At 39.0% G+C, this 72,089-nt stretch overlaps 3 protein-coding genes across 3 annotated transcripts; 2 read left to right on the forward strand and 1 right to left on the reverse strand.

Moving 5' to 3' along the window:
- Positions 1 to 810: 810 nt before the first annotated feature.
- LOC306871720 (ribosome-releasing factor 2, mitochondrial) lies at positions 811 to 12,612 on the forward strand. The gene is made up of 20 exons (XM_079419837.1): positions 811 to 1,164; positions 1,368 to 1,449; positions 1,545 to 1,590; positions 1,674 to 1,771; positions 2,043 to 2,168; positions 2,265 to 2,353; positions 2,549 to 2,637; positions 2,776 to 2,836; positions 2,914 to 3,099; positions 3,282 to 3,362; positions 3,466 to 3,614; positions 3,716 to 3,856; positions 7,377 to 7,476; positions 7,864 to 8,053; positions 8,148 to 8,224; positions 10,617 to 10,755; positions 11,184 to 11,366; positions 11,482 to 11,597; positions 11,679 to 11,861; positions 12,034 to 12,612. Exons 1-20 carry the CDS (start codon positions 1,129 to 1,131, stop codon positions 12,160 to 12,162), a joined length of 2,301 nt encoding a protein of 766 aa, XP_079275963.1. The 5' UTR covers positions 811 to 1,128; the 3' UTR covers positions 12,163 to 12,612.
- LOC306871721 (beta-hexosaminidase subunit beta-like) lies at positions 12,495 to 23,554 on the reverse strand. The gene is made up of 14 exons (XM_079419838.1): positions 23,201 to 23,554; positions 22,884 to 23,032; positions 22,512 to 22,577; positions 20,668 to 20,714; positions 20,456 to 20,566; positions 19,956 to 20,057; positions 17,887 to 18,019; positions 17,396 to 17,576; positions 17,068 to 17,154; positions 16,880 to 16,952; positions 16,244 to 16,418; positions 13,425 to 13,515; positions 13,187 to 13,291; positions 12,495 to 12,813 (listed from the first exon to the last, which is right to left on the reverse strand). The coding sequence occupies exons 1-14, from the start codon at positions 23,440 to 23,442 to the stop codon at positions 12,750 to 12,752; spliced, it is 1,626 nt and encodes a 541-aa protein (XP_079275964.1). The 5' UTR covers positions 23,443 to 23,554; the 3' UTR covers positions 12,495 to 12,749.
- Positions 23,555 to 25,567: 2,013 nt separating this feature from the next.
- Positions 25,568 to 40,075, forward strand: LOC306871590 (ectoderm-neural cortex protein 1). Its single transcript, XM_079419650.1, has 4 exons — positions 25,568 to 25,909; positions 27,516 to 27,815; positions 28,265 to 29,789; positions 35,822 to 40,075. The coding sequence occupies exons 2-3, from the start codon at positions 27,522 to 27,524 to the stop codon at positions 29,744 to 29,746; spliced, it is 1,776 nt and encodes a 591-aa protein (XP_079275776.1). The 5' UTR covers positions 25,568 to 25,909; positions 27,516 to 27,521; the 3' UTR covers positions 29,747 to 29,789; positions 35,822 to 40,075.
- The last annotated feature ends 32,014 nt before the right edge of the window (positions 40,076 to 72,089 follow it).

The raw sequence follows: 72,089 nt of genomic DNA on the forward strand, positions 1-72,089 counted from the left end.
TGTGTGAAACAATGTTTTAGAAGGTAATTCTTACCAGGTCCTCCACATTGTTAAACAGCAGGTCTACGTGTCACTCGGTCTCTGTCAATAATCTGCTGTTCTTTATTTCTCTTCCCCATTCTGCCTGAGGGACAGCACGTACTGACACAAAACAAGAAATTTACCAAACAGTGTAACACTGACCTTTGCAACAAGTCAAACAGAGTTAGGACAAACCGATTAAAAAGTTCCGCATTACCAGCAATTTGATATGAAATGATTAGTACTGTACTCGCGCTGTTTACACTATAGTCAGTTGCAAAGGTTTGTGCGAGAGTCGTCGTGATGGACTGTGTTTCCCTCTACTGGAGCCAGACGGCAAAACAGCATCGTTCACAAACAATGGCATGTGACAAATGAACCCTAACCAAATAAATGAAAAAATTTTCACAATACACACATATAATATATATATATATATATATATATATATATATATAAAACATTTTCCAGATCACGGTAGCATTGTAAATACACATAAACGATATTGGCGTACTTAAACTTTTATAGAATTACAATATAACAGTAATAATACACAAAGAGAGAGAGAGAGTATATACAGAAACATATACGAACGGTAATATTCCGGGGCTAACCCGCCGAATAAACGTTAATTGACTAGTTTTAAGTTACTCGTTTTTAAATGTATCTAAAATATGAAGTTACTTTAATTATGGAGTTACTGGTATTTACATGTATATACATTTAACTGGTAACTTCATAATTAATGTTTATCCGGCGGATTAGCCCCGGAATACCTTACCGTTCATTCATGTTTCTGACGGACTTATTTAGAGATGCGCCAAAACGTGTGCGTGCACAAACTGTCGCCGACTGTAGTGATTATAAAAAGCTTTTGGCAACTGCCAGTTTACCGTGTTTAACATATTGCCGGTGGCAAATGGAAACGATACGAGTTTGTTTTAGATGTCTTTTGCTTTGTCGTGTCGTCTCTGAGATTCGACCCATCCGTGCAAGCGATACGATTAATTAAATGTCCAGTCTGATCACAACGTGACTTAGAGCAAGCACAACAGTCATGTGTCAATACTGTACAACTTAACCTTTAATCAAACATTCCGTCTCAAAATGCATTTAAATGTACCGTTCCCCATCCTCCGAGGGGTACGTTTGTGCTGTTGATTGTCTCGGATCTGTAGGCATTTGTCATTGACTGTAATTTAACAATACTTTCCGCCAAAATACCATGGCTACTACAGTAAATCCTTGTTTAAAGCAAACACTGTTGGTTGAATCCATTTAAATAACATCTCATACACTTACATTGGAGTTTTACAGCATTAACTGCATCATTCTTTCCCTTTCAGAGCGTCAGACACCTGATGACCAGATCCTCAAAGACGTACAGATGCATAGTGACCTGGAAGAGAAACTACAGTTTTTATCGAGGTAAAGGACAGTAGTGGATAGATACAGAGTTCTGCATATTTAGTCATTTTAGACTAGTGTCTTACTGTTCACAACTTTTTTTTTTTCCCCTTTAGATGAGGTGAAATCACTTCGAGCAGTGGCCAACCCTGACATCTCAAAGTAAGATATGACAGTCCATGTGAGCATATTTTTACAATTTTTGGTCTATTAACACCAAATGTTTCTATTATGTTCTTGGTCAGAATTCGTAACATAGGTATCATGGCGCATATAGATGCAGGGAAGACCACCACGACAGAGAGAATGCTGTATTATTCTGGCTACACACGGGCTCTCGGAGGTGAGGTGACATTTAGAAAGAAAGTATGCGAAGAATATCTTGACTATCATTATTTGAAATAAAGAAAATTATGTAATATTATGAAATAAATTAATCTAATATTTAATAAATATTAAATGAACTCATTTTAAATTGAAGTACTAAATTAAAAAGGAATAATTAATAAATACTATCATAGTATATAAATAATATAGTTGTTTAATACACTTCCTTTAATAAATGTGCATTTGTTTTATATGATATAAATGTTTTTGTGATTGGTCTTGTTTAGATGTGGATGACGGTGACACTGTAACTGATTACATGGCTCAGGAGAGGGAGAGAGGGATCACCATCCAGTCTGCTGCTGTTACCTTTGACTGGATGGATCACAGGATTAACCTCATAGACACACCAGGTACACATGTGTCCACACAGTGTTGTATTCAATGCAGGGCAAGTTTGTGGTTGGTACAATAAATACAGTCAATATGAATTATCTTTCTTTTCTCAGGTCATGTTGATTTTACTCTGGAGGTTGAGAGAGCTTTACGAGTGTTGGATGGAGCGGTTGCTGTGTTTGATGCTTCTGCTGGAGTAGAGGTTTGGCCGAAATTATTTGTAGTAAAAATAATTAATCATAATATAAATAAACTATTAATTGAATGTATATATTAATTATTAAGGTAATTGAATTAATAATGCAATTGTAATGGCAAAATATTTTCTTTATTTCTATATTTATTTATTTAATTGTTCATAAGGTGTTTTATTAATTTTTTTATACATGAATTTCAGGCTCAGACCATGACTGTGTGGCGGCAGGCAGAAAAACATCAAATCCCATGTGTGTGTTTCCTAAACAAGATGGACAAGCCTGCAGCTAGGTTTTACATTTAAACATTTTTTGCCCATTTCTCAGAAACTCGCACTTAAATTTAGAGAATCCATTAACGCATTGTCTGAAAAGTTGCATGTTTTATTGATCTAAATGAATGACTGCAGTTCGCTCTCATTTCTTCTAGCCTGAGGTACTCTTTAGACAGCATAAAGACTAAACTAAAGGCCAACCCTATTCTCCTTCAGGTAACCTTTTTAAACATAGTACCCAACTACTGTTACCAATGAAAAGATTTGTTCTGGATATTTGGTGTTATTTCCAGATCCCTATTGGCTCAGGGAAGAGCTTTACCGGATTGGTGGATTTGATCACTAGGCAGAAAATGACATGGCAGGAGAGCTCACTGACATATGATGGCCGTGCTTTTGAGACCAGCGCCCTTCAGCCCTCAGATGACCCAGATGTGCTCCAGGCTGTCAGTGAGGCCAGGGCCGCTTTGATAGAACAGGTGAAGCAAACAAAAAAAAAAAAGTAAACAATAGAAAAAATACTGATTCTATTGTTATTTGCCACATCTTGAGTACAGTAGGTTCTTAAAGGCACAGTTCACCAAAATGAGGTTTAGAATGATGTAGCTCATGATGACATAATTAAAATTTTTGGCTGATCTATTTTGGGTGAACTGGACAGGTAGCAGATCTAGATGATGATTTTGCGGAGCTGCTGCTTGGACAGTACAGTGAAAACTTTGATGCAGTGCCTGCTGGGAAGGTAAGAATATACAGTTTCTCTATACATGCGCTCCATGTTTCTTTCTCCGTTGGTTCAGATACATTTGGCTGTTAAATAAACATAATTTAAATTGAATTTCCAGTTGCAGGAGGCACTAAGAAAAGTGACATTAGCTCGTAAGGGGGTGCCTGTGTTGTGTGGAAGCTCTCTGAAAAATAAAGGTGTTCAACCTCTGCTGGATGCCATTATTGCTTACCTTCCTGCCCCCAATGAGAGGAACCATGCCCTGGTGTGAGTGCACCATCCCTAAGCCCCACCCCCCATCAACTCATTTTGCAAAAGGAGAAATAATCATGTTATGATTAAATGTTTATGTGTTCCTGTCTGTCCAGGCGCTGGTATAAGGATGATCTGTGTGCGTTGGCATTCAAAGTGGTCCATGACAAACAGAGGGGTCCACTCGTGTTTGTTAGGATCTATTCAGGAAGCATGAAGGCTCAGTCGGCAGTGTACAACATCAACAGAAACGGAACGTAGGTTTATTCTTTTTGATTTCAGACTGGTATGCAGTTATAATGAGACCCAGTGAGTGCAATGGCAAATTTTCATAGTTCTCTTAAAAAAAAACATAAAGAATGATGAATTTTTGTTACTTCTGCTTTCATTTGTTGTGGAAAAATCACACAACACATACTCAAAAAGAAAGACTATTTCTATGGTGTTACCTAGGGGTAGGGATGGCTGACGTGAAACTGACGTTTCGACACGGTGTTGAGATCCCGAAGCGCAGATGTTTCGAAACACTGCTCCGAAGCGTGATTCGAAACACCCATGTCACGTGACTATGGTGATTCGAAGCTCCGGCGCGTGTCACAAGTGTTTCGAGACGTGTCATACCTGCCAATTTGGCGTTTGATTGACAGGGTCGGCAACAAATCACACAAGTGCACATGTCTCAACCTAACTCCCACAAAGTATAAAAGTAGAGTTAACGCATCTTCACTTCGTGGGTTTTTGTGAGAGGAGAGAGATTTTGCGATATAGTGATATTTATAGTGTAATTTGGTTAATTATATTTAGGCTACATTAAAAGTTATTAAAGTATTGATAGATAGGCTATAGACATTGACAGATAATTAGGATAGATATACTGATACATTCATATAGGCATACATATACATTCATATAAGTTAGATAGTGACAAACACATCAAGTTACAGATAGGATATCATAGGCTTGTTGATAGATAGATTATTTCATATTGAAATTACATAATAATGGAAGCTCCACACAAGAGATGCTGGCCCTCTGTGGTGTGGGAGCATTTCCATTTGGAAACACAAAATAAAGTGAGATGTATGTATTGTGATAGGCAGCTAGCCTACTGTAATAATACGTCATCCATGATGCGCCATTTGAGGAGCACTCATCCTGCCCTTTTGGGGGGTGCAGAGTGTCCCTTGTGAGAGGATTTTTTCAAAGGCTGGAGAAATTCTATGTAAAAAAATAAGTAGGCTAAGTTCATCAACAGCAGAACAATTCATATTTTTAAATAATGTCTATATTTAAAAAAAGGAAGACATTGTGGCTTGATGTATTTTATTGTCTATTTGTCATTACTTATTCACAAAGTGTTCATTCAGATGTCAGACCGATGTTTCAAAACTTTACAAGAGGAGAACAATAAAAACACGCATTTTAATTGTTTACTATAATTTTGTAAAAGTGACTGCTTCACCCAGGATTCGAACCCACGGAGATATCACTGCAATCGAGCACACTAACCACTCCCCCACATCACCTGGTGACTTCTCGTACACACAACATGCATTACAATTCGTCAATTCGCTAATTCGCTCAATTGTTTCTGTTGATGCTGTTTCAGCGCAATACTTGAAAATGCCCACTAGGTGTCACTGTAGAGACAGGTTTCGAAGCCTCGACACATTTGCTTCAACTGCTTCAGTGTTTCACGAAGCCTCGCTCTGCCCACCACTAACGTTACCTAGGGGTATCACAGTATACCGGTATTGACTATAATCGTGATATTTAAATAATGAAATGTCATTATAGTGTTAACCCTCTAAGCGCCAAAGTCGCAAAATTGCGACAAGACGTCATACTTCATGAAATGGGCTGTAGTTCCTAATCTGGTGTAATGGCTCATTTGTGTTCCCTTCCACTAGATGGCAGACATGTAGTACTTCGATTCTAGACCAAAATTGTTCGAGGAAATAGCAGCGTAAGTGAGCTATCGTGTCACTCATGCGGAAGCAATTCAGTTCATAGCACCTGAGTAAATTGTGAGATTTGTGAGAGAAAATCGCCAAACGGCTAATAAAAAGTTGTACTGTGAGGATGTGTTGCAAATGTTATTGGCCGATTCTGACTCTGAAGGGGAATATTTGCCTTTTGGAAATGACGATCGGCCGTCTAATGATCGCGCTTCTCCCGGTACACCTTTTCTGCGTAATGGTGCCGCGCGCAAAGCGCGATTGTTCACAAAGCACAAACAAGTGATCATTTCAACACTTTGCCCAACGGGGATGGGGGTGGCAGGGGTGGACGTGGTCTTAGTGTCCATAGGAGAGCTGTTTCTCTCTTATAATCGGCCAGATTGCATTGTTTGTTCTGATCGCGTGCGCTCAAAGTGCCGCCGGCAGACAGTACAGGTGCGGTGTGTGGGGTCGGTCTGTGCGCTGTGCCATACAATGAGAGGTACCATACTCTCAAGAACTATAAACTGTCACATAGATACCTGATTGGACAGATAGCTGGTCAACTGATCAAAAAATAGGCACATGTATTTTACTATGGCACAGTAATATAGTAATAATTTACTACTTTCTCCTGTTTTACTGTTGATTTCCTCTTTTCCTGATCATTTGGAATGAGGATAAAAAGACAAAAAACAACAACAACATGCAAATAAGTTCAAACATCCATTCAATATCTATTATTTCCTGAATATTACTGATGAACTGATCAAAAAGTAGGCTACTGTTCACATGCGTTTTACTACTATATAGTATAGTAATATAGTAATAATTTAGTACTTTCTCCTGTTTTATTGTTGGTTTCCTCTTTTCTGATCATTTGGAATGAGGAGAAAAAGACAAAAAAACAAACAAAAAAATCAAACATCAATTCAATATCTACTATTTCCTAAATATTATGAAATTCAAGAGGGCCGCCCCTGATGACGTCATAATATGCAAATTAGATGAGTATATTTACACCCCACATAAACTTTCGGTCATGCCCAACATTTTTTTAATTTACAGTAGATCTCTATCTTTAAGCCCTTTCAAGCCACAAGCTTTTGAAATCTTGATGTCAAAATCCAGCATTTTTTCCAAAAAACCCTGGCGCCTAAAGGGTTAATTAGGAGTATTGCCAAATACCAGTATTGGCGATATTTAAAAATGAATAGGACACATAGTAATCCAGTGCCATTATGGAGCGCTAAACTCTCTCATGTAACTTGTTTCATTCATACTCAATGACGGAGGGTGACCTCGCTCAATCCATCTCAGGTATTTTAAAGGATATGTGTTTGTAAGGTAATGCTAATCGACCTGGCCTTTATCACTGTGTAGAATACGATAAAATAATATAATTTATGCATCATTCTGTGATAAGAATAAGTTATTTAAAACACTCGTTTAGAGTAAAAATGTTGTTATTCTCATAAATTGTACTTAGACACGATACTAAACTAAACGGTTGGCATTTTGGTCTGTTTAGTGTAGTTCTTTTTGTATGTAATGATGTAATTTATTGCTCAAAAATGAAAAAAAAATTTTTTTAATTTGATTGATAGTATGGTTTATTTATTTTTCGAGATTTCTTTATGATATATTGTTATCAGGAAATTGTGACCACAATAATCGTAAAGTGAAAAATCTTATGTATCAAGACAGCCCTAGTGTTATATTAAGGAACTATGGTGTTAACGAAAATAACTTTTTTTATTTTTCTATTATGACCCAAGATTTATTTTATTGTAAGCTCTATCATGAAGAACAATGTTTTGTGTTTTTGTTGCTCCAGGGAAAGAATGAGTCGACTTCTCTTGCCTTTTGCTGATCAGCAAATAGAAATCCCTTCTTTATCTGCAGGAAACATTGCGCTCACAGTTGGACTCAAACAGGTAAACTCAACTTTCACGGGGCAAAAAAAAACTATGTGTTGTTTACATGATCGTTTGAACTGCTTTGAGAGGAAAATACTCATGTAACATCCTTGAAAGTGTCTTATAGTACTCGAGTGGTCTTGTGATTTAAAACAGAAATAGCAGCTACAATTAGTAGTACCACTCTTATGTAGAATGAAGATGTTTTTTTTTTAGATATATTTTTGGCATTTTTTGCCTGTATTACTATAGGACACTTTAGATATAACTCGGGATGCCCACGAGGCTATTGGCGCCGTCTTAAAGATGCTTTTTCTTGCCAGTTTATAGATCTGGAGTCTTCATCTGATGCATTACGCATCTTTAGAAAATATTTTCTAAATATTTTTATTTGTTCCAAATCAGACTGTGACAGGCGACACAATCGTCTCCTCCAAAGCCTCTGCTGCAGCTGCGACGCGGCGGGCTCAGAAGGAAGCAGAGAGCAAGAGTAGCTTGCAAAGGGAGAGCAGCAGTCTGGCTCTTGCAGGAGTGGAGGTCCCTGAGCCTGTGTTCTTCTGCTCCATTGAACCTCCTACTCTGGCCAAACAAGCAGGTAAGAACATTGTGCACAGATCTTCAGCAGATCACTTTCCAAATAGGCTGCAGCAGGTGAAAGGATTGAAATCTCAGTGGGATTTGTCAAACAGATCTGGAGCACGCACTCAACTGCCTGCAAAGAGAAGACCCCAGTCTGAAAGTCAGAACAGACCCTCATTCTGGACAGGTAAATGTTATTTACCAAGGGTTTCGTCTATTAATTTGTCTATTAGATGGTGCATTCTGTTTATTAGAGCTTCCATAGGCATGTACATACACTCCCCTCCAAAAGTATTGGGACAGTGAGGCCAATTCCAAAACATTTGGGTTTGACATCAAAAGATGAATCTCAGACAAGAGATTTACATGTCGGCTTTTATTTCCAGGTATTTACATCTGGATCTGACACACAAATTAGAAGATATCACCTTTTGCTTGAACCCACCCCTTTTTCATGTGAGCAAAAGTATTGGAACATGTGACTGACAGGTGTATTTTGTTGCCCAGGTGTGTCCTATCACAATGATTATTCAAACAATAATTAGCACTGAATGTCTACGCTTAGTTGCAGATTTGGGTTTTGCCTGTTCAAACTGCATTTATAGTTAAGAGGTGTAACCAACATGAAAACCAGAGTGCTGTCTATGGGTGAAAAACAAGCAAATGTGAAGCTGAGAGGAGGAGGAAAATCAATCAGAGCCATTGCACACACATTGGCCATAGCCATTTCAACCGTTTGGAAGAAGAAAGAAGCCACTGGTGTACTAAGTAACAGACATCGAACAGATAGACCAAGGAAAACAACTGCAATTGATGACAGAAACATTGTGAGAGCTGTCAGGAAAGACCCTAAAACAACTGTAAGTGTGATCAGCAACAACCTCCAGAGGGCAGGAGTGAAGATAGCACAATCTACTGTTCGCAGAAGACTTCATGATCACAAGTACAGAGGCTACACCAGAAGATGCAAACCACTCATTAGCAAGAAGAATAGGAAGGCCAGGCTGGAATTTGCCAAAAAGTACAGAGATGAGCCTCAAAAATTCTGGGACAACGTTTTATGGACTGATGAGACAAAGATTAACCTTTACCAAAGTGACGGAAAGGCTAAAGTTTGTAGAAAGAAAGGATTTGCTCATGATCCCAAACATACAAGCTCATCTGTGAAACACAGTGGAGGTAATGTCATGGCAAATTAACCTTGCCATGACACAGCTTTAACCTTGACCTGGGGACAACCAAGATCATCTGATTAGATGACCTTAGATTCCTTTGAGGTTTATGAACAAGTATGAGATCTGTTAAATAAGAGGGGACCAGATTGTGTAGGACTTTGTATGCTAAAACAATTCATTTAAAATTGACCCTGTGGTGGACCGGAAGCCAATGTAAAGTGGCTAAAATAGGTGTTATATGCTGATGTTTACGGACACCCATCATTAATCTAGCAGCAGCATTCTTCACTAGCTATAAGCGAGATGTCAATTATTTGCTCACACCTCCATATAAAGAGTACACTGAATACAATAATCCAGTCTAACAAAAATAAAAGCATGAATAAGCTTTTCAAAATTGCTGGGTGACAGAAACTGTTTTACCTTGGCTAGTAATCTTAAGTGAAAAAAGCAGGACTTGATCTGTTTATCAAATTTCAGAGAGACATCAAACTGAACCCCCAGATTCTTAACCACTGATTTCTGGAAAGGAGCCAAGTTTCCCAAATCAGAAAAGACTTGGGACTCTGAGTTTCCGAACCAGATTACCTCAGTCTTAGTTTCATTTAAACTTAAAAAGTGCTGCAGGGTTTAGCTCCAACCCTGATCAAACTCACCTACCTGTGATTTTCTAATGATCTTGAAGACTCTGATTAGTATGCTCAGGTGTGTTTGATTAGGGTTGGAGCTAAACTCTGCAGGAATGGTCCAGATTTAAGGATCCCTGCTATAGAGCATGTCTTTTACCTGTTAAAGAGGAGACTGAAGGGGGTAACCCCCCAAAACAAACAAGAACTGAAAGAGGCTGTGCTGAAAGCCTGGAAAAGCATCACAAAAGAAGAATGCAAAAGTTTGATGATGTCAATGGGTCACAGGCTTGATGCAGTTATTGAAAGCAAAGGATTTGCAACTAAATATTAAGTCTTTTTCACTTTAATCTGTTAATTCTATCTGTTCCAATACTTTTGCTCACATGAAAAATGGGTGGGTTCAAACAAAAGGTGATAGCTTTGTGTGTCAGATCCAGATCTAAATACCTGTAAATAAAAGCCGGCATGTAAATCTCTTGCCTGATATTCATCTTTTGATGTCAAACCCAAATGTTTTCAGTCTACAGCAAAACTAAAGGAATTGGCCTCACTCTCCCAATACTTTTGGAGGGGAGTGTATTTACATATTAAGTGCATATTTACTTGTTCAAACCTAAGCTTAGTGCTTCAAAAAAAAAAAAAAAGGTTCTACACAAAGTATTACATTGTAACACGTAACCCATCCTACACCATTTGCACTACGGACATCAGATACCCTTGAATCCTGTGTTGAGGAGAGTGTTCTACAATGTATATTTCACTTATTCATTCACAGACGATACTAAGTGGGATGGGAGAGCTGCACATTGAGATCATCCATGACCGTATTAAGAGAGAGTACAACATCGAAACTCACCTAGGACCCTTGCAGGTGGCCTACAGAGAGACCATCCTCCAATCAGCAACTGCCACAGGTGAGGCTAGTGCTAACTCTCCCCTCGTGTTTTATATGAGTCTACCTCTGTGAAAATCATATTGCTTTGTTTGTGATGAAACATCAGAACGATTTCCCAATGACAGGTCATCTGTTTGTTTGTCTGCTTTACTGTTTTATGGTCCAGTGTGACTTATGGTTACAATAGACTTTGTACATGGTAAAGAATAGGCATAAAACAATAAAATGAAAAAGAAAACATGTATGGCTAGTCACATGCCCTGATTTAGTGTAGGTTCAAGAGTGTAGGATGTTTTTATTTTTATATAAAATTAAAATAGTAAGAAATTAACATGCCTAGAGTTATACACAGAACACATTGTAATTGTAAAATAAATTATAATTTCAAATAATACAGTATTAGTCGGAGTATACTAAATTCTATTATGATATGTACAATCATTTCAGATATGTTAGACCGTACTCTTGGAGACAAGAGGCATGTTGTTACTGTGGAGCTTGCTGTCCATGCTCTGATGAAGGAGTCTAGCACTTCCTGTGATGTGACTTTTGTTTATGAAGTAAAAACTCAGCTTCCTGCTCATGTCAGAGAAGCTGTGGAAAATGGAGTTCAGAGTGCCTACCTCCAAGGTAACAGAAATGCATGCTTTAAAGCTTTTATGTTTGAATCATTCATCACATCTATATCTTCCTGGTACAGTATTGCAGTACAGTTGTGCTCTTGGTCACTCAACTCCCTTTCCAGGTCCTGTGCTGGGTTTTCCTGTAGAGGGAGTAAAGACCGTTATCCAGAATGTAAGATTGGAGCCAGGCACTTCTGCAGCCATGGTGTCGGCCTGCGTGTCCCGCTGCATGCTCAAGGTGCTCAAACACCGTCCTGTGCCTTTTCCCACAATCATTTTTAAATAATGCCACATCTGAGTTTATGTTCCTCTGGTTCAGGCTCTGAAGCTGGCTGGGGGGCAGGTTTTGGAGCCGGTGATGGCTCTGGAAGTGACTGTAGACGAAGAGTATCTGAGTCCTGTGCTTGCGGATCTCGCCCAGCGACGCGGTACTGTATGTGACATCCAAAGTCGTCAGGAAAACAAGGTTTTGCTGGCTACAGTACCTTTGGCTGAGATGATGGTGAGTCTTTTACTAAAAATATTACACAATCATAATGTGTCAGTAATAGCACAATTTAACTGCAAGTTGATCTCCGTGTATAATGAGGCCAATAAAATGTAACTCTCACTATCTCTTACTATTCACCATAACAAATGAACTATGTTGATTTATTGATTTGTTTTGCCTCAAGGGCTACTCGACTGTTCTTCGCACTTTGACCTCTGGGAATGCTACTTTTTCTTTGGAGCTGTCCAACTATGAGCCCATGAACACTCAGGACCAGAATACACTGCTCAACAAGATGGCTGGACTGGCTTAAATTTTCACCAAGTGAACTGAACATTTATACAGGCAAATTTTGATTGCTCTGTGATTGGCTGCTCACATATGGTCCAGAAGATCAAATCTTGGAGACTAGCCTACATATACCCTGCTCAGCTCACATCCAGCGACCTAATTGGATTTTTTTTTTTCTCTGATGGAGAGTGTAAGGTAAAAAAAAAAAAAGCTTACTGGTGCTTGTGTGTGCATGTATATAAAACATACCAATAATTTTACAAGAAGAATGCATTCATTACTCTTATTTAAATATTTAATTTATTAAACCCTTACGACATACCTATCCTTGGGAAATAATTAAAAAGCAGACCTCATTTCAAAAACTTCAAATTTATTCAAAAGAATATGAATTACAGTTTAATCAAATTTAAGCCTAGAGGAAATCAAGATGTACAGAACTGTCTGTTTAATAATAAAAAACAGTAATTACAACAAGTTCTGGTAATAACTGGCTCAGTGCACAGAACAGCAAATCATAATTACTGAATGGTTAACATGGTTTTATCTTTTAAAAAGTGTTGTCTTTTTATTCCCTTTAATTGTCTACTGTAAACTGAATGTTGCAGATCATATGCCCATGTACTCCTGACGGCAGTGGCCAACAAATAGAGGTTGTGCAGGTATGCCTCTCCTGATGGGGAAAGAGGGGAAAAATCTCACTTTCACCAGTGAAACATACAAAAATATGCCTGTAGAATTTTATTTTAAATTCAATTATTTGTACAAAGACTATACTGAATATTTTTTACATTTTCAAAATCTTCCAAATTGACCCAAAACAGACGACCTTAACAATAATTAGAAATAAATTATTGCAATAAATGAATCTATAATTAAACAAAAATCAAGGACATCAGAGATTAGTGAGGTCCCTCCACTGCTAAACATTTTGATTCTTACTCATATAATTGAAGAATGAAACGGAACTGTATGTTGTATTATTGAATTATTAAATAATAAGGTGACATTGCATGAATGAATTTGCCACTGTCATTTGAACTCACTTGACCATGCGGCAGCGATGCTGGGCCAGACGATTATAGGCATTACCCACATCTGTCACGCTTTTATCACTCCATAACCTCTCAGCAACAGCACTGGCTCTTGGCCTGCAACGGCACAAACAAAGAAAAATAATAATTTACATAATTCTAAATAAATACTAGGTTTGGTTTCAGTTTTGGCACTAACTCCTAACTTTAGCTTTGACAGGAGATGGTACAGTTGAGTAACATATCATACCAGAGTCGAGGAGTGAGGTTGGTAGCATCCACATACTCTCCCCAAAGACAAGCCTCTCCACCAATCACCAGCTTCTTCTGTGCATCTGTGCCTGTGGTAAAATATCAATCACAAGTTATAAACAAAATGAATACTACAACAGTACAAAACGCCATCACTCAAAGCAAAGAGTTGATCCTGTTTAAATCTGCATCTCAAACATCTGAATACCTGCAGACAAAGCAAACCATTTAAACTGGGTCGTGACTGAATAGACTCATAACTGTCAGTCTGTACAAAGTGCCACCAGATTTTCACCAGACTTAACTCTTTTGTTAAGGAAAGGTCAACAACATAGCTCACAAAATCATGTATTGTATAATCAGTCCTGTTTAAAGTGACTTAAGTCATTGTTTTGTTTGTTTTTTACTCTATACCTTCAGATGTTGTGCAAATTTAGGAGAAACATGTCAAACAGAGGCACAAATCCACAAAGACTTTATCTGTGAATGACACGCCAGTGAAATTTTGGGGGTCGGCTTTGTAAATGTTCACCCAGTCTTGGCCGTAGCTGATGCTGCTGAGGTACCAGGGTGTGGAGAGCAGAGCACCGAAACCAGCGGCTGTTACCTTTGCCATTTCATCCACACATGGATCTTTGTGTCAGCTTTCAGCTACATGTGTACACATACAGACGCATGTATAACACACGTCAACGTGGGGGAAAAAAAGGTCTTTGTGAGGCTTTTCATGCTTCATTCACATTTACTTTGTCAAAAAGATACCAAGATCGCACATTTATACAGATATAATCACTAATATTTGTCATGAAAGAACTGAACACGGTTAATTTTAAAGTGACATTGGATATGGATGTACAATACTTGGGAAAAAAATATTGCACATCCTAATGTAATGAGTCTTATGAGTCAACACTACATCAAAAATGGTAATATGTTAGATCTTGAATGCAGTCCAGAGAAATATATCCATCTATTGTCATATCTTCCTGGAAGGTCAGATGCTCAGCTGTGACTCAAAATGTCTGCTTTCTCATTAGATCATTAGTTAATGGCCTCTAAACCTGACAAGTTAACCATTATTCTATACAGTAACGAAAAACTTTTAGTAGTGATATTAATTTAACAAGACTGAAGCAAGATGGAGGAGGAATTATGGCAAAGCACACGCTACCATTCAAAAGTTTGGAGTCACTAAAGTGACATTTATGTTCTTTTGAACTTTTTATTCAAAGACTTCTGAATGATCAAATACTTTTGAAAGGTAGTGTATTTAGTGACATGCTGGAATGCATGCGGAGCATTCAGGAATATGTAGTTTCAGTGTCCTGACCTCGAGATGTGACAGGAGCTCAGAGTTGATCAGGAGTGGTCGAACACTAGTCATGATGACAACGTACTAGTGACGAGCAAAACCAAGAGCCAGAGCCAGACTGACAGGATCACATTTGAACACTTCAATAATGCAGAAATTAAAGGAAATTCCATATAATTAACATATGGTCGATCAAGTGCATATGTCCTCCTTTAAAATGGAGGTGTTTCCCAATGAACCGTCTCTACCCAGACCAAAGCCTCAACCCCAAGCTTGTTTGTGATTCAACACCATGCCAACTCATCCATGGCTATTTTCAGGGCAAAAATATAGGTTAAAATCTAACAAAAGGTATAGTGATTGTCATGTCATGACATGTCAAAACCATCACACATGGCCAATACGTGTGTAAATACTGAATAACTAGAGTTTCTACGTTTGAAAGCACTACTTTAGTATTCTAGTGGTGCTAAAATAAACAAAATTAACCCTTGTGCATCAATAAAAAAAAGTTACACTTTGGTCAATAGTGGACAAAAATGTCCATGTCAAAAAACGGTCATAAAAATTGGAAGCTTGGGAGCACAGACTTACGTTTGATCTCATTTTAAAGAACCCCCATGGCAGATTATTGTTGAAGTCAAAATAAATGTAAAAAGTGAAATAAAAAAAAGTTATTTAAGTTTATGAAAATTATTCATAAACAATATTTATGAATATCAATAAATCACAGGCAATATTTTATATATGAAACATGTTGAACTCTAAACCTGCTAGAAAATCAAAGCCGTAAATCTAAAGTTGTGTTCCAAATTTGAGGTTGATATCTCAAAAAATGAGCTTTCAGTAAAATTTAGTTTGAACGCAGTACCAAATTTTCCCCATTAGATGCCAGCAAAACTCCCATGGTGCACACTGGTTGGATTTGTGATTTGCAGTAGAGTTTCTCTCTCTCAAATTTTACAAGAACACACACTATTTTTTTTATGACACGCATACAAACCACACTCCGACATCCATACCAACACACCTACACAATTATAGCTGCATTATTTATCCAATTGGCTCTATAATATGCAGAAGCAGAAAACAGGAATAAAGCAAGTATTTGCTTTATAGACCCTTTATAGACCAAACCTGAAAAAATGGCACGTCTGGTAAAAAATTTAATTTTGAAGCTTTGCCAACAGAATGAAAGCCTATTAACAAAAATTTCATCATTTTACAGTTAAACGGCACTGCGATTAAAAATAGCAGTTTTAATGGGTTTCAATGGGGACATTTTTGTCCAAAAGGCACTGAGAGGAACTATTTTTTGTAGCTAGTGTAAAATAGATTTATTAAAGGAAATGAGGGTGGAATATTAAAATTCCAATAAAAATACACACCTGAGCCAAAGTTTATGCAGTTAGCATTGACACAATTATCAAAAAAAAAAAAACTAAAATGGACAAAAATGTCCATAAGGTTGCACAAGGGTTAAGCGTTTGACTGGAAAAACTGACCAGGGAAATTGAGTGGCTCAACTTTGTAGTAGTGTTGCCAGTCCTGTCCATAGCTAATGTAGTCCAGGTACCAAGGGGCAGAAAGAATGGTTGTAAATCCTGCCCCAGTCACATTCTGTAGCTCCTCCTCCATGTTGTTCCCCATCCACACCTCCACCACAGTGTCATCCTTCAGCTGGAACATGCATAAAGTACATTATGTCCCCTAATCAATGTTTGTTTTTGGGTCGTTATATTGTTACGGGCAATCATACATCTACATGCAAGCACAGTTAAAAACAGCAACTTAGTGGCAATCATACATCTACATGCAAGCACAGTTAAAAACAGCAACTTAGTGGCAATCATACATCTACATGCAAGCACAGTTTAAAAACAGCAACTTAGTGGTATGTTTGCAGCGGCTTGTGAAAAGTTGAGCATTCAAGTCAAGCTAGTTGTGATTAAGAAGGTTAAATAAAAGTAGATTAAGCTTTGATTTGAAGTCAAAGCATTTTGGATCTGCAAGAATGTGTCTTAATTTGTGTATCAAAGGTGATAACAAAAAAACTTGTAATACAACATTTATGCATTTACATTACTTCCCAACAGCACAAGATCGTCGGCACAGAAGAGATAAGAAGAGATGAGCCTTACCTTCACCCCATTATCAAACACTTCCTGCCATACCATGTAACCTTTCTTGGTAGCAGCCACGATATCAAGTAATCTGTTTTCCAAAAATAAATAATACATAATGTCAGCTTGTGTTCTGATTTATATTGTCACAATCATCTTTAATTTAGACTACAAGACCACCTTCCTGGCTAAAGTAAAGCTCTTACCTTTGAATGTAGAAAGACTCCAGTTTGCTGTAGTCTGTGCCAAAGCCCTGCTGCACCATAAACTTCTGAACATCAGGATTAGACTTCCTACAGGAACAATAAGGGGAATGTAAGTATGGCCTTTAACAGTAACAGCTATCAACACAAAGTAAAGCAAATAGAGAAAGAGAAACACTCAAGGTCCTGTGTGACAGTTACAGTTAACTATTTCTTTTAATCAAAGAATTTGATCAAATAATGTGATATATGGTAAGATTATTAGCATTACAATATTCAGGGAAACAATGTAGTTTAATAATTGGCAATTGGCAAGCTCTGTTTTTCTTACCAGCAACTGAAGTCAACCTCGTCTCCCCCCAGGTGTATGTAGGCATCAGGGAAGACGGTGCTGATCTCTTTAAAAAACTGTGCCATAAAGTCATAAGAGGAGTTTAAGATGGGGTTGACCGGCCCAAATGTTCCTGAAGGACTAGAGCCACTGTAACAAGGTGTTAGCAGATCCTTTATGCCTAAGTGAAAGAGCGACAGAGAGATAAAACATTGTTGTCACTGTCACATTAATAAGTAGCTGCAACTGCTGAAACCAACAAAATATGACTTGAGGCTGGAATACACTACACAACTTGTTTACATTTGTCATGCATCTCCAAGGAATAAGGTATGTTTCTTTGTGAGTTTGCTTTGTGTTTGTTTCAACTTAAGTCATTTTCTAAGTCATTTCTTTATGTTCAGATTTTAAAATCATGCAGTGTTATTGCAGCTCTAAACATGACTAAACAAAATATGTATAAAACTCATGTATCAAGTTCACCAACTGACCATTGCCCCATGACTCTGTGTGTCCTGGGGTGTCAAACTCGGGGATGACTCGGATCCCCCTCATGCGGGCGAACTCAATGACCATCTTCACGTCAGATGGAGTGTACACATGTGTGAATGGGTGAAAGGCTCCCTGTAAATCACAAAAAATAGGGAAAACATGATCAATATACAAAGATAAACTCTTTACCAGTTAGACTTCATCAGTGGAAGTTGAGTTCTATCACCTAATTCTTTAAAGGTCCCATGAAATGCTGTTTTTTGGATGCTTTTATATAGGCCTAGTACTGTATCTGAAGTCTTGTTCCCGAAATTCAGCCTTGGTGCAGAATTTCAGCCACTACGAGCCAGTCTCACAATGAGCTTTCCTTAGGACGTGTCATTTCTGTGTCTATAGCTTTAAATGCTAATGAGGAGGAGAGAGGCGGGGCAAGGTGGAGGGTGGGTGTGTGGCCTGCAGCTTGTGGCCACGGTACCATGCGCTAATGTTGACAGTGGATGTATCGCAATGGCTCGTAGACATGCAGTTGTTCAAGCTTTTCAGTTTGACCCAGAATCTGATCCGGATGGAGAAGCACCGGATGAAGAAGTTGCAACTCAGCGGCTACAGCAGGACGTCTCTGAATGGTTAGTTTAAAATATTGTGTCTGGATACGGTCAGTGTTTCCCACACATAGACTTGTGTGCCCGCTGCCATCAGCTCCCGTGTCTCACACACGAGCGCGACTTTAGAACAATATTTAGTAACTTTGAGACCCTTTTGGCGGGTTTTTTCCCATAATGGGTACATACTAACAAACCTAGCGACTTTTACAAAAAAAAAAAAAAAAAAACAACCTATGATTCAGTTGGAAGATGTCTCCAGTACTGCCCCGCGAGCGCGAGGTCTCTCTCCCGGCGCAGTGTCTCCTCTCTCGGCGTCTGTTCTGAGCAGCGAGCGGCAGAGAAGCAGCGCTTTCAGTTTGCCTTAAAGCAGCAGACTCATCAAGAAATCATTTACAAAACAGCGTTTCCAAGCACTTGTCGCTTACTGACTGTTTGGACTTTTAAATATGAACATAATTTGTCTGTTAATATGCGCAGTTTATTACTCAGACGCAAAACAGTAATGTAGCCAAAACCACTGCATATAGTCGCTTTTTAGTGTAAGTTAGATGTATATTGATTTTATGTTGTGATTATAAATCAGGATTTAAGGAGTATAGTGAGAGTGATTCAGGGTTAACATGTATTATTAATGGGTCGTGTTTACTAATTATACTTGTTTTATGTATGACAACAGAAAATATGTAAATGTGAACAGCTTTATTGGGCATTCAGTTGTATTACAGTATGTGACAGTTCATAGAGTAGAACCGATCTGAAGTGCCAAGAAACAATGCTTCGTTCGTTTGCAAGCCATGATGTCTCTCGCTCTCCTCGCACGGTCGTAGCTCATTTTCTCATGGGCGGGCAAAGCAGAGAAAGGGGAGGTAACCTTTCCCCGTATGACGACATAAGGGGAAGATTCCAGATCGGGCCATCTGAGCTTTCATTTTCTCAAAGGCAAAGCAGGATACCCAGGGCTCGGTTTACACCTATCGCCATTTCTAGCCACTGGGGGACCATAGACAGGCTAGGGGAACTCATATTAATGTTAAAAAACCTCATAAAGTTAAATTTTCATGCCATGGGACCTTTAAAGGAAATGACACTGGAACTGATGTGTCCTTACAGCACTATCATCATTTTGTGGTAAATCTTTATCCCTTACCTTTCGCTTCCAATGCAGCAAATAAAACAAAAAGTATATGAGAACTACTTTTAAAAGCATGGCATATCTTTTTTAAAGTCTTACAAAAATCCTGGAATTTGTTGCAGTGTAATTATTGGTTTATACGCCTACTTGTGGTCTCCTGTTTACATGGTGGCCATCACCCTTCAGTGATAATAGAATTCTAGCATGTTAATCCACTAACAACATGTCTGAAATCTACAATATATTTCATGTTCTGAATAGAGATGTATTTAATCAGTGTGAGGCAGTCAAGCTTGAATCTAAAACGAAGTCAAGCACATCATATACTCACCTTCTGACTTAAGTCAGGGAAGGTACGGCTCATATAAGGAAACGACTGATCGTCCACAATGTGCCAGTGGAATACATTAAACTTGTTCATCGCCATAGCTTCCTGTGAAAATGAGACATTTTATTACTTAACGCTGTGGGATGAGAAGCATTTCAAAACCAACAAAAAACCTTGGAAGGTAGTTGCACATATGTCCACTAATATGAACATGTGACTGAATTTTAGGTCAAAACTGTTCGCTGAGCACAATTTTTCCCAGACAAACCTTGTGATGAGCATCATCTTGTCTTGTGATTAGTCGTGCAAACATTAAAAACTTGACTTTCCAGTCTCATAAGTAAAGTAACTTCCTTGAGGTATTTAGCTGACATTGTCTTCTGATGAGGAAATTAATGAAAAAGTCATTGATTAATCATGGCCTATTTTCCAATATGCCACTCTAGACCCATGCATGTGTTTAAGTAAAGCCTTTCATTGTAAAGCAAATGATTTCAGCTCACCAAATTGGCCAAAATGACTTTGAGTGGCAGGAAGTGTCGAGACGAGTCCAGCAGGATCCCTCGATGGGCAAACCGTGGGAAATCTGAGATATCTGTCTTATTGATGTTGTTCTGTTGAGAAGACCAAAAAAAAAGATTGATGGAATTTATTCATATTTAAAGCCCTAATGAAAAACAACAATCCAATAAGTAATGGTCTACTTCAAACTTACAGCTCCATAGTCATCCTCATAGACCAGCTGGCTGAATGTTTCCAGTCCTTACAACAGTAAACATATGAGGAAGTTACACGTTGATAATATCATAAATTAAGATAAAACATGTTATATGGACATGATATGGAATTTTTTTTTTTTTGGGGGGGTGTTTTTTATTGAGATGGTTTATTTTTGTGTGTTATGTATTGTTTGAAGGTGTTGATGCAGTGGTTGTTATTGGAGCCCAAGACAAATTTCTCTGTGGAGACAATAAAGTATACCTATACCTATAAATACTGCAATCTCTTCTCTTAGGGCAGGATTACACACAACCTAAACATTCTTAAGAAAGGACAAGGCCACTGACAGGAATGGAAATGAGCTTCTAATACAGTAAAAACAGTAATATTGAGAAATGCTGTTGTCATTTAAAACAACAACAATTTTAGTATATTTTAAAATGTAATGAATTTTCAGCAGGCATTACTCCAGTCTTTATGATCCTTTAGAAATCATTCTAATATGCTGATTTGCTGCTGTAGAAACATTTCTTATTACTACCAATGCTGAAAACAGTTGTGCTGCTTAATATTTTTGTAAAAACAGTTATACTTTTACACAATTAATTGATAAATAGAAAGTTTAAATTTGAAATATATTGTTTTTAACAATTTAAATTAGGGATGCACGATATTGGAATTCTGCCGATATTCGATATGCCGATATTTTTCAACTCATTTTGGCCGATATCGATGCCGATATATTTCCTTTTGTTTGGAAACAACACCAAGTCTCTCCTGTGCAGAAATTATAAGCAAAATATTATTAATTTTGGTTAGTTTTTAACAAAAACTTATTTATTAGAATTAAATAAAAAATAATAACGTTTTTTTTAACAGTACATTGAAGCTTTGAAAATAAATATAAATCAACTATATCAATCGCTGTATTTTTCCCCCAGAAAGATGCAGTTAACCCTAATATTTTATTTTAAGATTTAACATTTGTAGATGGTCTAAAACAAGAGTTGTAAAAATTCTGAAAATCTTTTAGAGCTCATGATTTGTTTAAAAACTAAAACGTTACACATTAATGAATAAATCAGTATATATAAAATTATTTAATTTACAAGTGTCATGTTTGTGATTTTTTTTTTTCATGTAAGCTATAGCTTCTGACCATTAAATCAAAACATACTTATTTTAATACATCAATTACTGCTTTATTTAATCAGAAACACATTCTAAATGTTATTTGTGTAGGCTATTTTACTTTTAATTTAATTAGAAGTAGGCCAACAGCGCCCCTACTATTAAAACTACTTACCGAACGGGCATTAGGACCTGGGGGAGGCTGTCACTGCTGCCCCTGCTTGTGCTATAACTGTTTACCGAACGCGTCATTCTGTACATGCCTTCACACATTAAATGCAGCGATCCAAAACAGTCAATCTATTCATCATTCAGACAAAACTTTGCTTCAAGAATGAGCCACATTGCTGACGTGATCTAATCGCTAGCACACCCTGATGCAAGTTAACACCTTCCCCTTATCGGCAAGACATATCGGCATAATTTTGCATGTCAGGCCGATGCCGATATTTACATTTAAAGTCATTATCGGCCGATTTCGATATCAGTCCGATAATATCGTGCATCCCTAATTTAAATATTTATCATCACTTTTGATCAGTTTATTATGTCCCTACTGAAAAAAATATTAATTTATTCTTAACAAAATAACAGACTGAGCACAGACCTTTTGATAGTTGTGTGCATGTTCAAAAGGGAAATATAAATGTGAGCTTGTTTACTGCCTAGAACTCCTAGTTTACTCTAGAACTGTACAGTTTTGCTTACCTCGCAAAGCCCCCCACACATTAGCAGCTTTCAGCACAGCAGAGGGTTCATCCACTGACAGCTCATCTACACAAAGAGAGCAAAACTTCACACAATTCACAGACAACCAAAACATTCGCTGGCTCAAGTTTGATCTCAACACATCTGAATGAAGAGGCGAGAAGTGACTGACTTCCATAATGCAGTTTCCATGAAATATTAAGTAGAAAAGTGTTTATAATTACTTTGCATGAGTCAAAAGTTATCACATCTAAAAAGAGCTCTAGAATCACGTTAATACGTTAACCCGATTACACCTCAGAGAGGCTGATGTCAATTATTGGATTAGAGATCATTGAGGTTAGGGGAAAAGGCGGAAGGGGAAAAGCTCACATGACTCGTCGGTTTGCAGACTCGGGTAACCGTCGCACTCCGGATCAGCTGATGTGATCCATACCTGAAGCTGCACGAGATCTGAATCACATACTTTCTTTCGGCTCTTCTCGTGCTTCCTCAGGTCACCAAACATGTATTCAAAATATCTGCAAAGCAAAGGTCAGTTGAAGCCAAGTGCTGGATAATTGGCACGGAGCACACAGCGCTTATGAATCATACTTTACTGACACTGTACTTCCTGTTAAAGCTAAACATTAGCGTCTTTCATAACACAATATCGGGACAAATATGAATAAGGTATTGTATACAGTTACCTGCGAAACGCATTCTCGAGTAGACTGCAGCTCGGTCCGGCGGAGGACTGTTTCGAGTGGACGATCTGAAAGCTGGCGGAGCTGAGTTTAAAAGCGACGGCGGACGACTGAAATTTCTGCGGCAGCGGCCAGAGGGAGATTTCATCCAGCTCCTTCTGTTTTCCTCCAAAGTCGCCGAAGAGCCAGCCATTGCAGACGGCTACCGCCAAAAACAGCGGCGCACATTTGAGCAGGCAGTACATGGCTGTGTGGTCAGCTCACTTCTGCCTCCAGTCTGAATTGAGTAGTGTGTGTGGAGCTCAGGGGCGGCGTTTTCCTCAACCCAGGTCATGGGATTTACCAATCCGCCGCCACACCCCCCTGAAGGTCTTAAGTGAATTGCACCGATTGTTATTATCAAAGCTCATCCCTTTATCTGCTAATTTGTACCGAGAACAACGAAGAAGGTCAATCCTTAGATGTTAGGCTAAACTTGCAAAACAAATGGCCCAGGCAAAGGAAACGATATGAGCTAAACAATTGTTTCAACACGTCTTGTGATTATAAAGGAAGAAGACCGCATATATTTCAATCATATCGCATAATAAAAACATGAAAATAGCAAGACTAGTAGCAAAATGCATATTTCCCGAATAATAGTACTACTGTGTAATTGTAATGTAATTATTAGTGGCCTATGTGTACTTATCCCCTACTTTTTGTAAAGCAATATTTTATTCTGAACAACTAGATTTTGATTGATATACTATTTTCTAATGTGAAATTAGTTTCAAGATTTTTTTTTCCTGCACAGATAGTATATATGCTACCATTTAAATCTTTTCCCAGTTACATTAAATAAAAAAAAGCCCATAAAACTAGAAATGTCCACTTTTGTTGTACTCTACGCAGAGACCTCATAATCGAAAATTCAGTCATTTACTTTTTTTTAGACCACAAAAAAAGAAAATATCTTCCTTGCTCTTGGTCAGTGAAGAAAGAAGGGCACATTACACCAACACCAGGGTGAGGAAAATAACTGCATTTTAATGTCTTCCTTGCTCTTGGTCAGTGAAGAAAGAAGGGCACATTACACCAACACCAGGGTGAGGAAAATAACTGAATTTTAATATTTAAGTGAACTGTTGATGTTCCTTTTTAAGAATTACAAGAAAAGTAACATTGAACACTGTAAATTACATCAAACCTACCCAGAGCTGGGCTACCCAAAAGCATTGTAAGCATAAGTAGGTCATATAGAACATTGGTGTTAATGGTTTCTAAAGCTAAATATGATTTTGAGAAACTCAGCCCAGTTACAAAGCTACTGACTGACGTGTGTGTGTGTCTGTGTGTGTGTGTGTGTGTGTATACTGGTGTTCACTATGTTATGTGTTTTGAAATCTAAAAATGCAGAATGGTTTGTGTGAGAGGTAGGTTTAGGGGTAGGGTTAAGGTAAGGGGATAGAAAATACAGTGTACAATATCAAAACCATTATGCCTATGGAATGTCCCCATAATGATAGGAATACCTCTCTCTCTCTCTCTCTCTCTCTGTGTGTGTGGCGTACACTAGGTATCACGTCCTTGTGTTCCATATAAATGCAACAAATTATATCCCCCGTACAGTGATACTACATCAATTTACATTTGCAAACATCCATTTTGCCATTAACTGCAATAATCCAGTGAGATTTTTGTGCACACAGAGCCCGACAACAGGGTATAGGCCACAAATATTTTATAGCCCCACAGATTTAGAAAAAAAAAACATACCAAGCCGCATACTTAAGTCTACCACAAAACTGCCCAAGAAGACCCAAGAACGATCGTGACATTTTTAATTCGGAAGATTTAAATTTGAATCACCTACACTACACACATCAAGGGCATTTACAGGTGGAATGCAGACCACGCAAATGTGCCTTTTGTTCAGCAGGGGGCGACATTGTTCCGTGAATATAAATTCAACACTCGCTCTGAACCTAGTTTGTGCATAGTAGTGTATCTCCCACTAATGAGGAATAAAGTTTATGCTGGATGCACAATTTATAGACTAGTTGATTGAAATGACTTGAACTTGAAAAAAGAGCAATGCCGCTGGAATCGCTGTTTAAGTAAAATGACTCTTAAGCAGCTTTTCCTAAAAGGTCAGATATATGAGAAGTAAACAGTAATGTATACAGAGACGTTTGATACACACAAACCCCTTGATGATATGCAGCCTAGTAAATTTCCTCTATTATTCTATTAATGAGCCCCACCACAATCTCCTTATCTCTTTTCACGCCAGTTCATCAGTCTATCTCCTCCCACATTCTCCTAAAGAGCAGCAGCGCTCCGCCTCTCTTTCTTCCTCTAAAAGCTGTTCACACCCGTCAGCTGTTCACTATTGAGACCTGCACACACGCGCGCGGTGGCGGAGCTGCTGTGTGACGATACGAGCCAATGTGGTTGTGCACCGTAGTCGCAAAGACAGAGGAACTCAAGCCGTTTTCTGTGTATCTCAGCAGCAATAGATCGAACTGTATTTCTAGGCTGGTTGCTTACGTTAAAAGCAAGTGGATTCAATTAGACTTCATTTGTTTATTTTGTGGTTTATCCACGCGACATCGGACGCTGTTGCCAGAGCATCTAGCGCCGCCAGTATTGTGACCCTGCACCCGTCTCGTTGTGGCATGTTTGTGGGCCAAAGCAGACGGAACTGAAGTCCTCATTGCTCCTGAACAGGTAATATATACACTCTGTATTTTCATAAATGTAAATGCAATCTTTAGTTACCCCAGGTTGTTTCTAGGACATATGTGACCCTGGACCACAAAACCAGTCATGAGGGTCAATTTTTATGATAGGACAATATTTGGCTGAGATACAACTATTTGAAAATCTGGAATCTGAGGGTGCAAAAAAATTCTAAATATTGAGAAAATCGCCTTTAAAGTTGTCCAAATGAAGTTCTTAGCAATGCATATTACTAATCAAAAATTAAGTTTTGATACATTTACAGTAGGAAATGTACAAACTATCTTCATGGAACATGATCTTTACTTAATGTCCTAATGATTTTTGGCATAAAAGAAAAATCAATCATTTTGACCCATACAATGTATTTTTGGCTATTGCTACAGATATACTCCAGCAACTTAAGACTGGTTTTGTGGTCCAGGGTGACATATTTCATAGGACATTTCTCTATTAAAGCATGTGAAAATATTATAAAGAAATACACATTTAAAGCATTAATTATCAGTTGTCATTTATTTTAAAATTTGAATGATACAAATATTTATCAAAATAGGGATGTCGTTGCACCTATGAGATTATGTCGTGAGAATGTTGATCTGTCAAAATTAGTTTTCTTTAACAAGAAGTGTGGTGTTTGAAAAGCACTTTTTTAATAGAGCCTACTTGTAAGACATGATTTGTCATTGCACTCCTTATTGTAACCTATCAACTGATTATTTATGATTTATCATAAACATTAGCATAACATTGCTATTCTTCAGTGTTATGTTGCAAAATAATTAATAGGCAATGTCAGCACAGGGTTTCTGGCTCTTGTACTTCACAGCTGTGGCCAATATAACTGGATTATTGGACTATATCAGGTGTGATACATCAATGTTGCTTGTGTGTCCTTAATGTATTTAGCCAAGTTCGGAACTACATTTTGCCTCTGCACAACATTAGTGGAAACACAATTAAATTCTCCCCGGAGGGATGTTGACAGCCAGCAAGGACCGGGGGGCGTGTATCGGTTACATGGAAATTCAGACTGATTGGATTTGAATGTGCACCATATAGGCGACCAGATGGCAGCCAGTGACATTGACACACTTGGTGTTGACTCTGTGCCTGGTTCTCCACTCTTTGTTCGTTTTTCCACAGTGAATTTTCAGGCAGGGGTGTTTACTTCTGAAAGTTTTTTTTTTTTCCCCCGCCTTCAGTTTCAATTTGTTCGCATATAGTCGGCTAGACATCAGAGAGGCTTCCAGTGGGTTTTTATGTTGCGTTTGCAGAATTACATCATCTTCTCTGCCTTCAGGTTGAGGTTTGGCTTGCTCTGTGTATTTTGCTGATACTGATCATATCACTGCTCAAAGCAATGTCTGTCAACTTCTAGAATGGACAACAGAGGCTATTCAAGCCACAGCAACATGCCAGTTGTCACTAGGGTACACGGGTGCTATTAAAATATTTTATTTTTCATCCTCAGTGTGATATATTTATTTATTTTTAATTGTCTGAAAAGGTTAGCAGCACACAAAGTTATTTGTGATCCGTTTTTATTCTTGCATCTTTTGTAAACGGAACGATTTTTCTCTCTTTTTTTCAGGATTCAATGAAAATGTCGGTCTGTGTCCACGAGAACCGCAAGTCTCGTGCCAGCACGGGCTCTATGAACATCTACCTGTTCCACAAGTCCTCGTATGCCGACAGTGTGCTAATGCACCTGAATGCTCTTCGGCAGCAGAGACTCTTCACCGATGTTCTGCTCCACGCGGGAAACCGCTCTTTCCCGTGCCACAGGGCTGTGCTGGCCGCCTGCAGCCGCTACTTTGAAGCAATGTTCAGCGGAGGGCTGCGAGAGAGTCAAGACAGTGAAGTGGACTTCAGGGACTCCATTCATCCAGAGGTACTGGGGAAGTGCTTGAATTTGTATAGTAGTCAAAGAGTGTGCAAGGGATAGTTCAGCCAAAAATTAAAATTCTGTTGTTTACCCACCTCATATGGTTACAAACCTGTGTGATTTCTTCTGTGAAATAAAAAATGTTTTGAGAAAAAAAAATTTTTCCTCCCATTGTAGGACAAAGCAAAAACTTCAAAATACCATCTTCTGTGTTAAATAATGGTTTGAAATGACATGAGTAGATGATGACAGAAATCAATTTAGTCATTGTAAGCTACTCTGATTTAATGTACAACACATGAATTGAAGAGCACTGAAAAGTATCTCTGGGGTTCAACATCAGGCTTTTGCAAAATAGTTTAATGGTTTTGAAGTAACTCGTTTTGCAGTTTGACGGCAAAAATTAGAGTGTCACTTTATTTAGGTTAACTTTGCATTTTCTCTGGGTTGTCTAGGTATTGGAGCTCCTTCTGGACTATGCCTATTCGTCAAGAGTGATAATCAATGAGGAGAACGCAGAGTCTCTCCTCGAGGCTGGTGACATGCTGGAGTTTCAGGATATCCGTGATGCTTGTGCCGAGTTCCTGGAGAAGAACCTTCACCCATCCAACTGCCTGGGCATGCTGCTGCTCTCAGATGCTCACCAGTGCACCCAGCTGTTCCAGCTGTCCTGGAACATGTGCCTCAGTAACTTCCCTGCTATCTGCAAGACTGAAGAGTTTCTCCAGCTGCCTAAGGACATGCTAGTCCAACTGCTGGCACACGAAGAGCTCGAAACCGAGGACGAGCGTCTGGTCTACGAGTCCGCGCTTAACTGGGTGAACTACGACCTTGAGAGGAGGCACTGTCACCTTCCGGAGCTCCTCCGTACTGTGCGTCTGGCTCTCCTGCCTGCCATTTTCCTCATGGAGAACGTCTCTACGGAGGAGCTCATCATTGCACAGGCTAAAAGCAAAGAGCTGGTGGACGAGGCCATCCGCTGCAAACTGCGCATTTTGCAAAATGACGGCGTCGTTAATAGTCCTTGTGCCCGGCCCCGCAAGACCAGCCATGCCCTTTTCCTGTTGGGTGGTCCCACGTTCATGTGTGACAAGCTCTATCTGGTGGACCAGAAGGCCAAAGAGATCATTCCAAAGGCAGACATCCCCAGTCCTCGGAAGGAGTTCAGCGCCTGTGCCATTGGCTGCAAAGTGTATGTGACTGGGGGCCGGGGCTCAGAGAACGGTGTGTCTAAGGACGTTTGGGTGTATGACACATTACATGAAGAATGGTCCAAAGCGGCTCCGATGCTGATAGCACGTTTCGGTCACGGTTCTGCTGAGTTACGCCACTGCCTGTACGTCGTTGGAGGTCACACAGCTGCCACTGGCTGTCTGCCTGCATCACCATCTGTGTCCTTGAAGCAGGTAGAGCAGTTTGACCCAGTTGCTAACAAGTGGAGCATGGTGGCACCGCTGCGAGAAGGCGTTAGCAATGCTGCTGTCGTCAGCGTAAAGCTGAAGTTATTCGCTTTCGGTGGGACGAGTGTAGCCCACGACAAGCTGCCTAAAGTTCAGTGCTACGATCCCTCAGAAAATCGCTGGACGGTCCCGGCATCCTGCCCACAGCCGTGGCGCTACACCGCAGCTGCTGTTCTCGGCAACCAGATCTTTGTAATGGGAGGTGACACAGAATTCTCCGCTTGCTCTGCTTACAAATTCAGCAGTGAGAGTTATCAGTGGACTAAAGTTGGAGATGTTACGGCAAAACGAATGAGCTGCCAAGCGGTGGCCTCTGGAAACAAACTTTATGTGGTGGGTGGCTACTTTGGTACACAGCGCTGCAAAACCCTGGACTGTTACGATCCCACGCTGGATGCCTGGAACAGCATCACTACCGTACCATACTCCTTAATCCCCACTGCCTTCGTCAGCACTTGGAAACACCTCCCAGCATGAAGCACGCCTGTTCTCCCCTGTGTGACCCTACTGTTTCTACAAGGTAAGTCATGCAGTCTAAAAAAAGAATTACCAGGCTTAGTAGGCATGTAACTTTTTTTTTTTTTTTTTTTTTTTTTTTTTTTTTTTTTTCCAATTACAGAAAAGGATGAAATGAATAGTAGTACCATATCAGTAATCTAATGATAGTAGAGTTTGTAATCTACAGTATTTTTCTTAGTTAATATTTTTTAAAGTAATAATTGAATAACACTATAAAATGTAATATTTATCAAATGTCAATCTAGTGAGGGCATCCTATTTTCATACTGTTCACCATAAAGTTTTATTTTAAATCTCATTAGATAAAATAGTATAGAATTGTAATATGTTCTATTTATCAGTGATCATTTATCAGACTTAACATGTAATTATTGGCTTATTATTGGCCAGAATTTCTATATCCCTGTCTGTATATTTGGGCATTTTATGTATTACTAGGATCAGTCTCCGTTTCATTTCATAGTGGACATTCATCCACAAAATCGCATTGTTTACATTCTGTCTACAAGTGCATGAGCTTATCTTTGCATGGTCAAAGTAGTTTGTAAGGACTGAAATAGATTTTGAGAATTTTTCTTTGGACCGCGATGGATTTTCAGAGGAATGAGATCCTCCCAGCCCTTGTTAGTTAAGGTTGTGAACCTGTTTAGATAAGTTTGCTAATTATTTGTTTCCCAAACACATTGAAAAATTCCTGTGAACAATTTCACACAGCTCTTTGTGTGTTCATATGCACACTGAATTTGGATATAGAGGTTTCATTTATCCCTCATGATCTGCCTCGTGCATACATTGACAAAAAACCTTATTAAAATCAATAGCAAATTAAGTACTGACAGATCAATTAGATTGTCTTAGGAAGCAGAGAGGAAAGAAATGGCAAGGCAGAATGCTATGAATATCAACCAAGTCATCACAGCCCATATGCGAAATCAGATATCTTTCTTTTCAATCTATCGGTTCCCCAGTGCTTTTTTTGTGTTCTTTCTCATTCCTTTTTGTTGCTTTCCATCTTTGTTTCTGTGAAGATATTCTTCTGTTGTGTATGTAGGTGTACTAATCTCAGCGTTTCACTTTAATAGATAACTTTTTAAAATCTGGTGCATTAATGGATGTTTTATAATAGGTTGCTACAGATGTCACGTCTCCCGAGAGTTAATAGTAGCTATTAAGCATTGAGCCTTGCTCGGTCTCCAGGAAAACAGGCTTCGGTCACAGCAGGACTGCATCAGAAAAGGGCATCATGCTTTCCAGTATCTACCTCTCAGCAGTGATATTCCCAGCGATGCAGTGTGTGTGTGCGTGCGCGCGCTCTGTCTGGTCTGGCTGATATGGAGACTCTGCTGTATCTGATCAGTCTCCAGACTGTGAGGGAGGAAAAAAAATAGAAATCCTTGCTTGAGAGAATTCAAAGCCTTGGTCTTTGAGCTGGATATTGAAGCTCCATACACCTACCAGAAAAAGATGCTAGGTCACACCTGAATTTCAGTGTGCATGTGGGCATATACAAATCTTCACATGTAAAATTTAGATCCAGAGTAAAACAGTGTTTGTGTGCCTCTGTTGTGAGGAGGCAGCTTGCGGTAGGGCTGAATGAGTTATGAGTGTGCAGTGAGGGGTGTTGCACTGAGGGTAATTGAGGCAGAATAGAAGACCTTTATAGTTCCTGAGGGGAAAATTTGTCTAAGGGTGGAGGAAGGAGGAAAGAGAGGTAGGGTAAATAAGGGAGGAGGGAGGGCTCAGAGAACAGACAGAGAAACAGTGAGGTGTGTTTAATTTGGATGAGCAGCAGCGTGTTGACGACATAGAGCATGCTAGCATGAAGTCTGAGCAAAGTTCTGTACCTTTGCAGTATGGTTACAGTAGGCTTTTACATTGTTTAGCTACAGTCTTTATCGAAGTGTATATATACTAAAATGCGGAATCAAATATTGATAAATAGACATTGTGCATCACCACTGTCTTTCTGGTTAAAGGTGTGGTCACATTTACAGTTGTTCAGTGACTTTTCACAAGAAATGTGGTCATTTTAATAGGAATATACATAGTCTGTCATTTTTTTTTTTTTGACTGTGTAAAATTTCCCCATGTAGATTCAGCATTGGTTTACGTTGGTCACACAGATTTGCATAGCTGATTGGCAAATATCAGACAATTTCTCTTGACATTTTGCAAATGTGACCACACCTTTATCCAGCATGGGCATGCTGGATAAAGCAATGCTACAATCCCATTATGTAGATTTAAAAAAAAATTCTAATAAAAAATTACTAATGCCATTGAAGTCTGACTAAAGAATTTATATGATTTAACTAAGTATCTACTTGGTTAATCATTGATGAAATAAAGATGGTGAAATAAACATACTTGTTTGAAATGCATTTAGATAAAACAGTAAAACAAAACTGAGTAAGGTCAGAGATAAGTGTAAAACCCACGCTGTTGCGGAGTCACTTGATTTGGCTTGACTCATATATTGCTTAGCTTTAGCATAAGTAAATGAGATGAGGTAATTAAGATGAGTCATAGCTGTTGTTTTCCATAAACTGTATCTGCATTGCCGATCACCGGGTTTTGCAGTGTGCTGAAATCCTTGCGATACAGACTAAGTTTGGGTGCTCAAATAAATCTGGATGCATTTATATTCTGTGAGTATAACAGTGGAAAATAAGAACATTTTAGGCAATATTTTCATTCTTATTTGATGAGAATATCCATTGAAAGAAATGGGTGTTTATATTTAGCACTTTATTCTTTGAGTAAAAGCACCTAACAATAGAAAGTGAAGTGACATTCAGCCAAGTATGGTGACCCATACTCGGAATTCGTGCTCTGCATTTAACCCATCCAACGTGCACACACACAGCAGTGAACACACACACACCGTGAACACACACCCGGAGCAGTGGGCAGCCATTTATGCTGCGGCGCCCGGGGAGCAGTTGGGGGTTCGGTGCCTTGCTCAAGGGCACCTCAGTCGTGGTATTGAGGGTGGAGAGAGCGCTGGACATTCACTCCCCCCACCTACAATCCCTGCCGGCCCGAGACTCGAACCCACAACCTTTGGATTACGAGTCCGACTCTCTAACCATTAGGCCACGACTTCCCCACAAAGATGTATCTCTCCCTGATAGAATGAAATTTAATAGTTTATACATTTATTTATCCTCTCCCTTCATAGCAGGTAATCAGTCTGACAGCAGCGAGAACAGAATAACCCATAAATACTGATAGAGTGAATCAAACTCCAGGACAGTAGACTAAATAGAACGAGCACCAACTTAACTTCCTCCTCACTGAAAAACAAAAACTGAGGCAGTCATCCACACTCATTCCATTCCTGACCCTTCGGCACTGGTCATTTAGCTTCGCTTTTAAAGTCTCTGTGACCGTGTGTGTGTGTGTGTGTGTGTGTGAAATGCCGCCCACCTCGACAGGGCAGTTAATTTTAAAGTGGTGGTCCTGCCTTTGTTCACTGAGCCATTCCTATGCATTTAAAAGACCATGAAGTGTTCTAAGCAAGCTTCCTCCCTGCTAACAATGAGGAGCCTCGCTGCTGGCCAGAGGAGTGGGAGGAGAGAGAAGACCGAGATGAGGAGAGAGGGGGAGGACTGGATAAGGGAGGGTAAACAAAGATTTTCAGTCTTGCTCTTTGTTTTTCTCCAACTGGCTGTTTTTTCACACTCAAACTCCTGCTATCTTTCTCCCATGGGAATGCATCTGGTTACAGACAATCCTCCCTCTCCTACAGACACACTGCTATCTTTATCTCTTATCTTTTCCCTCTCTCTGTGAAACCGTTTTTTGTACAGATGTGCTGTTGAACTCTGCAAAGGTGCCGGAGTATTTCATTATACCAGAACAGACAGAGTAACAAACTACTATCTGTATGTACAGCTTTTTTATTATTGTTATTCCTAAAAGATGGCCAACTACAAATAGCCTCAGTCTTTAGCAGTTTGGATAGAGGGTCCATGTTGAGGTATTCTGTTTGTCAAACTAGTTTTTAGTCATAATCATCAAAAATTAGAACATCTGTTTAAAAACGTAAAGTAGGGATGGATCGAAATGTCAAATATTTGACTTAAGTTTCACAAGTTTAATTTAATGTGTTAAGTAAATTACAAATTATTTACAATATGGTTCAAAATTTTAGGTAATAGTTGAAATGGTATTATAATTTAAAATAACTTCTTTGTTTTAATATATTTTACGGTGTTGGCAAAGCTCATTTTTCAGCAGCCAGTACTCCAGTGTCACATGATCCTTTAGAAATCATTCTAATTTGCTAATTTGGTGCTCAAAAATAATTTTTTACTATTGTCAATGTTGAGACTGGTTGTTCTGTTTAATATTTTTTTGTGTTAATGGTGATAATTTTTCTCCAGGAATTTCTTTTTTTTTATTTTTATTAATAGACCGCAAAAAAAAGGTTAAACATTATCTTTAAAGGACAGGGAGAGGTTTGCTCAGTAAAATATCCACCATGTTGCTGCGCGTGTGCATGAGTGTGAGCTGCACATACGCGTGTGTGTTCATGCCAGGCTTGTGTTTGGCGGGTGTGGGAGTGGAGGGAGGTCATTAGCCTAAGCTGTGTTCATTCACCGTCAACTCCATGCTGCTTAGATGAAGTGCCATGGTTCACCGAACATTTTGTTTTCAAAAGCAGCTCTGCAGAATCTACATTCAGCCGGCCCTGGGATCGATGGAGGGATGAATTTGGCTTTGTCCCCTTCCAGTCTCATTGGGCTTCTGTTTGAGTGGGTTTTAACTGGCAAGCGATTCTTCTGTAACTGCAGGGCTTTGATGCCCTTTTCTGTCATTTATATGAACTGTATGCAGAACTTAAAAGAAGAAAGTGGGAGTTGGGAAGGAAAAGAGAGGGAAAATGTCTGCTAACGACTTGAGTTGGTTGCTCTGGGGGACTTCAGCTTTCAAATGATCACCTCCACTTCATTTTTCTCCTTTATTTCAAGCTAGAGGCCCTTGGAGAGAATACGTGACTTCAGAATGGATATTGGCCTTTGCAGAAGCTTAAGGCTGTAAATCGATAGTACAGACAAAGCCAAAGAGGAAAAACATACTGTTGCATTTGGTACAACAATGGAGAGAAGAGGAAGCCTTTGTTGCACTACATTCAGTTGTACTCTAGGTTCCTAAATGTACCTTTTGTTAATCAAATTAATAGTGTTAATTATCTGACTGAATGCAGTATTTTAAAGAGTGTGTGTGTGTGTGTGTGTGTGTTTGTGTGTGTGTTTTTGTTTTTATATTCCGGTGTGGACTTAAACCTGAATACACACAGACTCGTGGGGACTTGTCACGGTGGGGACCTAAATTGAGGTCCCCGCAGGTAAACAAGCTTATAAATCACACAGAATTAAGTTTTTTTTTTTTTTTTTTTTTTAAATCTAAAAATGCAAAAAGTCTCCTGTGAGGGCTAAGTTTAGGTGTAGGTTTGGTGTAGGGCAATAGCATATACGGTCTGTACAGTAGAAAACCATTACGCCTATGGAAGTCCCCACAAGGATGGCGAAACAAGTGTGTGTGTGTGTGCATGCGTGCATGTTTATGAGGGCACAAATGTCCCCGTAATTCAAAAGGCTTAAAAAACATACTAAATGGTGTTTTTTTTGAAAATCTAAAAATGCACAAAGTCTCCTGTGAGGGCTAAGTTTAGGTGTAGGGTTGGTGTAGGGCAATAGCACACACAGTTTGTTCAGTATAAAAACCATTACGCCTATGGAGAGTCCCCATAAACCACAAAAACCAACGTGTATGTGTGTGGTTATGCCTTGTGTCTGCTGATGAACAGGTGTGAGGGTCTGACCTGTTATCTTATTTTGTTCTTCTTTGAGGGGAAAAAAGATAAGGAACAAATGATCTGGTTCAGTGTCTTAATTTATATTTGTGAGATGTTATTCTTTCCTGAAATGCATGTGTGGAGTAAATGTGAAGTTCTAATATAGCTTTCAAAAGTAAAATGAGAAATCGAAATTCCTAATGTGTTTTTGTTGTCTTATCTTTCCACAGAATTCTGTGTCTGTTTGTCGATATTGTCTACTGGATTCCAACTGTGAAGAAACGCTATAAACTTCCTGTGCAATTTTATGAAGACACTTTCTTCCATAAGAGCTAGCCTAAATATCATATACAAAGTCCAGTTGCAAAGCTTTTTTTTTGTGCTGCAAGCCAATTTTTTAACTTCCTACTTGGAAGTTTTAAGTGCATTGTCTCATTCTTTGTTTTGTGAAGTATCAGAACTTGGGCTTCACTGTGAAAACCAAAAGAACTGCAATGCACCCTGAAGTCCAGTCTGCTTTCATCGTAACCAGCATAATCATGATCTTCGTCCCCCACGTTTGTGTACTCTGACCGTTTTTGTACAATGCTGATGCCATGCAAGCTAAAATAGACCCATATGCCTGTCTTAATGTGTATACTGCATGAAGGATGAGTGGAAGCTTTTGATTGGGAGAACAACAAGAGTCTCAACGCATGATTGGAGAGGTTAAGATACTCCAGGAAAAGTACCTCATGTCCTGATATGTATCTACCATTTCTTCTCCCATTTTGATGTTAAAAAATAGACCTTGCTCAGAAGAAGAAAGGCTGATACGGACTCTTAATGGACTGATAAGCATCAAAAAAAGGACAGAAGGAAACATGAGCAAGCATTTTATAAGTATTTGTCCTTCACACGTCTGTACGAGGAGGACAGGCTGATGCTGAACTGTTCCTGTTGAACAGACCTTAGCAGCTTGGTGTGAAAATGGACACAGGCACAGTGTGTCCCTAGGTACACGTGCCAGCTGTGCGTTTGTGACTAAGTGAGTGCGGGAGAAGCATGTCCCAGCATGTCCGTCTGACCCCACTCAACACCCAATCATACTCCCACCCCCTCAAAAATAAACAGCGTGAGCATGCCCTCTAAGAAAGCACCAACAAACACCGTCCTTCCAGCTTCTGATAGCTGACCGACTACAGTTTTACATTTCTCCTGCACAAGACTACAACTGTGTGAGACGCTTCTGATTTGCCACTTTTGCCTGTACTATTCTAAGCACATAGTCACGTAAACGTGAATGACAGAAGGAGAGAGAGAAGAGGTGACAGTCGTTTCGTCACCCTGCAAGGGAATGCAGTCTCTATGGCAACAACAACAAAACTGTAAATTTAAAAAAAATGGACAAGAAAAAAGTGGCTTCACATAATTCAGTGTCTATTAATAGTCTTAATTTATGATTTTTTTTTTAAGCTGTTTTTGATTGATCCATTGTGTATTAACGATATTTCTTTTTTTATTTATTGTTAATTTTTCTGCTTGCATACATGTTTGGATGTGTTGAAGTTGACAGGTTTTTGTACCGCGCATGGCCCAAAATGCTCTGTGTTCCTGCTGCTCTTTTGCACATTTACATAAGGTCATTTTGACTGAGCAGGTGGAATTTATGTTCAGCGAACTCTTGAGCCTCTTTCTCATCTGATCAAAAACAGGGAGGCATGGAGGTCAAAGGTCATTGACAGGATAAGAATGGGCCGAATGATGTCAAGGGGTTCGGATTACCCAGGGTGGGCAGGTCAGCAGATGGGAGAGTTGGGTAGTGGTTTTGAGAGTTTGGGGAATGGCTTTCGTTAAAATGAAGGGCCAATTCACCCAAAAATTAAGATGCTCTCAAAATTGTCATTTTTGGGTGAACTATCCTTTTAAATTTTACGCAAATGAATCAGGTTCTTTAGATTAAGTAATTGAGATGTGCTTTAACCACAGGTCAATTTATCTAGTTCTCTGACCTGCATCAAGTGTTTGTGATCTTATACAATATAGAACGACCTCAAACCTCCATCGAAAAAGCATTACGTTTCGCTTACTAGAACATTAGCGTAGTTTAGCAAGTGCTTTCGACCAGTGACCCCATGCCAAACTGGGGACGGTATTCAGCCTCTGTAACTCTTCTCTGCATCCATCATTCTGTCAGTACTGAAACTCGGACTGACACAGGGTATCTTTGGGTTGTAAGGGTCCTGTAGAGCTATCTGAGGAATGTGACATCCGCAGCTGCTCTCAGAACAGCTGGAACTGTCACCAGCATGTTGCAACTTTGACTGTCCCTTACAGTTCAGTTGTGCTGGTAACATTATGATTGAATTAGGAATATGTCACAGTCACTTTGCTGGATGCACTCTTAAAAACACAGGTTCCAAAAAGCATTTTCCGCAGTAATGCCATAGATAAACTATTTTGGGTTCTTCAAAGAACTTTTCGATGGATAGATTATTCCAAGAATTTTTTTTCTCCGTTCAGAAAGTTCCACAAACACCAAAAATCAGCTGCCATCGCTTCCCATTGCGCCACAGTACAGCAAGGGAGGAACTCTGGCTGCAGGGCTTTCCAAAGTGCTTCACAGGCCTTTGAATCAATGGAAGGACACTGTGCATGGTGCCAGTTTGTAGCTAGCTGCTGCGGTCTGTTGGTTAGCACCGGAAGCACCCGAAGGGTCGCCAGTCTTTGCCGAAGATCAATCGGCATGCCAATGGATCTACTGATGTGAAATGAAAGGCTGCAAATGATGAACCGAATCGACTTCGGAAATGCATCTGTTCATCTATGTCCTGCATTTGTCTAACAAGCATGACAAATTCTCCATCCTGTTGTCTCGTTTGGTGCATTGGTCGTACAGACCATCTTCTCCTCTTCCGAAGTAGATGTTTTTTGTTGTAATTATCTGTTCTTTGATGGTTAACAACTCGTACTGCAAAAGTAGTCGTTTTCTATTCGCCGCCTTCACTGCTCCTGTTTCTTCTTCGGCTTCTGACTTGATACTATGGGTTACACCAGCAACATGCCTGTGGACCATGCGTACTAGCGGTGAAATTGCACGCTGACACGGACAACGACGCAGAGGTATAAATGAAAACTGACGCATAGCCTACGGTGTAGAGGCTACAGCATAGGTCCTATGCAGAAGCATAATCAGGCATTTTACTGTTTACATGGCATGAACGATGCATTACAACAAAAGCAAATAGAGCCCATTATAAACAGCAAAGCTGTCTACACTGATTGCGACATGACGGACTATAAACTTATGCCCCTTTATGTTTCTTACACACTCCATGCGCTTTTGCTACTTCCGACAACAGTACAAATGCATTCTGAACTTTTGTTTTGCATTTATCGTGGACGGCGAACTATATAGACACAGTGTTAGTATGAAAAACATTTCTAACAATAATCTAAAGAATAAAGAATCTCAATACAAAACCTTTATTTTTAAGAGTGGATAGTTGTTACAGCCTGTGACATAAAAAGTGATGATTTCATCTGACAAATTTAATGATGATGACTAAAATGGTGTTTATTATGATAAAGCTGAATCCCAAAAGTCTTGAAATGACTAACAGCGATGTATACATAAGGGCAAAGACCATAGTGCTTTCATGTCAATGCCAAATGTACTGCCTGGAGAGATGATCTCTGTTTGAATATTCACTGCAGAGTGACACCGTGACAACAGTGTTCGGGTAGGTTGAATAACACCACTGGCAGTTTGCTACACTATAGCTGTTGTGACCACACTCTTCTATGTGCTACAAACCAATTATATAGCTTTAAATTAATAGAATATAGTATTCCATGTTGTTCATTTGCACAGCGACTGCAAAGTTGAAGAAAAGCCCTGAGAGAGGAAAATCGGTAGCAAGCGTTTCACCCACAATCCCTCTTATCCCCTCCAGGAAATTCTTGCTTACAATGTTCCGATTAGCCCTTAGGGGCTTACACCCCCTCCATCTTTGACCTCCTCCTCCCCCCTTCCAGAATACCTTTTCACAGAACACTGCACACTCTGACCTCCAGCCAATCAAAAAACCCCGTTCTGCCCCCCTCACATAGCACAGTTGCCACAGCGATGGTCAACAATCATTGCCCCCTCTCCATTTGAACTAGTAATAGTCAAGTGTTTTGTTTTTCCCTTTGCCCTCCCTTCTTCCCTCTCTCCTCTTGCTGAAGTGAAAGATTGATTCAGATCATAAGCCTGTGTGCATTTATAACTCTTAAGTGCTGTATGCCTTCACAAACAGACGCATTGCTAAAGCACTGTCAATGTTGGGCTGTACTGTTGTTTTTGTGGGTGTCATTTTTCTTTTCATTTCTATATTTGTCGTGTTATATATTTGTATTATTTTATCTCAACCACTGCGGTTAACATTATTTTGTACAAGTGATTTTTTCACAATGTGAAATTCATGGCTAAATAAAGATAAGAGTTTTTCCTCTTGATAGTATAAAAGCTTCTTGCATCATTTAGGTTTTCCTAACTTCAGTACATGCTTTTATGATCCTGAACTAAGTTTTTGTCTCTTATGTAAAGAAATGAAGCTTTTAATTCCAGCATGGCTTACTTGGAGCTCATTAAAACATTTCTCACATATCTGGCCAGCTTTATATGGCAGGCAGCACTTGTCTGTACAAAGTATTAAATGGGTGTGTGTTTATTAAGGGCCCCTATAAATGTGCAGAAAAGGCTGAGATCATCTCGTCGTGTCTGCAAGACAGGAAGTAACAGCCATACCTGACCCATAACATACTTTCTGTTTAATTCCAGTGTTGCCGGAGCAACCCTGGCCATTATCTGCAAACTCTGGCAGCTGATGTGAAACATGAACATTTAAAAAGCCCTCCTTCGCCACAGGCCTCCTTTTCTTGTCCTCTTTACATTTTTCACGGATGTTACTCCTACGTTCTTTATCGTCCTCTTACCTTGTTCCTGTAATTCCTTAATGGATATCAATTAACCATGCATGGTCTAACCATTCCAAACATTCTGCATCCTGCCCACAATAACTATCAGGCATGCCATGAGTAAACAGACACACAGTGACACACAATGTTACAAACCTGCTCGTCCTGAGGACAGGAGTGTTTACATTCCTGTGATAAAGCGACTCCCTTTCAGTAGGTTAAAGAAAGACCAGTTTTACAGGCTCTTGACACATATCCAAGCACACTATGGCAAGATGATAAGGATGTGCCTAATCACACCCTGAGAAAGCTGTAAAATTCACACTTCTCACAGGTTCATATAACCCAAGTGATTATAATATATCTCTATGATAATAACATGCTGTCTTGGGATAATTAATATTGGAGATATTATATGGATTATGTAATGGCGTAGCCATTTCCTCCAATCAAAACTAATTACATATAGGTAACACTCTGCTTATACATGCAATAAACAGTCATGTGATATCATCTGTCCCTCAAGTTCCTGTTGCCAGGCAACATGTCTGTCAGTTCCAGAGAGATGGCACATACACTGTGTTTTCTGCCAAGGAAAGAGCTGTCACGTGGCCTCTTGTGACATCAGTTTGACGCTTTTGTTATTTGCTTGATTTCTTCTGTTTATATGGCTTAGCGCCAGATGGCCACGCCCACACCAAAACCTCATTGGACCGAAATACAGCTTCCTAGTCATGACATAATTAAACATCAAACTGGAGTTTAGGATCTATATTTTATTATATTTTACAAAGACAATCATAAAAAGGATGATGTCTGAGGAAGAAGTCACGAAGATACAAGGTATGTGTTTTTAGTTCTACACTACTGCAGTGCGTTGTGACAGAGAGGACTGTTCTGATATAGGCTCAGTCTGTTAGCTACAGTGATAATATTTTACCATTTTCCTCGAGCATAAAATTGTGTTATAAGGAAATGGATATTCTGTACTGAGCCTTGTGAGTGATATCAGTTTGAACCCCCCAGAATAAATATATAATACATGTTTCAAAAACAAGAAGATGAGTTAATGTTACATGACCACAGCATCTTCATTACTGGCTTAACTAATCATTTCAGGTTCCGTACCAAATCAGAACCTCCTATAATGTGACAGTCAGTCATTTTTCGGTCAGTTTCAGGATTAAAAGCAAAATATACTCCCAAATGACCAACATAAACTCTAAGACCACACATGTCGAAAATGCCCTTATATTGACCTTTGAGGAAGGTTAGCTGCCTGTAGAGCCTGTTTGTGATCAGGACCACCTGTAGCACATTAAAAAAAGAAGAGGAAGAGAGGAAAGAGAAAGTGACCGTGTAAACAGAGCGATGGATGGAGAGAGAAGGCAGCAGAGGAGGGGTGGGTCTCAAGGGGCTTGTGATTGAGACCACACACAAAAGCCTGGAATCGTCCGAGCCTGTTCCCTCTCTCCCTTTCTCCTCCAGAGCCTGGCTGCACTCTTCCACTAAAGAGCTCTTTGGATCAGTATTACGAGGTCTGGCAGAGCTGAATATCCTCTCAATAGCGTTTTCCCCTCTCTTTTGCATATCTTCATCATTTGGTTAAGATTACCTACCAGCCGCTGTCATTATTATCCTGTAACTCTAGCAGAATTTTGACTGTTGGGATGAATTTTCAAAGCATTATTGAGTGATGTAGGTAGCACTTAATATTTGTATTTAAATTACATTTACATTTTAATAATACCCTTGTATAATCAACTAGCTTCCCTTAATTTTGTAGAATTCAACTCTTTGTATGTGCACATTTTTATTTTTACACCGCATTGTTATTGCTGTCTCATTTAAACTGCTGTCATAAACTGGAAACAGCTCATTATACATCAAAACACACTATCACCCTCTCTATTAACTCCAGCATCTGCATGATAAAGGTCTGCTGTGATTATTTGATTGTGATAAACGGTGGTAAAATGTTGCTTAAATATCATTATTTTGTACTTGGATACTGTTTGTTATTCATTGGCTTTGAAAACATAGCCAGGCCCAAAACCACAGCAACACACACTGATTTGATGCTGTTTATCAGGGCCAAAGAAGCTGTTAAGCTGTAAATCTTTTTTTTTTTTTTTTCTGCGGGGGGCAGGGTGTTGGAGAGTTAGTGCAGTTTCTCTAAACCCATCTTCTCTCATTAATCCAAGAGCTGTTGAAAATGCTGGAGATACTCTGAGGACAGACAGGCTGTCATAACAAGAAACCTCATTTAAAATAACAGACTTGTGGAGTTTGCTTCACTGATCGGTGTGAATCAGTGACGGACACACAGCATGAGCTAGTGAATCTCCACTCTAGCTTGATACTGAAATAAAGAAAAGAGAAATTTATCAGGTTTATTGACCTTTAATTAAAAGAGTGAATGCTCATGCATCAGCTGGCGTGAGCGGCTTCATTCTTATCAGTCTCTGCCATTCCCGTAAAAAAACGCTGGTCTTTAACGAACTGGAAAAGTAATTACTGAGGGAGGAATGTTGTCAATATCAGCTTGCCCTGATGCAGACATATATTGACTGTTTGCACTGTTGCTTTGATGAATTTACCATTAAATACTTGCCTAATGCTTAGTTAAGAAGGAGGGCCATGTACTTTACATGACATAATCTAGTAAAACTGTCTTTTATGTGCCAAAGTCATTTATTTTTATCTACTTTACATGTTTTATCAAAACCAAAGTTTCACTCTGATCAGTTCTTGTGGTGAAAATTTTATTTTAAGAGATATAGCAAAAAAAAAAAAAAATATATATATATATATATATATATATATATATATATTCACAATGTTCACACTTAAGCTGAGTCTATTATGAACGGCACCCAAAAATTTGAGGTGAGTCTATTATGCACTGCACGCCAAATATCTCATATCTCAAGCTGGGATAATATGGACCAGTGAACTTGTAAAATAGTTATTGTGTTGCACTTTATAGAAAAGAGGAAATTATGCCATTTCTATGTTTGACAAAAAATAAATATAATATGCTGTATACTGTCAGGTTCACTAAAAGTTTATATTTTCATGTCATTATGTGGCTAGAACAAGATGCATATAAGAAACATTTGCAATAGGCAGCCATTAAAGTGCGTGTGCGTGTGTGTGTGTGTGCAGGATGTGTAGGATGAACAGAAAAACAGACCAATTCAACGGCTTCCTTGCAACACCCCTCAGTAAAAAACACTAATAAGAGGCGGTGTCCTTAATCTTAAGGGGTTGAATCGGTCAATGACGTATGAAGGTAGGATAGCCACTGTTAATGAGGCAGTGTAAAACACACACAAACCTAAAGGCAGCCTCTGAGGCACCAGTTTGTGTTGTTAATAGGCTAAAGCACCAGAGGCTTTGGATTCTTCACTGGGACTGCAGTCTGACGTTTGGGGGCCACCTTCCCTTTCATCAGTTAAATGAGCTGCTCCCTAATTAGACAGCACGCGAGCAGATGGAGTGTGTGCGAGCGTGTGTTTTGGGTGGGAGGAGGAACCCGGAGAGTTTATAATTAGTTAAGTATCATAGGAAGTCCAATACCTGTTTGGAATTATAACATTTTTTGAACAATTCCTCTCCGTGACACTTTACCTTGTGGCCTTTCTATGCACTGCACTTTCTATTCTCCTCCGCAGTGCTCAAAGAAACACTACTGGGGATCCTTTTTATTATGTTTTGTCGTCTTGATTGTTGTGTATATGCGAGTATGTGTGTGTGAGTCCTGTATCTCCCACAGTGGCTTATTAACTGTAGGCTGTCGAGACAGGCTGCCAGGACTCTCCAGTGAATGTTTCTTTGAATGTCTCCCTTTGACATTCTTTGACATTCAAACATTTCTTTGAATGTTTTCTCTTCCCTTCTCTCTTTCAGTTTCTCTATTTCCCCCCATCTCTTTTAAGGTATCAGTGTCCCTTTCTATTTCATTCTCCCTTCATTTTTCCTGCCTGATCTGGCTGTGTGTGGCTAAATACATCCAGAAATATTTTTTCCCCTCACTCGAACATGCCTTGCAAGTTGTAAAATAGAGGAATTTAGAGGTGTAAGCAGGGAACACAAACATGCATTCTGAGTGAAAAACTGTGTTCTGAACAAATTTGCTTGATTGGGACCACACACATACAAATGGCAAAAGTCATATGGCAAACATACAACATAACTGGCACGCTCTCAGACAGCCATGTCTGCATTAGTTTCTTGTGTGCATGTATGTGTAAACACACCTGATGGACACATTTCCACAACTGTAGACAGAGAGTTAAAGGAACAGTTTACCCAAAAATTATTTTATTTTATTTTCATTCTTGTGGAACAAAAAAACAAGATATTTTGAAGTACTTTGGTGGTCTAAATTTTTTTTGTTCCTTATAAGAAAGTAAGTGAGTAAATGAGTGTTATTTTATTATTATTTATATATTTCTGTTTTAGTTTTTATTCATGCTTGTGCGATAGCATTAGTTTTTATGTTTATTTTTTAAATTATTTTTATAATTTTAGTTAAATTTCTAGTAATTTTATGTGCTTTTGACATTTTTATTATTTATTTTTAAAATAATATTTTGAAATACATTTATTTTAGTTTTAGTTCTGTCAGTAATTGCATAAAATGTTTTTATGTGTGTGTGTGTGTGTGTGTGTGTGTGTGTGTGTGTGTGTGTGAATGTCTGGGTGGACTCACTGACCACACTTTCCATGTAAGGACTTGAAGATCTCAAAGTTTACTAACACGGCTTGACAAATTGGTGGACAGCTGCTAAAGAACAACACTTCACCGGATGCTGGACATCACTGATTATTTGTTTAGTAAACACCAGGGTTATTTAATAAGGGTTAACGATGATGTGTGTTTACACAAACAAATGTCTGCTGGATGAGTCAAATCATTTGAGTGAGACGAAAAACAAAGTGTACCGACACGCTCCAATCTGACACTATGTCTGGACCGTCAGGACGGCATGTAAACAGGCCACACTCTTGGAAAACATCTCAACACTGAAGTGCCACACTATGGAAAAACTAACATCCAAGCAAATGCGCTTTCTCAGTGCATAGTTAGCCATCTCCACTGTTATGTTTCACTATGTTTTTGGTTCAATTCAGGTCTCACATTTAGCATTTGTGTTGGATGAATGGATTAGAATGATTGATAGAATCGATAAATGTAGCATGCTTGAGTTGTTGAGGTGACCGTGTTTATGTTAGATTGTAATTGGCAGAAAACAATTACTGCACAGACGGTTTTATCCTAATCTTAGGCTAATCCCTTTGTTGGTCTGATATTAGCTTAGCAAGAGGCCTGATGTAGGTCAACGCTTCTGATGCTTGCGTGAAATGTGTTGGGTCACAAGAAATTTTGGAAGAAGACAATGTTGGTTAGGAAACAGGAATAGGAAAAAGATGTTAATATGGATGAAAAGTGACCATATTCTTCATATGGGTAAAATCTTCACTTTCATTTTATGATTAAATCTGATTAAATGAGAATATGGTTTAATATGAGCATACAATATTCAAGATAGATTAAATTCTGCATATTGAATCATACTTAATCATATGAAGAAGTGACTAGAGAGTGTTTCCTCTCTGCACTAAAGCACACTTCAGCTTCCTTTACTAGAAGCTTCTCATTTTGAGGCTAATTCCTTTTAAATTACGAGTGGACTCCTCTTTATCAGACTGCAGTGTTTACAAGACTCTTATTTTAAAGTATTGATATAATAAATCAGATGTAATATAATTGATTATGTTTGTTTACTTTCCAGACTGATGTGAATTCGTCACAGAAATGACTCAAGCGTAACATTGATGTGATTCTACATTATTGTGTAGTTTGAGTGATGAGAGTGTCGCTGTGTGTCCTCCTACACCTCACTTCCTCCCATCCTCTCTCTCTCACACACACACACTGTGTGTTTCAATACTACAATACTGAGTAAACATTAACTTTTCAGTTATCAGCTGCGCTCTGTTTTATGAGCCGTATCTGTTAACCGGTCTTAACGACAGTAACTTTAGCTTTGTACAAAAATGATGAAAAGTGTGAAGAAAGAGTGTTATATGTGTAAAGGCCTTATCATAAACAGCAGGAAACAGTGCACTGGTGGAAGTAGTGTCAGTGAGCGATAATATAGTGAGTGTGTTTCAATACACTATGTTTTACTTATTATTATAGTTCTATTATAAAGATTAATGGGACAAAAAGATCCAAATAGAATCTCTCTCTTTCTCTCACTCACTTTCCTTTCACTGTCCCTGAAGGAAGCAATAACCAAAGGTCAATGGCGAGAACATCTAATATTCCAGCGCTGATATTTTTATATGGTCATTTTTGCTTTATCCAGTTTCTGGAACACTGATTTTATGGCTTTTGACATTTACGACCAAAGTGATCTGAGTGGAAAAACAGACAGTGAACTGAGCAAATTAAGCATGTCCAAGACAGACAGAGAGAGAGGAAAGTAATGTCTCGTGTCACAGAGCCAGTTAAATCCAGTTCCTCTTTCAAATGGTCCAATCACAGCTGGGGCAGTGGACCTAAATGACCAGAAAAACAAGTCCTCTCTCAGGCTGGAGGTCACATACCTGCTGTTCACAAATCTTTTTACTATCGTTAATCTATATGACCACACTAATGTATGTATTTCAAATATTTAAAAAACACTCTTAAGGTAAATGATTCTGAACAGTACCAGATATTTGGCTTCTAACAATAGCAGAATATTTTTGGTGTTTAATAGGACCCGTTTTGTAAGGTTCGACAAAGAAACATGCTTTAATAAAAGTGCTATAAAGAAACCTTATGATGCTATGAATAACATTTTAATAAGATTCGTATTTATTCATATTTCTTTTCTGCTCTACTAGTTTGAGATTGTTGTGTACATGAGGTTGTTTGGTTTAGTACTGATTGAATGATTATGCTTACATTATCCTTGCCTGTATATCAATATTATTGATACATTTGATATTAATTTTTATATATTTTTAACACACTTGTGAACAAATGTTTACATTTCTTAAAAAATAAATTTATTTTAATAGTTTATTATATATTATAAAGATTATAAGGTCATGTAAACACCTGAAACAGTATTGTTTTATCTGGTAAAGGTCATTAAGGTCTGAGGAATATCTACATTTGACCATTTGCTTGATTTCAATTTGTGTTTAAACATGATCACCATTATCAGCGTATTCAATGTACATGTCTGTTTACCTTTTTGTTTAGTTTTTTCACCTTTTTTATGGCTGGTGAAGAACCTGGTGAATTAAAATACCAGGTAAAAACAGGTTTCTTGCATTGTTGGGTTCATATAATCTGTTGTTATTTACCATGTCTCAAATTCAATCACCATTTTGCCACTTTTTTATTTTCTTTTTTTTTTTGGAAAAGCCAAGTTCATAGGTATGATATTTAGGTATCAAATATCATACCTAAAACATATCTTAAATGTTATCATTGATTTACCATTATCTTTCTCAAACAAAAATCAAACTACAACAACAAATAATAATCTTCATGATGTACTTTGTACTATTTTTTAGTCTAATATTTTGATGGCTGTTAAATGTAATTTATTATTATTATTATTATTGTTTTGTTTTGTTTATTTGAAACACTCTCCTTCATTTATAGAGAATGGGAGCGGACAGTCTGAAGCTGCTTTTGACCGCTCCACACACAAACACACAGACACACACATTTCATCATTTCCCAGCCCAATGCCAGATATGTGGCCCATTTTCCCAGATAAGGTTCTTGCTCGGAGGAATTCCTCCTGATCAGGTCTGGTCTGGTCTCTATGGGGAAGCTGCTTTATCAGTTCACCCCAAGCGTCTCCCCTGCCACACAGCTTACTCGTATCCCTCAGACAGCTGATAGTGAAATCAGACTCATCTTAATTTTGTCTCCCATCCTTCCTTTTATTCTTTCTCCCTTCTCTAGCTCAGTCATACATTTCTCTCTCTCCCTCTTTCTCACTCACTGATTCTGTGTCTTAGATGTCACTGGGAGTTCACATTTAGTCTCTCTGGCCCAATATCAGGAAGGTTCTCCACAGGTCAGGACTTCATCTCCACATTTCCTGTTGCTGCAGGAGGATCATGTGTGACTTGTAGTACTCTCAGTACAGAGGTCAAAAGCCAGAGGTTAAAACAAGGGCCTTTACAGCCCCAGCGCTGCCATCCCGTGTCCTCCCATGGCCTTTCAGTGAGACCGTATGGATTTTGGATCGCTAATTGTATTTCATTATGCCTAGTTTTGTTTGTATTTTTGTATTCCAGCAAATCTTATATGTAAATCAAACCAAAACCGTTTGATTCTTTGTTTTTCAATGGAAACCCGTTGAAACGTTCCATAGATAGTATTATATTTACAAAGCATGGTTACTTATTATTTATTAACCTGAAACAGTAGTAGGAATGTGTTGCCAATCGATCTGACAATTACAGATGAACCATCTAACAGCAGGGTTATTCACATCCGACTCAACTGTGTTTATATATGCTATTAAAAGACAATGAATCAACCAAAATGTTGATTTAGTTTGAGAACTATGCCATCCAAATCTTTCTCTCTCGTGCCTTCTTTTTATCTGTCTGTCGCTCTCTCTACCTTTTTTGTAAATGTTTGCCATGTCCATCTGGCTGAGAGGCGGATAGATGAGTATGATGATATATCAATGAAGGACTGAGAAATTGTTTATGAAAATATTGCTTAAAATAGTGAAATTATTGCTTAGAAACGGGCGCCAAAGTTTTTCATCTTATCACTCGCTTCTAAGCATTTTTTTGAATGAATGCACAGCCAGTGTGTTCACGTTCCCACAAACATGCAAATTTTCCCACCCATTCGTTAGCACCCCCCTTTTCCTCTTTAAATCACTAACATGTGCTTTGGAAAAGGGCCCCGGGCCAGATATTTTAAAGGACAAACCAGACAAACCAGCTTCAGAAAGTCATCGACCGCAGACTGGAAACCTTTAGCCTAGCATCCTTCTGATGTGACAACAGCTGATTCCGTAAACCCTCACGTACTGAAGACCTCCAGACCAGACTGCGTGTGAATCATGATACATACGTCGGGTCAGTCTGAGACTCTGCAGGGGCTTCATGTGCTAAGCATCATCTTAATCCCGTGAGCTTTCGGTGAGCAATCACCACACATTACCAGACTGGGTATAAGTCAGCTCCAGGAAACTGGTCCTTTGTGAATTAGTGGACAAGTCTAAACAGAACCAGAGTCTATTGATTGCCTGTCTAAAACTGGTCACAGAACTCAAAACCCAGTTTACACCTTTAGACCTTTCATTTTATATATATAGATATATATATATATATAGGGTTAAATAAAGGTGTAAACGGTGTTTAAAACATTTGGTGGTAGTCAAAAATGTATCTGACCTCTTTCATTGTTGTGTAAACAGTAATCCGTTTTGATGCATCCTAAGCAACAACAAAAGACTGCCTACTCAGCTATCAGTCATTCTTTGCACTAAAACAATGGATTCTATTCATCAAGGAACGCTGAAGAAAAATGTATCATTGTTTCTTTAAAAATATTAAGCAGCACAACTGTTTTTTGAGCAGAAAATCAACATTTTAGAATATTAGAATGATTTCTGAAGGATCACGTGTGACACTGAAGATTGGAGCAATGGCTGCTAAAAAAATCAGCTTTGCCATCGCAGGAATAAAGTACCATTTAAAATATATAGAAATCGAAAACAGAGACCAACCCCTTCACAAAACTTGATCACAAGTTAACAACAGTGATCTGGCTCATCACCTCTTGTGATCATCCGAGATACATCTTAATACTTCTGAAGACCAGACCTAATAAAATAATGGCTTTTTTGTCTGCTGTAGTATTTTTGGAAGTTGATTGTGGAATACCTGATGCTAGTGTGTGTTTTATAGGATAGGACAATATTTGTCTGAGATACAACTATTTGAAAATCTTGAATCTGAGGGTGCAAAAAAATCTAAATATTGAGAAAATCGCCTTTAAATTTGTCCAAATTAACTTTTTAGCAATGCATATTACTAATCTAAAATTAAGTTTTGATATATTTACAGAAGAAAATTTACAAAATATATTCATGGAACATGATCTTAGCACTATGTCCTAATGATTTTTGGCATAAAAGAAAAATCAATAATTTTGACCCATACAATGTATTTTTGGCTATTGCTACAAATATACCCCAGCGACTAACCCCCCCCCCCCCCCCCCCCCCACACACACACACACACACATAGATATATATGTACCTCTGGGTGCATTTTTGAGTTATTGGTGGACTGGCCACCTAAACTTTAATGAACTGTGAAGTATCAGTGGACTATTGGAGATTGGGGTCAGTTGAGGTTGCTTAAGTTGATGTTTCGAAGGTCACCTAGGGGTTTGAAGTGATCACTTTAGCTCTAGAGGGGGCAGTTAGTGATTTACAGGGATTGCTGGGCAGAGCGGGAAAGGGGGCAGTGGTTCTCACTCTTAAATTCAGTGGGGTGCATGCCTGAAGGCCTCTCTGTTGGAAGTTATCCTTTTAGGCAGAGGTATATATGAATGGCAAGCATCCTGTGCTATTATGCTGCTAATAGGAAAGGTCAGAGGCCACATTTAACCCCCAATTCTTTTATCCTGTGTAGCCGCTAGCTGATCCACACTGTCATCTACACATTAGCTTCCAACTGAGAGACTCGTTTTCTCATACTGACACATTCACATATGAAACAAACAGATACCCGTTGTTTACTAACAGTACTCAGACTTTTTCCCTACTTTTCAGTCTGTTGTTCAGTCTATTCAAGAATATTGCAAGATAATTGCTGTAGTACATCAATTCTTGATTTGAAGTAGTAAATGAATAATTATGGTTCTTTGAACAAACTGAAAATAGGAGGAGGCCACTTATTGCATTGTATTACTTGAATGTATAATACATTTGATTATTCATTTATTATAATATGAATTTGTTTAAAAACAGTAGTTTTACACTAAAATAAAGCACAATTTCTGGAAGGATCATTCTTTTGGTCCGATCGTTTTTATAGATTAGAACTTTATTCATTGTGTTGTTTGTGTACCTTACATTTTCTGTTATTTGTGCTTTACATGGGCTTACTCAGATTGTACTCAGTCTGAGACATTTGAACTGCATGTTCCTTAGCTCGTCTGTTCGCCTGATTTGTGTGAGATGGAAATGTCTATTTAGTACAGCAAGAGATTGAAAATTTGAATATGTAGACTGAGCCACTCATGTGTCTCTTGCTCTCTCTGTGTTTGTATGAGCCTCTGACTGACCCGTGTAATTGCTTAATTCATTTCTTGAGAAAGAGACAGACAAAGTAGAACACGGTCAGGGGCATCATGCATCAAGTTTTGGCTCATTTGGTGCCCTGGGCCAGGTGATAAGAAAACAGTATTTATTTATGTGCAAGATGTGTTAGTCTAGTGGCGCTGTTTTTAATTAGCGTGCATGGAGGCCTGGGTTCAAATCCAACTTTATATATACATTCTGACATTTTAAATTGATTCAGATAAATGCTGTTCTTATGAGATTTCTGTTTATCAAATATCCTGAAAAAAAAAAAGTATTATGGTTACAGCAGCACAACTGATTTTAACAATGATAATAATAAGAAAGGTTTCTTGAGCATCTTGGCATATTAGAATGATTTCTGAAAGATCATGTGACACTGAAGACTGGAGTAATGCCTGCTGAAAATTCAGCTTTGCATAACAGGAATACATTGGTTTTAAAATTAAATGAAAATAAAGCTATTTTTAAATTCTAATCATGTGTTTACTGTACTTAACTTCCAAACACATTTACATACTGTACATATATGCATAAGGATATTAATAATATCTTAATTCATTTCTGATATGACACAATAAAGATGTCTCTTCCATTTTGGTATTTAATGTGGACGGATCAAATTACTTGCCATCACTGGAACTTTGACGAGTTGAATCAAGTCTCGTTAATTTATTAGCATATTAAAGCAAATTTGACATATGTGACAGGGATGTTCCCACAGTGTAAACAAGTTGTACGCATGTAGCTTTATATATCCACACTGACACGCGGAAATGATGTAAAACTTTCCGTGTCATCTAGTCAAACCATACATGAGCGTCGTAACACGTCTTGTGAAATTGGACACAGTTTTTCTTTAGTAAAAGTAATGGGCACTGTTTTTTCTCCCTCCAGACTCTCTTCAAGGAAAATTTAAGAGTGATAAATGCTGCACATAGCAGCTGTTGACTTTTGTTAAAGTGACTTTAGCGCCTCCTTTTAGTTTTTATGAGCCACATCAAATGCAGCAGAATTTCAGCATCATCCCACAAATAAACTCTAGATTTGCTTCTAACGTGTAAATAATAGATCAGATTGTGTCATTTGTGAGTGTGCGCTCCAGTTATATGCACATGTGGAGGAGTATTATTTACACTATAAATTAAAGGGGACGAGTGTTTGTATATAAATATGAGTGTGTGAGAGATGAATGAACATTGAGGTCAGTGTGTCGTGGGATACGTTACCTACCAAACGGTAGTGGGTGGTCTCTACAGTCTCTTTAACTCAGCACATTTCTCTTAAGTGCTCTAAGCGGGTTCAACAGCCACCCTAATTAACCAGAATAACTCTAATCTCTCTTACAGTTAGGATTTTTACTTGTTTACCTTCTTTCCCTTCGTCTTGGCGTTACTACAAAATTGGGGTCAGTGGAATACAACCAAGGTCCAAGCTTAGTGCTTAGCGCTGTGTTAAGTGTCAGAAACACTCGCCCCATATGAGCCGGTCCAGTCTGAGCTGGGCTCGATGTTAACGTCCTGATCTGGGATTGGGTTCCCACTAAGCCCAGGGGTCTTGTTTTGACAGATGATAAGATTACATTTCTCAGGGTCTTTCAAAAACACATTTGTCCAGCCGCAATGAGAGCTGTGTTAGCCAAGCAGAAGTGAGAGGGAAAATAAACAAGAGCAATAAGAGTGATAGGCTTGAGGGGGGAAAAACAGGAATAGAGAAAGAGAGGAATGTATGAAAAGCAAAACACTACGAACATAAATTGTTTGTTGAGTAAGCAGCTAATGCCCTAATTATAGTTATCCTCTGATAACCTTTGCCAAGGAATATCTCACAGCCATAAGCCATGGAGCCGTCACATTTGAAAACACTGCATTCTCTACAAATATCAGATACACTTGTTAAACATAGCAGCTTTTTAAATCACAAATGCATCAAAAAACATAAATCGCAAAAGCATCCACAGCAGAAAAGGCCATGGCAAGATTTTAACTCCGAAACAATTCATTTCTTATTCTATTCACAATAAAAAATTTACTTTTTTTTTTCTTCATCCTATTATTTAAAAAATCACCAATTAGTTTCATCCCCATGAAAGACTATCAGCACTGAGCTTCCTATAAGAGCAAATTTTCTTTTGTTCAGACCATCTAATATGCATTGCAAATATGCTTTTGTATTATTCTTAGTGCATACCTTTAGTATGGAAACCTGTTTTTGCCTCAGGGGATAAAACTAAGGCGAATAAAATGTAACTAAGTTACATAGAAACATTTTGAAAAATAAAGTTTCAATTTTAAAATATAAAGTTACAATTGGGAAATATGCAGTATAGTCACATCCACACGTTCGCAGTGATGTATTAAAGATAAGAAAACATTCTAATTATGACATTTGCCAGATGATAACACATACACAAAAAACTCCTGAGAACATTTACCATTTCATGAGATCCTGTTCGGTTATGAGTTAATTAATCAAGTGAGAAGACGTTGTGCAAATAGCATGAAGCAGACCAGCCTAGACTGATGTTCAACAATGGCCTGCACACGTCTGCTTAATGTAAGAATAAACCACTGTTGTTGGTTTTAAACATTCACTGTAGTACGTCTGAAAAAAGAAAGGAAAGGCAAGGTCGCATTCCTCAGAGGCGTGTGTTGACTCTTCTGGACAGCTGGAAAGTACGGTCTCTCCAATTTAAAAGCACAGGGCCAATATCTGCCAAAAGGAAATGTTTGAAAATGACAAATAATGATAGGAGTAGGAACGGAAAGAGAGAGAGAGGGAGGGAGGAGAATTAAGAGAAGGGAGTCTTAAGCCTTTTGTCAGGGAGCAGTGAGTGTGAAATACTAAAGGCAGCATTAGTAAGCCTTGGTTGCCTTTCTGGCTTACGTTTGAGCATTAGCTGCTCTGTTTATTGTTTGCTGGACTTAAGCCCCTTTGTCATGGTAGATATAGCAATGTTTCCCAAGCATTTCATCAATATCAGTATCAAGGCATCTACATATTTTTTCATATGCTGTTTGCACAAAGCATAAAATGAATTTCTTAATCAATTGTCTTGTTTACCAGCAACAACAATGTCTAAACATCATTGCAACATAATTGGTTATTTCTTGTTTTACGCATAGAATTAACCAGATTTAGTAAGGTCTGTACTTTAAAAAGGTATTTTTTCTTACACAAGCAAATGCAAAAATGTTTAGTTATTTATTTTATTTTTGCAGTACAGGTATCTGTGCAGACATATTGCATTTAAAGTCACCAGTTGTTTTGTCTGTGAGTATATTGGTTTGTTTGTGCGTGTGTGTGTGTGTAATGAGTCTGTGTATTTTTGGAAACCGTTTAGCGGTGTAATGTGTCTCATCTATCAGACGCTAATGTACTCAGCACAACAGTGCACAAGCAGTGATCGGCTTCCCTTGTCAACGTCACTTTAGCAAGCATGCATATCTCTTGAAATGACAGCCTGTGTTGATATTCTCATTTAGTTAATAAGGATGACAATATGACTCATAGCTTTGACCAAAACATAAATTGAATGCTTACTTCACGCATTAGCGGTGCTTTCTGTATGTTTATACAGATACCATTATGATATATGTCTGAAAACAACATCATATCCTATCCCAGAGACGAAGCTTTCTCAGGGTCAGTGAGTATTCCAGCACAGTGTAATGGTCACTCAGATGTAAACTGACCTCACATCAGTCTGACATTAAAAAAGGCTGTAATATGATCAGTCCTGCTTTTAAACGTGGTTTGTGAAGCCATTTCTGTTTGTTTGTTTTTATATTAATTTACTCTAATCATACACTGACCCCATATAGAAACCTTTTTGCAAATTGAGACTTTAATAAAGTAGCTATTTTTGAATAGAAATCCTTAGAAGGCTTCATAATTGAAGTAATGCAAGGTTTTACTACATAAGGCAAATTTCTTCCCACAATTAGAACTAAAATAAATAACACAATTTTAACAATTATATATTTTTTTATGTTTTTGAAAGAAGTCTCTTATGCTCATCATATTCAGACGAAAAATATTATTACAGTTTAAAATAAATGTTTTCCATTTTAATGTATTTTAGAATGTCTTTTGTTCCTGTAATGCCAAAGCTGAATTTTCTGGAGCTATTACTCCAGCCTTCAGAATCCTTCAGAAATCATTTAGAAATGCTGTTTTAGTGCTTACGAAACATATCTCAGTGTTATCAACATTTGTGATGTTTAATTTGTTTGTGGAAACTATGATACTTTTTTCAGGATTCTTTGACTGATAGAAAGATTAGAAGAACAGCTACGTGTATTTTATTTTATTTATTTATTTAAATCTTACTGATTTACCATTACTGTTTGTTTTTAAATACATACATTTTACATGCACATATTGAGGGATACATATGTAAAGCACATATACTAAGATCTTCATCATCATCCACATGTCTCAATGCAAGCAGAAGCGAGGAGGTGATATTGCAAAACTCATGCAATAACACCTCCAGCCACAGCAGAATAGCGAATGATATCAGAGCTTATGCAATATGCTGGACAGACACTGCTGTAAAAACTGAACACCTGAAATGCTGCTGAGTTCTGGCACCAGAACAGAGAGTTTGTGTGTGTGGCAGGTGAAGGATTGGCCCTGAGGCTTTTTTCTTTTTGTAAGTATGTGCAAACTTAGAGAGCGTTACATATCTGAGATCAGCTCAGCTTCAGAGAGAAATTATTTATTGAATAACCTAAAGACAGAGGCATGAATACTTTATAGCTTGTGCCAGGACTGTGACTTTAGGCAGTTATTTTATAGAAACAGTGAGGAAATATATGAGATTTGCTACATTGGTGTGTGTGTGTGTGTGTGTTCATGTGCTGGGGGGGGGGGTCATGTGCGGTTGACATGTACTCTCAAACAGTACTGAAGTAAAAACACATCACCTTAATGATGTAGCTCCTAGGTTAAGTTTGTCAAATATGTAATAAATAATATAAGATGTAAGAGGTTGAATTTAACATCACCTCTTTATTTGTGTGACTCACATATCTCCATATTCATGTTTTTACACATTTTCCTATTCTTTAGCTACATCTGCAGCGACTCCATGGAACCTACAACAGAAAATTGCTATAGACAGCTACTAGTGAGAGAGAAACTCGATCTGTAATAATAATGAAAGTTGATTTGAGGATTATTTAGCTATTCATCCATTCAGTCTCGGTAATGAGACATTGCCAAGAGGAGCGAATGAAATGTGCCGATGAGAATGAAAGAGCGAGATCAGAGACGAGCTGAATGAGGAGAGAGGCAGAGGAGAGAAACAGCCATCTAATCTGTTAATTCGGTAATTACTTCTATAGATCACTGATGAAATATAGGCTTGGGATTTGAAGTTCATTTGAGGACCTGGGCAAGTTTAGAAATGCATAATAACTTCAAATGCATGAGTCCATATCACTTATAGCATTTATGTAATCCATACAGCAAAAACAGAAATACTGAAAAATATTTTGACAATTAAAAATAATGTTTTCCATTTGAATATATATTAAAATGCAGTTCATTCCTCTAATGGCAAAGCTGAATTTTTAGCATCACTACTCCAGTCTTCAGTGTCAAACGATCCTTCAGAAATCATTCCAATATGCTGATTTGCTACTCAAGAAATATTTATTATCGATGTTGAAAACTGTACTGTTTTTAAAGGTTTCTTTGATGAATAGAAAGTTTAAAAGAACAGCATTTAGCTGAAATAGAAAGCTTTTGTTACAATGTAAATATCTTTCCTGTCACTTTTGAACAATTTAAGGCATAATTTAATGCATAAAAGTAAAAAAAAAAAAACTGTGCGTGTGTGTGCCTGTATTGTATAATTTCTGATAATATGTATGTATTAAATATTATTAGCATAATATTTGTTACTGAATTAAGTCACTCTCTACATAACGGACAGAAATCCATATCAGTTTACCTTCATCTGGCTCATGGTTATGTGAATATGAGCTCATGAATAATGAAGTCCATAATAACATTTCATTCCCTCTGTTTTTTTCTCTCATATTGCCTCAATGATGACAACAATATGAACAGAACACGTAAAAATGTGCAGGCTGCGCTATATACCCGGTGTCAGATAGAGTTACACCCATCACACGCATATAGCTATCACACAATTCTGCTAAAACGCAGAATAAAATGAATTTTTTCCACTGTGACTAACCCTCAGTCATATAGAGAGACAGAAAGAGAGGACAGAGAGAGGAGGAAATATCCGTAGCAGAGTTAGGGTAGAGATGTTAAAGTTAATCTAAAGAGGTAAAACTGTCACATACCAAATGTCTTTTACTTCATCTGATGAAAACACACACATGGAACTCTTACGTATACACTGACTGTCTCTCTTCAGACAGACTCACACTGACTCATCTCCACACACACAGGACTTGTATGTGTGTCTCAGAACAGGAGGAAAGCCAAGGTGCGAGATCAAGGAGGTTTCTGGATCCTGTACCTTTAGAGCAGAGGCTGGCAAATAATAAATTGCTCAAAGCATTATTTCTTCCTCAAGGTCTGTTGATATTTTCTTTTTGGGAGGTGAATTATTTATTATCTTGAAGTTTACCACGAGAGATTGCTTTCAGCGCATTTCTTTTCAAATGTACAATCCACATTCAGCAACCGTGTGCAAAATCATCTCCCCAAATAGAGAGGCACACATAACATTGTCAATTTATATTACCCCCTGCATAGCTGTTTGTGCCGGAGGGAGGGAGGGAAGAAGAGCGAGAGAGCGAGTGAGCAATAGATAGAGAATTAAGGAGAGGGAAGTTAAAAAAGGGACATCTTCCTCTTCTCTTTTTTTTTATGGGATGTGCAGTTGTTGTGCAGTGGTGATGGCCGTTGCTACATAAATCATAGTTCCATAACTTTAGTAATGAAGAAACTGCCGGGAAGGATGGAGAAAAAATCCATTTAATGTCAAGGACGCAGTGGCAGAGGGTGTGTAGGTGTGTGTGTGCGCTCGTATGTGTGTGTAAAGGGAGTCCATTTGATTTATGGGCCCAATCTTGAGCAGTCCTTGGCAGTGTGATGCATAAAACTCTTATCTGCAGTGTGTGTGTGTGTGTGTGTGTGTGTGTGTTGATTCGTGTGGGTCTTTGTCAACTCTTTCTTAGAACATTTAGTGTGTTTGTTGCCTATGAAATACAACTCCCATGAGATATTCATTACAGCCACTGAATCTTCCCAGGCTATAGGTGTAAACAACAATAATATACAAAACTGCACAGCTCAAACTTTTTGATTATCATAACACAAACCACAATAAACATCCACCATGTACGACAAAAATGGAAAATGGATGCAAGACAGACAGAGCACATTAAGCAGAGATGGAATTATGATAATAAGAGATACATGTAGACATGCATCGCAGCTGTTTCTCCTTTAAGGACGTTTAATTACCAGTAATTTAGTTAAATCTGCCCTGAGTCTTTTAGTAAACAATGCCCCTGCCCAGTAACAAGTAGCTACATTGACACAGTTTTGAATCACATTTTGAATCTGTTTATGTTGTTCACATTTTTGTGTGCTATATCACCATTACTAATATTATAAATCTTATTTGTCATATCTTTTTTTCTGAAAAGTGGGAAGAAACAAAGATGGAAAGAGAGAAACAATACAATATTTTTTAATGAAATTTATACTTCTATTTATAAAATAAATGTTTCTCAGCATATATTAGAATGCATATATTACATCACAGGAATAAACTGAAAATAGAAAATAGATAATAAAAATAGAAAATAAATTGTTTATTTTTATCACAAAATGTTTGCATGAATATAGAATAATGTGTGAAAGATGCCAACTAAATATGTTGCAAGCTGACCAAAGAAATCGTTTTCTTTGTCAACTTTTGATATCTCAAGAGCAGAAGAAAAATAAGTCTTGATCGCAAGAAAAAATACATGAGCAAAAAATGCATGAGCACTTAAAACCTTTGGATTCAAACTGACAATCTAGAAGGCAAATTGGAAATATGAATATAAGAAAATATAGGCCTAATGAAGAGATGTTTTAATACTGAGTCTGGCTGTGAAATCAATCCAAGACACACTGGATAGCTCGCTGCAGCTCAGTTCCTCTTGACCTGGTTGTGTCGGTTGAAATCGGGCTGTTGTGTGACTCATAGTCTTAAGCACACAGACACAGAATACACACACACACACACACACACATATACAAACACAGCCCACTTCACACAAACACGTCCTATACCCCCCACCATGGCAACTCAAAATAAATGAATCACATAAAAATGTAATAATCATAAAACTACTGAGACAAGGAGCAAAAGGTGTGTAATCAGTGCAAAAACAAGGCAGGCTTGCTGCATTTTCAAGACATTCTGCCAGGCGTGAGGTTATTTCTGCCCTTTCTCTGATATTATGCAGAGCTAATTAATAGATCCATTTGGTAAGGGTTCACATGAGTTGACCTGCACGTGACTGTATGTAATTGAGCTGCTATGTGCGGTATGCAGGCTTTACTGTTCTGAAACTTCTCAGTAAAAAAGTTCTGTCATCTGGTATGTGGACCTTTTCTCTGAACTCTTTCTTTCTTTACATACTGGTCTGACAGCCAAGATAAAGAACGGCCTGAGGCTTACCGCAAAACAATTAGCTTTTTATGCTTTTATAGGTGTAATGTTAATGACTCACCTGTTGTGTGTGAGAGAGTTTCAGGGGAAGTGAGTAAGATAAAAGGATATGTTGCTTTTGTGGAGGTAAAAAGATTTATTAGTTCAAAAGAATTAATTAATTTTAATGACTATCATGTGGTTCACACCAACACACCCTCAGTGCGATTCGCATGATCAGGAAAACCTGCTCGACTGCTAACAATATGTGAATCACCTGAGTGCCATTTCATGTCAATAGATTCATTGCACACCTTCATTAAAGCAGAGGAACTGGCATGAAAAGGCATTCCCATTGCTCTCAAATGACATAGAGAGATAAGAAATGCGAGAGCAAAGATAAATAGAGAAAGAAGATGAGCTCTCTCTTCTCGTTTTTTCTCTATAATGGCTAAGTTGGCAGTACAAATAGAAAATGCAGCGAAAGCAGTGATGTACTGTCCAAACACACATTCACTGACGCACAATGCTTAGTACAAATATACTGCTTACACATAGCTCATTGTCCAACGAACAGCAGGAAGATGGTTAACCTCGTCTAATAAAATAAACATCAGGGTCTCTGAGGGTTAGTTACAGAGAACAACATCTGCAGTGCACACATATGCAGTATGGGTAATTGTGACTAATGAAAATAATACATGATCAAACAGTAAAAAGGTCCAAAGAAAGGTCCAAACATTGGACCGCAATGACTTCAGTGTGTGGATAAAAAAAGATCCAGATTCCAGATCCAAGAAAAAAAAAACTATTACCAAGATCTTGAGAAAATCATTGTTATGTCGAGCTAACAAGAAAAATTATTTGTTGCAATTATAAAATATCCATATTAGAATAAAAGCAAAATGTGGCCCTAAGGAATGTGCACGGTCAGCAGCGATAATCAGGTAGACGGTAGCATTTAAATGGTGTTGAATTGGAATTAATAGCCCTAATTTATGAGAAAATAATATTTCTCACACCATTACACCTGCAGCAGCCTGAACCGTTCACAAAAAGCAGGATGGATCCAAGGATTTGTTTATGTCTTTACCTGTTTCCTGTTCCTGACTAACAGGAAGAACTCAGTTTGGTCTTCTGCTGATCTTCAGCATTAACACCTGGTTTTGTCAGTTACTGTCACCTTCCTCAGAGTGTGAACTGATCTTGTTATTCTCCTCTGACCTCTCTCATTAACAAGCCATTTTCCCAGAGACACTGCTGTCTGAATGTTTATTGTTTTTCACACATTCTCAGTAAAAACTGTTGTGCATGAAAATCCCAAGAGATCAGTGGTCTCCAAGATATTCAAACCACCCCGTCTTGCACCAATGATCAATCCTCTGCCAAAGTCACTTAGATGACATTTTTAGCAGTAACTAAACCATGCTGTTTATGTATGCTTATGTGAACTGTTGTGGCCACATTATAGTATACATGGATGTCTCTTCATATCTCATTTACCACATTTACCTACATTCATGCATTTATAATATTTGGACACTTAAAGGGTTAGTTCACCCAAAAATGAAAATTCTGTCATTAATTACTCACCCTCATGTCGTTCCAAACATGTAAGACCTTCATTCGTCTTCGAAACACAAATTAAGATATTTTTGATGAAATCTAAGAACTTTCTGACCTTGCATAGACAGCAATGCAACTACCATGTTCAAGGCCCAGAAATGTAGTAAGGACAGTTAAAATAGTCCATGTGACATCAGTGGTTCAACCTTAATTTTCTTCACCATGTCGGTCTCCACCACGCATTCACGAAAGCGTTGTGGTGGAGATTGACCCAGAAGAGAAGAAATAGTTGAATAAAGTTGTTATTTTTGTTTTCTTTGCACACAAAAAGTATTCTTGTAGCGTCATAAAATTAAGGTTTGAACCACTGATGTCACATGAATTATTTTAACAATGTTCCTACTAACTTTCTGGGCCTAGAATGTTATAGTTCGCTTGGATTTCATCAAAAATATCTTAATTTGTGTTCTGAAGATGAACGAAGGCCGTACGTGTTTGGAACAACATGAGGGTGAGTAATTAATGATAGAATTTTCAATTTTGGGTGAACTATCCCTTTAAGCCACGATTATTAAGAATTTATTATTTTCTTTGCAAAAATTGCATTAATATTTAAGATACAGTATATAGCACAAACATCCTTTTCAATCAAAATAAGTTTGTTGAGTTTTAAAATGTGACAAATAATATATTGTTCGAAATGAAGGCAAAATATTTTGAACACTTTCTGGTGGTCAAACTTTGTGGAACATGTTTATTATTAAAATTATGAGCTAAACTGGTGGTCACATGACACCTGTGTGAATTTGAGTGGAACTGACTGCATACATCCATGAAAACACCTGACTCAAAAACTTTAAAGTGTCAATACTTTTTGAGGCCCCTATATCTATTATTCTCTGCAACTGGTTCAGAATAAAACGTTTGAGGAACAAAACTGACCCAGATCATTGCGATCTGATATTTTTGTCTCAGTGTAAAGGAGTTCATTGAGATTCCTTATTTAGTTTTCAGATGTGTTTTTCATGCCAGAAATTCAGACATGGTGTGAAAATGCAATGAGCAAACAAGCTGAAAAAAACACAAATACTTTACACTGAATGTAACCAACCAAGCTTATTGCACACAATACATCTATGCACACAACCCTACATCTGCACCATCCACATGCTCTGGCATGCTCTGGCATGCTATTTTACAGTACATCGTGCTAAGATCACAGCTGAGTGGCTGTTTTTTTCTAGCACCATTAACACAAATGACCTGACAGTGTAATGACAGGAAAAAACGTTAGCCCAGGATCAGTAGACTGCAGATGGACCGGCTCGTTCCATGCTAATGCAGCATTAGTCGGGCAGTTAGAGAAATGGCCCGGCACCGATCTGATCAGTGGTTTGATCTCCTGTGGTACACATGTCAGCTGATACTATCCAGCTCAGCCCACCTCTGCTGTAATGTGTTTAACCTCTTTATGCACTACATTACAGCTGACCCTAAGCTCTGACCTTTGGTTCTGTCAGGATATTGAGATGGGGATCATTTTCTTCAAAGGAGAAGAGGTGTGTAGAATCATGACTTCACATGTTGACATACAGTAGGAGGTTTATGTTTGTTAATTTCTTCTCAATAAGACCAGCTATTTGCATGTTACGGAAGAATAATGGTTATTTCATGCTAATGTGTACATACCACATTACAATTAGTTTAGGCTAACAACTCACAAATTCATTTGGAGTTATTCTTTTTCACAAAGACATATAAAAAATGCACTTAATTGTATAGGATGAGCACTTATAGTGTACTTCAAATCCTAAAAGTATTTTTTAAAAAGCAATACTTGCAGATTACATTATAGTCTAAAATATATAATGAAATAACAGTTTCGTGAAAAGTACACTTTCATGCCTAACACATGACTGACTTTAATGACTAACACAAGTTTCAACATTAATAAGGTCTCGGTTACGTATGTAACACTCGTTCCCTGATGGAGGGAATGGAAATCGCCACAACCTGAACCCCGTCACAACCTTGTGACAAATGCCATGCAAAAGGTCGAAACCTTCCCATCGCCCCAGCGCAAATTCGCTGACCTTGGTACCCGCAGGGACCAGAGGTGAGTACATCACTGCTGGAGATGGCCAAGCCACTGTTCCTTTCCCCACAGAAATCGGAAGGGATTTTGACCTTCAATGAAAGATAGCTTCAAGTCTTTCTTATTTGTTGTTACAGCTTGACAGTAACGACGGGGAAGCGGGCCTTCAGGAGAAGGGCGCTACGGAGGCCACATCCTGCCGTATAGAGGTGACATGTGGAGACACTGATATGGACTGACCCAGGCCTGGGGCAGTACTACATATGACTGGACTCTGTGGCAGATCCTACCTAGGTGTAGGGAGGAGGGCTGCCAGCAGAGCCTGACAGAGTACTATGTCAAAGGGAAGACACAGGTTTACCGAGAGGGAAACCTTACCATGGAAGAATACACATATGGGATTACCTGAAGGGAATCAAGCCATATGGACACCTAGTCCAGTCCAGGGGCTGACCGGAGACCCGGGCAAGCTAACACCAGTACTGGGCCTGGCGTCAGAATGCTCTGCCCAGTCTGACTGCCGGGGGTGCTGGAGGAATTCCACCAGGGTTCGCCGTCCGGGGAACTGAACTGGAGGAGGAAAAAGGCACTCGTATACCCGGGTGAGGGGGAATGGCGCAGCAAGCGTGACACCGGTCAAGTCTTCCCGCCACTTACCTGTTACCCAACACACGGGAAGAAACTGGCTCAACGCGGAGACTGTAAAATTTTGTGAAGTTGTTCAGTGTCGCCCAGCCCGCAGCTCTACAGATGTCTGCCAAAGAGGAACGCATGGAAGAAGGCAACACTCCGTGTGGAGTGAGCCCTCACCCCAAGGGGGCACGGCTCGCCTTGGGATTGGTACGCCAAGGCGATGGCATCCGCTATCCAGTGGGCCAACCTCTGCTTAGAGACAGCCTTCCCTATCTGCTGACCTCCATGGCAGACAAAGAGCTGCTGAGAGCTTCTGAAGCTCTGGGTGCGGTCCATGTATCCCAGGAGGGCACAAAGGGTGACCTAGGAGGATTTAACCTCCTGGCACCCCTCAGGAACCTCACGATGAGATTGTGCTTTCCCAGGGACCGGCCGTCCACTGCATCGTGATGGGCCGCAATAGCAGCCACATACACTTTCAAGGTGTAGGGCGACAGCCTGCGCTCCAAACTCTCTTGCAGGAAAGAAAGCACTACTCCAATCGTGCATCTTTGGGGGTCTTCTCGGCGAGAAGAACACCAGTTTGCGAACAGACTCCACTTCAGTGCATAGGCTTGCCTAGTCGAAGGAGCTCTATCCGGAGTGATGGTGTTCCACTGATCTGGACGCGGGTGCCATATGGTGCCGAGCCCCTGAGAAAGGAGGTCCTTCCTCAGAGGAATGCGCCAAGGAGGGGCTGTCGCGAGAAGCATGAGTTCCGGAAACCAGGTCCGGGTGGGCGCAACCAACAAGACATGCTCCTCGTCCTCCCTGACCTTGCACAGAGTCTGTGCGAGCAGGCTCACTGGGGGAAACGCATACTTGCGCAGAGCCCGAGGCCAGCTGTGTGCTAGTGCGTCCGTGCCGAGGGGGGCCTCGGTGAGGGAATAATACAGCTGGCAGTGGGAGGACTCGCGGGAAGCAAACACGTCTACCTGAGCTTCCCCGAATAGACTCCAAATCAGCCGGATCGTCTCGGGATGAGTCGCCATTCTCCGGGGAACGTGAGCTGTCGTGAGAGAGTGTCGGCTGCGCGATTGAGCTCCCCCGGAATATGGACGACGCACAGCAATTTAAGCTGTGTCTGACTCCAGAGGAGGAGATGGCGGGCGAGCTGTGACATGCGGCGTGATCGTAAACATCCCTGACGGTTGATGGACCAACACATGCTTGCCTAACAACAGTGGCCGGAACTGCCTCAAGGCCAGATGCACTGCCAGCAGCTATAGGCAGGATAGCTGTGGCAGGGGCGGCATGACCCAAAAAGTACTGTAAGCTTTGGCCGTGAACGGCCATCAGCCTATAGGCTTTGGACGGGGGACGAGGACGATTCCTCCAAGTGACAGCGTTTTGTGAGCACAGGTGCTCCGCAACCGCACTCTCCGCAACCGCACGGGTGACGCTGACATTCGCCTGGGTAATGTCAGCGTCACCCGTAGCCACCCCGCCATCGAGGGTAGCGAGGATGGGGGATGTAGGCGCGCCGCTTCTGGCCGTAAAAAGGGGCCGTCCACGACTTCATCAGCTCCTCGTGCACTTCCGGGAAGAAAGGAACCAGGGCAGGGCATGGTCGCGAGCCACGGCCCATGTCGAGGGGCCAATCATCTTACCGCGAGGGCTCGGGACTGGGAGGTGTGCACGCCTCCAGCCCGATCTCACGGCGGCCCAGGAAAGCACGGCCATCAACTCTGGGTCCGATTCGGCGGCGGCCGCAAGACCCTAGGGGGGCAGCCGCGCCAAATCTTTATCCTCAGAGGACGATTGCCCATCCCCTGATGCCGCGATCGACATCTAATCCTCTATCGGCGTGCCAAATGAAATGCTGGGCACGCCGTAAGACGGCACAGCAGAATCACCAGGGAGCCGCACAGAACAGCTGCTGCGGGAGGAGTGAAAGGTCCGTGGGGACTGGCCTGGCGGAAAGGCTCTCACTCTAACCCTCAGATCGCCCAGAGCACTAGCCAATGGTTCTTTGCTCATGGCAGAGAAGCCAGCGTGGGTAGTGACAGAGGGAGCCCCTCCCATCCCTGTGAGGAGAGAGTGGCGCGATCGCAGCGCTGCCATGGTTACACGCTCAAAATGAACGCATAAACCATCCACGAACGCAGCTTCAGCGTGCTGGATGCCCAGACACTGAATACAACGATCGTGGCTGTTGACGGAGAACAGGAAACGACCGCAACCAAGAGGACACGGCCAGAACAGCGTCTTTAAAAAGACACGAACCGACCATAATTTGCTCTTTTAGGAAATCTGCTCTTTTAGTTGAAGTGCCCAGGGGAATCGCTGCAGACAGGTTCGCACCGTGACGCCAACCAGAACAGCTTCCAGACAGATGATGAACGACTTTGTGGAGATCAACACGTTCATCCACTCGGCTCCGAAGCAAAAATCTGATGAGTGGATGCACCTGTCACCCTTTTATACCCGTATGCATGGGGAGTGGCTCAGGTATGCAAAATCCACTAGCCAATATTCATTGGCGTTTTCTCTTATCAGAGGTGATCGGGGCTCCCAGGTAAATCCCCTAATGTCGTCACGACATAACTCGTAGTGACCGACAGATAGGGAACATTAAAGTATATTTTTCTTACAATAAATGCTTGCCAGTATATTCAGCAGTACACTTTAACAATACTTATAACACAACAGAAGTAATAATGAAGTTATAAAGCTGTAATTAAGTCCTACTTAAGTGGATCAAAAAGCACTTTTAAATTCAACAAATTGCATGTTTTTTTTTTTGTTTGTTTTTTTCAGGGGGTTTGGTCAGCATAATAGCGTATTTACAACATCTATCAGCAGAGCTAATTCCTGACTGTCTAGTGTGAAGTCTGGACCAGTCGGTTCTGGCACACTTGCGTTCAGCAAAGCAAAAAAGTGAAAATGTACCATATGAATTATAGAAACTAGATGAAACGGACATGGCTAGAGGCTCTTTTCATTTTTGTTTCAGGTTCTGAGAACTGGGGACACAGTTGAAGGGAAAAAAGAGACAAAAATAGTGAATTTTGTTAATAGGATTGTATCCGTCAATGTATTTTGAGTGCAGCACATTCAATTACCCATGCAACCCTGCTAATGTGCCTATCGTCATTTTCTGCAAAATGAGACAAAGCTTTGAAGATCAAAGTGTGTGTATGTGTGTTTCGCAGCAGGAGGTTTATTACTATGGAGGATGTTTCACGTCTCATTTGGAATCAGACACTTACAACACAAAAACAGAGCATGTGTGTCCGTTTTGAGTCATATTTACCCAGTACAGAACTCAGCCTTGGCCACAGATTAGAACACAGTTATGAGGATGCAGGAAATCTTTTACCAAATTAACTTTTTTCAATGGGTTATTTTTTCTGCCTTTATTCTTCTACTGTTCTGTTTGTGTTCTTTCTTCAGTTATTTCATTTAGTTTTAGTGACTTTTATTTACCCTTTTTCGGTTTAAAATTTAGTTTCAGTAGTATTAATTGTAAATAAATCAAATAAAAATAAAGAATATGGGTACAGTTATACACAGTCAACCCCTATACAGTATGTGTTAAAAGCAGTGATTGGTGTGCAGTTTAGAAATGACTTTTGCCTTTGTGCATGTTCTCCCTGCCTCTGTTCCCCAGCCCTCTCCTTTCTCTTCTCATTCTCCCTCAGTTCTCTCATTACCACTTTATCAAAACTATTAATCTCAGACAAGTAGTTCTCTCAGCAGCTTTTGGTTATCCAGCCACCTGTCAGATCCCCTGCCCTGCGGCCCCTGCCATCACTTACATAAACTCACACATATATTCTTTATTCATATTCTGTCTGCTTTTTTCACACACATCAACACATTCTCAATTTCACAGTGTCATGTTTCAAACTAATTGAACGTATGCACACTCACATATGTAGACATAACATAGTTCTAGGAATGGAAAAAGATTCCCTGAGGTATTTTCATGATTAACAATCCAGGATAAAATTATGCTAGGGAATTATTCTGTTTTGGCAAGTGAATGCACGCCTTGCGTGGTATATCGTTACCATATCTGTAAAATATCAATATTATAGAGTAATTTATTAACACTGTTAAATGTAATCTTTAGCAAATCTCATTTTTCAAGATTATACTTTTGTGATGCCTATTCATGTCAACATTTATTCAGATATTTTGTGTGTGTGTGTGTGTGTGTTACTCAATTTAGACAAAATACAGAGGCATTTCAACATTGACTACTCAGCAGTTATCTTTCATGAAAATAATTGATGCACCCTCATCTAATCCTCATCTAACAGGGCTTTTGTGTATAGCCTTATCATCCTATTTTTTGGATACAGACAACATTTTGATGCACTAAAGTAGATTTGATCTACTGCTTTGTTCTCAAAACTGCAAATAAATTTGATAGCCTTGACATTTTTATAATAACTCCATTTGTGTTGTTATAAAAAAATGATGTAATATGTGCTTCTGCTGTTTTCGGTGGCTTTAAAATAGAGAGACAACGACAAAACTCAAGTTCATATAATTGAGTTTTAAAGAGAAGGAATTCCTTCTTTAACAGCTGAGTAACCCCATCCCTTATCCCCTCTCTCTCACACACTCTCTCTCTCTCTCTCTCTCTCTCTCTCTCTCTCTCTCACACACACTCTCTCTCTCTCTCTCTCTCTCTCTCTCAACACAATTGATCTCTTGTTGTGTATCAGGGGGGCTTGGGAGAGTGATATTACCCCACTTCGCCCCACAGGAAACAGAGCAAACACCCCTAGACCTCTTCCTCCTCTTTCGTCTTTTCTTCTCCTTCATTCCTGTGCTCTCTGTGTACTCCCACAGGACAAAAAGCCATCCTGTCAGGCCTCAGATATTAGATGAAGTGGAAATCAACTATATTGGCACATCAAATAAAGCGGTTCGAACGAAGATTAAAGCCATCTAAATTGCTGTATCATATTACACACTGGCAGCACATCAGTCATTTAAAATGAAATATTTGATGACTAAACAATGTGTGCAGTACAGATATACAATACATTTTTTAGAATAGAAAAGAAAAGCTGTTTTAATACTAGCCATACAACTCTCATGCCTTTTTTTGGACATCTATAAGAGGATTTGTTACATGAAAATGCATAGTGACAAAGCTAGTGAGAGCATCAGTCATTTTACAAGTTGCATATTCACATGTAGCATGTTTAATCCAGCTGCAGGTGTACTCTATCATTATTAGCCCCGAAAAAACACTGCAGATGACAAATGGCTTGCAGGATGCAGGGACATTTTGAGGAGGTACTGGTTTTAGTTCATTACTTTGGAAATGCAAACAAATATCAGGTAGGGTATTAATACACATTTAATTCAGTCTTCCTTTATGGATGTGTCAATGCACTTGTTAGCATCTGTTTTTCTGTATGACCTACTCTGGAAGTAGGTCAACAGGAAGAATTCATTTGTATCCTCCTGCTTTAAATGAAGGCAAGGCAAGGCAAGGCAAGTTTATTTATATAGCACATTTCATACACAGTGGTAATTCAAACACTGAACAGGTGCTCATAAGTGTGTATTTGTGTGCACGTGACAGTATTTGCACACAGTGTTGATATTCAAATTAAATGGCTGGTATGATAGAGCTGATCTTCTCACACCCACACACATTCAAATGTGCTGTGAGCAGCTGTGTATGATGGTCATTTCTCATTTCTGTTGTTCAGTGTTTGTGGCTTTTCTTTGTTTTATAATGAACATACAATTTTCTCATTCTTTTTTATCTGTTTATTTTCCCATAGGTGTCAGAAATAAAGGCCTTGGCTGAGCTGTGGCACAGTGGGTAGTTCACATGTTCTTGATTTATAAGAGCTGCAATACTCACAGGGATGCTGGTTTGAATCTGGCCTGCATAATTTCTTTGTCCACATTCCTGTCTGTCCCTCCATTTCTCAACACATTATAGGGCCTGAAACTTTAAAGAAGGAAGTATTTATTTATTTATTTATTTATTTTAGTAAATGGCCAGTTAAATGAGAGGTCCAACTGACCAATTGACCAGTAAATGAGAGGTCAAACTAAATATTATATGAGCTGCTTTATTTTCTATTAATTTTAAATGAGGTTTGCTGGTAAAAGCAATAACAAAATTACATTTTAAACAAATAGCTAAATATTATAATTAATATTTTTAATATATAAATATTTTGGGATTTTTTTATGAATTTCTGATTTGATTTGATTTGTTTGATACAGTTGAGGTTTAATACAGTTTACGTGCTGGAGGTGCAAACATGGTGTTTATGCCTCCATTGTGTAAAAAACAAGAAATGGGACACTATACTATTTCCAGGCCTGCTTATTTTGAGCAATGATACTGTCCCCTCATCTTTCTGTTTTTTTTTTCTTCCCCACAGTCCCGTATGCTTTTTATCAAATAAATTGAGATAATCATTGGCTTACGCCATGTGATTTTAGTTTGATTTGCATACTAGGCGATAGAGAAGGAAATATTTAAACTTTCCTTTTGTCCCAACACACCCTCAGACATACACTGAACCTTAATTTGCATTCCTCACTAACAGGTGTGACATCCAGCTGCTTCAAGAGAAAAATGAAAATAGATCAGTGTTTTCTCAGTCAAGGAAATGAATGCGTTGTGCCTTTTAAAACACTAACACACTACACTGTTGGATGCAGCAGAACTACACCCTGGAATGGAATGGGGAGCGCAGGGTGGCACATAAAGAATGTCTCTCTCTGTGTGTGTGTGTGTGTGCGTGCGTGCGTGCGTGCGTGTGTAAGTGAGAGAGAGAGAGAGAGAGAGAAAGCAGGGCTCTCTGTAAGGCCGCTGGGTAACCCAAATGGTTCTTTTGCAATATATTTGGGGTGGTGATGGCGCAGTGGATAAGACACATGCTGTTGGTGTGAGAGACCCGGGTTCAAATCCACTGTGAGACACCAATGTGTCCCTGAGCAAGACACTTAACCCCTAGTTGCTCCAGAGGCGTGCGACCTCTGACGTGTATATAGCAATTGTAAGTCGCTTTGGATAAAAGCGTCAGCTAAATGAATAAATGTAAATGTATTTGGATGTGTTCAGGTAATGTTGTGCGAGCATGAATGATTGTTTTTATGTTTGTGTGTGATTCTACAGTATTTCTGGAGAAGCTTGCTGAGGTATGTGCAGTTATCTGCAGAGATATGCATGCCTGAGTTGTCATTTGTTAAAGCAATTGTGTGTTTTGTATAGCAGATGGATCTTTCAAGTTATT

This window comes from Barbus barbus, assembly GCF_936440315.1.
Source record: "Barbus barbus genome assembly, chromosome: 6".
Taxonomy (NCBI): Eukaryota; Metazoa; Chordata; class Actinopteri; order Cypriniformes; family Cyprinidae; genus Barbus; species Barbus barbus.

Bases quoted from the DNA above. Each gene is read 5' to 3' on its own strand.
- LOC306871720 (XM_079419837.1), top strand. From the start codon at position 1,129: ATGCATTTAAATGTACCGTTCCCCATCCTCCGAGGG. The intron at 7,477-7,863 runs GTAAACTCAACT...GTTCCAAATCAG, and splicing joins TCACAGTTGGACTCAAACAG to ACTGTGACAGGCGACACAAT. The intron at 11,862-12,033 runs GTGAGTCTTTTA...TTTTGCCTCAAG, and splicing joins TACCTTTGGCTGAGATGATG to GGCTACTCGACTGTTCTTCG.
- LOC306871590 (XM_079419650.1), top strand. From the start codon at position 27,522: ATGAAAATGTCGGTCTGTGTCCACGAGAACCGCAAGTCTCGTGCCAGC. The intron at 27,816-28,264 runs GTACTGGGGAAG...TGGGTTGTCTAG, and splicing joins GGGACTCCATTCATCCAGAG to GTATTGGAGCTCCTTCTGGA.
- LOC306871721 (XM_079419838.1), bottom strand. From the start codon at position 23,442: ATGTACTGCCTGCTCAAATGTGCGCCGCTGTTTTTGGCGGTAGCCGTC. The intron at 22,578-22,883 runs GTGAGCTTTTCC...CTCTTTGTGTAG, and splicing joins TCTGCAAACCGACGAGTCAT to ATGAGCTGTCAGTGGATGAA. The intron at 17,577-17,886 runs GTCAGTTGGTGA...TCTTTCACTTAG, and splicing joins CACAGAGTCATGGGGCAATG to GCATAAAGGATCTGCTAACA.